This window comes from Anomaloglossus baeobatrachus, chromosome 5 (genome assembly GCF_048569485.1).
Source record: "Anomaloglossus baeobatrachus isolate aAnoBae1 chromosome 5, aAnoBae1.hap1, whole genome shotgun sequence".
Taxonomy (NCBI): Eukaryota; Metazoa; Chordata; class Amphibia; order Anura; family Aromobatidae; genus Anomaloglossus; species Anomaloglossus baeobatrachus.
This window is the reverse complement of record NC_134357.1, coordinates 26,150,110-26,222,198: the sequence shown is the minus strand read 5'-3', so window position 1 is coordinate 26,222,198 and position 72,089 is coordinate 26,150,110. Positions and strand designations below refer to the sequence as shown.

Sequence of the window (72,089 nt, the reverse complement as noted above, 5' to 3'; positions counted from 1 at the left end):
GTGGGCCTGGAAAGGACTGGTGGGACTTTTGCGCCATCATAAGCCACTAATCGGTGGCCTTAACTTCCCAACGGTTGGAATGCCAAGCATCTTCTAAATTCTTCGTCGTACTTCCACCACGCAGAACCCCAATGGGTTTTATAGGATTTGAAAATGGTATTGCAGTATTTTGCGAATTGGCGGTCATTGACTCTCTTTTCTTTGTTGACTGTGTTTTGGTCCATTGATATTAGGGATCAGATATCGACGTATTCGTTTGCCCGAATTTTTTATTTTTTTTTTTTTAACTGTATCTGGTGTTAGGTGAGTTCCCAGCTGTGATACACAGCAGTAGAACATGTCCCTGTGTAAGTCGGGCGCTGCTGCATTACATCCTGATGTTGTACAAACGCGGGGTTAACCCGAACTACTCCTGATGGTGTTAACAAGATCGCCCAATAAAAGTGGCGTACGTTTTGCGCCATTTTCCGAAACACGTAGCGTTCTCATTTTTGGGATCTATGGCGCAATGACTGCTTATTTTGCGTCTCGAGTTTACATTTTTCAATGGTAGCATTTTGCGCAGATGCTACTTTTGATCGCCTGTTATTGAATGTTACGCAAAACATGCGGTGACCAAAAGCATAATTTTGGGTGTTTGTGTTTTTTTTTTTTTTGTTTTTTTTTTGCTGCTACGAAATTTAACAATCAGATTAGGGACTCTAGATTGTGAGTTCCAATGGGGACAGCGCCGCCAATGCATACAAAGCGCCATGGACAGCGCTACCCAAGTGAATAAAATTATTAGCATTATTATTCTTAGATTAATTGATTTTATATTTTGGCGATACCAAATATGTGTATATATGTATACATATTTATTTATTTATTTATTTTTAAATTTTATTTATTTTATTATTTATTTATTTATTTATTTATTTTAAACTTGTCCCTTTAGGGGGCTGTATGGATCAACAATTCGATCGCTCTGCACTATCTGCAGATCTCAGCTACACAGCTGAGACCTGCAGATACACTGCTTTACTCTCAATGCCGGAAGTATGCCGGCACTGAGAGCAAGTGACTCAAGTTAGCTACAGGCGTCATCACATGACCCTGTGCTACCATGGCAACCACCGAAAGTCATGTGATCACGCACGTGACCTTCGGTGGGGGCGGTGGTAAGTGATAGTAATGCCCGCGCATATACATCTCGCTGCCAGACTTTGGCAGCGAGATGTAAGGGGTTACAAGTTGCAGGTGGAAGCGATTCCACCCGTAACTTGTAGTCACACATGTCAGCTGTTAAAAACAGCTGATATGTGCGCCGATCGCCGCATTCTCTTGCTTTTCCGGATCCTGACGTCATTTCCGGTCCAGGACCCGAAACCGGAAGTGACGAGTTGTCATGTGATCGCCGCATCACAGGAAGTGACGCGGCGAACATGGATAGCGGATGTGACGCGACCTCCGTATGCCACAGGGAGTCACACGGTGCCACGTCATCCCGGCGGGGGAGGTGCGCGAGGTGGCCATGGCGACCGGCGTGATGTAGGTGGGGGATCAGGGGCTAGGTCCGGGAGCAGGAGGTGAAAGCGGACCGGACCTTCTGGACCGGGCCGCCCTGTGCCTGGAATCTGTGGAGTGGCTTAGACGCTGCGGTGGACGGGAGGGTCCGGAAGACCCGCGCCCACCGCTGCTGGGAACCGGCAGGAGGGAGCCGGTGCCCACAAGGGAGGCAAGCCACTCGGCTCCCTCCCGTCCGCTCCTTTCTCTTACCGCTGCTTCCAGGGGGTCCATCGGCGATGCTCACCCTGAGGGCAGATTGTGGTAAGAGGAAGGAGGGACTCCGGAGGCTGCTTATATGCCCTGGAGGAGGTCCCAGCAGGGAAGGGGGGTCAGCGAGGGGCATTGCACAGTGGGGAGGAGGGAGAGGTGAGCATGGGGGACGTAGCGAGGGGCTCAGCAGTCAGGGGCAGCGGCATCGGCCGCAGTGCCCTGCAAAGTGCAGCTTCCCCATTGCTGATTGGTGCCAGCTTTAAAGGGAACCTGTCATCAGAAATTTTGCACTAAACCTAAAAGATTCCCCTTCTGCAGCTCATGGGCTGCATTCTAGCAAGGTTTGTGTTATTATTGTGCCCCCTTTTAGACCAAAATAAAATACTTGATAAAGTGGTGCCTCTTCCTATGCAAATCTTGTTAATCGTACACGGGGTCAGGCTGTTTTGCGTCTGTTATTCTGCCTCCTGCTGCTTTACGCCGTCCCCCATTGCTCAATTTCATACTTCAGGACACCGCCCAGTGCGCCCGAGGTCTCGCGCATGCGCCGTGCCACTCTCGCAGGACTGTGCACTGTGCACAGTGTGACCGCTGGTGACGTGTTGCACAGGCGTGAGATTATAGGCGGCGCTGTGATTTTCATCAGCAAGTACCTGCCCATAATCTCCTGCCCACGCTTTCCCCTCTGCCTCCACCGTTCTGCACAAGCGCTGGCCAGATGACCCCACGTCACCTCTTTCCCATCTTGGTGGTGACGTGGATTCATCCGGCCAGCACTTGTGCAGAACGGTGGAGGCAGAGGGGAAAGCGCGGGCACGAGATTATGGGCAGGTACTTGCAGATGAAAAATCACAGCGCCGCCCATAATCTCACGCCTGCGCAACACGTCACCAGCGGTCACACTGTGCACAGTGCAGTCCCGCTAGAGTGGCACGGCGCATGCGCGAGACCTCGGGACCACTGGGCGGCGTCCTCAGGTATGAAATTGAGCGATGGGGGACGGCGTAAAGCGACAGGAGGCAGGATAACGGACGCAAGACAGCCCGCCCCCGTGTACGATTAACAATATTTGCATAGGAAAAGGCACCACTTTATAAAGTATTTATTTTGGTCTAAAAGGGGGCACATAAACAACAGAAACCTTTGCTAGAATGCAGCCCAGGAGCTGCAGAGGGGGAATCTTTTAGGTTTAGTGCAAAATTTCTGCTGACAGGTTCCCTTTAACTATGCTACAAATTCTCGGCCACCATTTTAATCTATTTGGTTACATTAACATCATAACTTTCTACCATGGACTTGCAGCACTGACAAAATAAAATAAAATTAAAAAAAAAAAAAAAAAGCAGCATTTCTACACATTTTACTCTGAATTGCAAAATGTATATTTTATGGTGATATCAGCAGAATAAAGTGACACGCTGCAAAATTTAAAGCAGAATTGCCAGTCAAATCATGTTGTTGCTTTTTACCACAGTCCGACCATAAGATCTAGAGAAAGATATTAGTGTAATACACAGTGAATTTCACATCCACGATGTTTCGAATATCTGATGTGTACAGAGGCCGTGAGAATATACCAAGACTCTGTTCCCGTAGACTTTTAGCAGTGGAGATCCCACAACAGCATTTATATGGATTGCTTTGCAAGGATATAGGGCGACATTCATACCTACATCTATAGCATAAGCGGTCATGCTGCTTCTTACACTCACAGCTCTCGTCATTTTATACTGTGCACAATTTTCACAGGTTTTTTAAAATTGCGTCTGTGACGCCCTGGCCTATCAGCTCATCACAGGGTATTGCACAATCTGCCATCCCGTGCAATATCCACCTCCTCCTTGGTTACGGGTCTCTCACCTTTGGTGTTGCCAACATGAGCCAATCAAAATCCTAGGTACACTCTGCACCACACCCACCAGACACACCAGTGGACGGCCTGAGTGGAGTAGGGTCGCCCACTTGGGGGGTTGGAGAGAAGAGGTCAGGAGTGTAAGAAGAAGAGAAGAAGTAGTTTGGAAGTGAAGGAGAGAGGAGGTCACGAGCCGGGCTCCTTGGAAGTACTAGGCGGGAGACGGTGGTCTGGGCCTAGAGGAGCTGGACACCCGGTCGCAGGGAATCGTGACAAGTGGCACGGAACTGTCGAGGAGGACAGCCGGCAGCCTTGTACCATCACCGGGCTGGGACCAGGGCACGACGGGGTACGTGGACCCTAGGTCAGGGAGTAGCTTCAGGCAACCAGACAATTGACCCGATGAGAACGGAGCCTTCAAGATCCGCTCTCCACCCGCTCCAAAATCGGGGTACTAGCGCAACGAAGGGGATAGGACTTTCCGCTAAAACGGTCCAGAAAATCCCAAGCGTGAGACCTGAAAGCAAGCTCCCACACTTAGCCACAGTGGGGAGCCAGACCCAACTAGTTCTACACTACAAGGACCAACTAACAAGTGAACTTAGTGCCAAGAGGAAGGTCACAGATCATTAGGCAGCATCATTGGGGACAAGACCCAAACGTGCTCTCTTTAGCGGCAGCGGCATACAGAACTTTGGTTTATCCAGCTGTCGGTGTCAGCTTTATGGACTGTGTGAGTACGGAAGTGACCCTTTCACCCCCAACGGCAAGACCCAAACACCATCACCGAGTCCCGGGGCATTCCCCCTACCCGTGGAGGGGTTAAACACCTAGCTGCCCACTCCATCGCCCCCAGGTACTTCCATCTGCAGCGGTGGTACTCCACCTTACCACACACCATGGGTGGCGTCACGAACTCTAAATATAATATCCCCTGTAAATACTCCCTTCATTTGAATGGCCGCACGACCCCCGGGTCCGGACGCCCCTCGAGCCACCGCGGATCCGAGCAGCCCGGCTGCTGACACGGGAGCAGCACACGTATAATAAGCTGTAACTGTAAAGGGGGTGTTACACGCAGCGATATCGCTGGTGAAAGCACCCACCCCCATAGTTTGTGCGTCACGGGCAAATCGCTGCCTGTGGCGCACAATATCGTTAGGACCCGTCACACATACTTACCTGCCTAGCGTCGTCGCTGTTGCCGGCGAACCACCTCCTTTCTAAGGGGGCGGTTTGTGCAGCGTCACAGCGGCGTCACTAAGCGGCCGCCCAATAGAAGCGGAGGGGCGGAGATAAGCGGGGCGTAACATCCCGCCCATCTCCTTCCTTCCTCATTGCCGGCGGACGCAGGTAAGCTGCAGTTCGTTATTCCCGCGGTGTCACATATAGCGATGTGTGCTGCCTTGGGAACGACGAACCTGCGAGCTCAACAATCAACGATTTTTTTTAAAAGGAACGACGTGTCAACGATGGACGATAAGGTGAGTATTTTCCATCGTTAACGGTCGGTCCTTGCTGTCACACGCAACGACGGCGCTCCCCGAGATACCTTCCATGATTAATCTGTAAGTGACAGTTAAAAAACACACACACCCGAAAAAATAATTTATTAGAAATAAAAAACACTAACAAAGTCCCTCATCACCAATTTATTAACCCCGACAAAGCCCTCCATGTCCGGCGTAATCCACGGACCTCCAGCGTCGCATCCAGCTCTGCTGCATGCAGGTGACAGGAGCAGCAGAATACACCGCCGCTCCTGTCAGCTCCACGCAGCAACTGATGTGAGTAGCGCGATCAGCTGCTGTCAGTCAGGTAACTCGCGGCCACCGCTGGATCCAGTGACAGCGGGTAACCTCAGTGACAGCTCAGCTGATCGCGCTACTCACCTCAGTTGCTGTGTGGAGGTGACAGGAGCGGCGGTGTATTCTGCTGCTCCTGTCACCTGCATGCAGCAGAGCTGGAAGCGACGCTGGAGGTCCATGGATTACGCCGGACATGGAGTGCTTTGTCGGGGTTAATAAATTGGTGATGAGGGACTTTGTTAGTGTTTTTCATTTCTAATAAAATATTTTTTCGGGTGTGTGTGTGTTTTAACTGTCACTTACAGATTAATCATGAAAGGTATCTCGGGGAGACGCCTGACATGATTAATCTAGGACTTATTGGCAGCTATGGGCTGCCAATAACTCCTTATTACCCCGATTTGCCAACGCACCAGGGCAAATCGGGACGAGCCGGGTACAGCCCCAGAACTGTCGCATATAATGTATGCGGCAATTCTGGGCGGCTGCTGACTGATATTGTTAGGCTGGGGGGCTCCCCATAACGTGGAGCTCCCCATCCTGAGAATACCAGCCTTCAGCTGTATGGCTTTATCTGGCTGGTATTAAAATGGGGGGGGACCGCACGCCGTTTTTTTTAATTATTTCTTTATTTCTATACTCCATAGTGACACGCCCACCGGCTGCTGTGATTGGGTGCAGTGAGACACCTGTCACTCAGCGTGGGGGCGTGTCTCACTGCAACCAATCATAGGCGGCGGTGGGGGGAGAAAGCAGGGAATATGAGATTGTTTAATGAGCGGCCGGCTTTTTCAAATTAGAAAAAGCCGCCGGAGCAGTGTTAACGCCGTGCAGTGCTGGTGATCGGTGCGTATGAGAGCGGGGGGGACACTTCACTTCAGTCACTCGGGGGATTAGCGGTCACCGGTGAATCCTTCACAGGTGACCGCTAATCAGTACACGGCACACAGACAGAGCCGCGGCATGACAATGAAGTCGGGTGAATTTCACCCGAGTTCATTATCATCCCGCTACTCTGTCTTCCGACATGTAGTAACGACATTTTGCATCTCACACGGACAACACACACACATGTCAGTTATTTCACTCACGCACACACGGACATTCCACACGCACATACGGCTAGCATACGGGATACACACGCAGGCCACACATACCATAAAACGGACCTAAAAAACGGAAAACGGACCCGAAAAACGGCCCGTTTTACACGTGCGTGGTTTTCAAGGACGTGTGTTTTAGGCCTAAAATGGCAAAAACAACTGACATGCTGCTTCTTTGAACGCATGGTTTTTGCCACAAAATATGCAAATTAAACGCAGCGTTTAGAAACGCAAAGTGGGGTCGGAAAATCCACTTTTTCCATAGACTTTGCTGGAAAATCAAAACGCATGCCTTTTGGCATGAAAAAGGTGCTTCTCAAAACGGACCTAAAAAGCACCTAAAACGCAGGTAAAAACGCAAAATGGGTCCCTAACCTTACACCGTCAGCCCGCAGGGAAAGCCGCCAAATTCAACTCTGCAGTGTAGTTCCACGGTGATTAACCCTTACATCCACAGCTGTATACAGGAAGCTGTATACAGATCAGGGGGCTGTATACCGTTGGGGAGGAGGGGAGCTGTATACCGTTGGTGAGGAGGGGAGCTGTATACCGTTGGTGAGGAGGAGTGCTATATACCGTTGGGGAGGAGGAGCGCTATATACCCTTGGGGAGGAGGAGAGCTATATACCCTTGGGGAGGAGGAGCGCTATATACCCTTGGGGAGGAGGAGCGCTATATACCCTTGGGGAGGAGGAGCGCTATATACCCTTGGGGAGGAGGAGCGCTATATACCCTTGGGGAGGAGGAGCGCTATATACCCTTGGGGAGGAGGAGCGCTATATACCGTTGGGGAGGAGGAGCGCTATATAACCTTGGGGAGGAGGAGAGCTATATACCCTTGGGGAGGAGGAGCGCTATATACCCTTGGGGAGGCGGAGCGCTATATACCCTTGGGGAGGAGGAGAGCTATATACCCTTGGGGAGGAGGAGCGCTGTATACCCTTGGGGAGGAGGAGCGCTGTATACCCTTGGGGAGGAGGAGCGCTGTATACCCTTGGGGAGGAGGAGCGCTGTATACCCTTGGGGAGGAGGAGCGCTGTATACCCTTGGGGAGGAGGGGAGCTGTATACCCTTGGAGAGGAGGGGAGCTGTATACCCTTGGAGAGGAGGGGAGCTGTGTACCCTTGGGGAGGAGGGGAGCTGTATACCCTTGGGGAGGAGGGGAGCTGTATTCCCTTGGGGAGGAGGAGAGCTGTATACCCTTGGGGAGGAGGAGAGCTGTATACCCTTGGGGAGGAGGAGAGCTGTATACCCTTGAGGAGGAGGAGAGCTGTATACACTTGGGGAGGAGGAGAGCTGTATATGTGCCGCCCCCGTGCTAGCAGCCGACGCTGCTCGGGTCTGGATCCGCGGTGCGGCTCGAGCGGTTCTACCGGACCCGGGGGTCGCGCGGACACTCCAACTAAAAGGGGACGTATTTGTACGGGGATGGTAGTAAACTTTCTGTGACACCACCTACAGTGTGTGGTGAGATGTGGCACCACTGCTGCTGTTGTGAGACACCCGGGGCGATGGGATGGCAGCTTGTTGTTAATCCCTCCATGAGTAGGGATGGTTGCCCCGGGACCCGGTGACTTGGTGCAGGGGACGGTGATGGCAGGGACCGGTGCGCCTGGTCAGACCAGGGAGTCTCAGCTTACTCACTGTAGTGTTGTGGGCTTCCCGGTCTGGAACGTGGGAGTCCGCTCCCGGTAATACTGTTGGGAGCCGTGCCCGCTGACGCTGACCCATGAGATCTACAGGCTCTGAAGGATGCCTTATCCCTCTCTGTGGGTGGTTGTCTCTTTTTGGGACTTAGGTTATAATCCTGCCTTCAATCGGATGATAGCTAGGCCGTTGGTGCCGGTCCTGGCTTCACGGTCCGAGTACACCCTTTGTGCACGGTTTCCGGTCAGGTCTCCGGTGTCGGTACCGGTGGGCTCCAACCTTGCCCCGGTCCACCTCGGATCTGCCGAGCAGTCTTCCCGTCTCCTGCTAACAATGGGCCCACCGTCTCCCACCTAGCCCATGTGTCCGGGCTCCTACCCAGACACCTGTCAGTTCAGCTCCAGGCCTATAGCACCGGCCTAGACTCCACTCCACTCCAACTGACTCTGAACTTAAACTGACTCACTGTTTTTCCTTTCCTGGGCTCTCTAGACCCCTAGGTGGGCATTTTCCTTCCGTCTGGTCCCGCCCACTGGTGTGCCTGTCTTTCCCTGGGGGAGGTAACTAGGGTTTCTGGTTGGCTGTGTGTAACCTAGGTAAGGGAAGTGTGTTATGCGGAGGCCTATGTGTGACTACCTGACCTGTCAGGGCATCACATTCCCCCTTGGTTAAATACAGACCGTCCGCGAGCTGTCCGACCACCATTTATTAAACCGGAGCTGTAAAAAGAATAAGAACAGATTTACAATTATAATAACATATATACATCAAGGTAGTTTTTCTTCCCATACGGGAGGCACAAGCTTAAACGTTACGAACGGACCGGGCTACCTTCTGTTCGCCCCCGCCACCCAAACAAGCTGTTCCCTGGTGCCACCACTAAGACAGGTGACACCCCTTTACCCCAGTCCAGTAACGGGTCCGGGTAGCACCCACATGGGCCGTGTAATAAGTTCCTTACCCGGCAGTCCTTGCTACGAATCCCCACGGTCTGGAGGGTGGTCACCGGTTGCACTGGTGACGGGCCTCGGCTAACTCCACCACAGGCTCTTCCTCCAACCTGCCTCTCCGGAGACCGGGTCGGTGCTGTATGAAGGTGGACGGCAATTATTTACAAGACCCAATAGTTCTTGGGTTGGCCTGCCAGTTCATGGCCGTGGTCCACATTTAAAACGGGATAACTGTAAAACGATCCCAACAGGGACACATAACTAGGGTAGCCGGGAACCTGCTACCTACTCATCATTCTATAAGGCAATCAGGTGAAGTATTCGGGTAATTGGAATTCATTTTCACACACACTATTTACACAACGAGCAAACGCCACACACTAGATATCAGTTTCTCTGTATCTAAGTGGTGGCCGACCTAAGTTGGGGAGCGTGTGGACCTTCTTAGCCCCCTACTCTCACTTAGTACTGGCGGGATAGAGTGAGTTACGGGCTCTTCCTCTCTAAGGTCGGGTACAGCTGGTAAGGATCTACGGGGGCGTGATGTTGGTACAGGGTCATCTCTGGGTGTAGGTGTTAGTGTATTGCTGATAGGCCTCTCTGGCTCTGCATCTTCCACAGGTTGTGGGAACATTATAACGAGAACAATCACCGCTCCATTCTGCGTGGGCCAATCAGCTGGGAAATCACCCATAACGGTGTGGATCACCCCTTTCTTCTCCTCCACGCCCGGAGTGGGAGTGGGAACCCTCTCCACCGTCTTCAGGGGCTCCGGACATTTCTTCAGGTGGTCCCTGGAAACAGTGGCCGTAGTCTTCCCTTGATCTCAGCTGACAAGGTACGTCTTCTGATTTTCCCAGTCAGTGGGTTGGATCACATAAGGGGTCCTTTCCCACTGATCATCCAGCTTATGCAACCTGCGTTTCCTTTTTAGCACTACGTCTCCTGGTGCAAAGGGGGTAGCCTGGGCTCGCCGTTTGAAATGCCGCTCCTGACCCTCTTGGCTCTGGCGCAGATTTCTCTCCACATATTCCTGGATCTGTTGGTACTGCTTCTGGCGTTTAGTGTCCCAACTAGCGGTCGATGGAATGGTCTCGGGCACCTTGACATCCAATTCCAAATCCACCGGCAGCCTCCCGGGCCTCGCCCTCATCAGATATGCGGGTGTGAATTTAGTGGAACTACTAGGAATGTTGTTATACATGTCCACCAAGTCGGGTAATTTCTCAGGCCACAGGTTCGCTCTTCGAGAGGCAAAGTCTTGAGAAGGTTGAGGACCAGGTGGTTCATCTTTTCACACATCCCGTTAGTCTGGGCATGATAGGGCGTGGTCTGGATCTTTTCGTACCCGTACAAATTGCAGAACTCTTGGAAGATCTCTGCCTGGAAGGCAGGGCCTTGGTCTGTGAGCACCTTCTCCGGGTAACCATGCGGCTGGCAGAAGTATGCCTGGAAGGCCCTCGCTGCTGTCTGAGCTGTCAGATCCTTGACGGGTACCACCACCATAAATCTGGAGTAATGGTCTACAATGGTAAGGGCATACGTGTAACCGCTCCGGCTAGGCGTGAGCTTGACATGGTCCAGAGCCACCAGCTCCAGTGGCTGATGAGTGACAATTGGCTGTAACGGGGCCTTCTGACTGGTTCCATCTCTTCTTCTTAGTGCGCAGGGACCACAATCCCTGCACCACACTTCAATGGATTTTCTCATTCCACTCCAATAGAAGCGCTCTCTCAGCAGCATCTCCAGTTTCTTCCACCTGAAGTGTCCAGCCCCATCGTGATAAGCCTTCAAGACCATGAGCACATATGCTTGCGGCACTATGATCTGACAGACGTTCTCGTGCGTCTTTGGGTTGATCAGCCCTCTACACAGCTTGCTCTGCTGCACATACAAACGGTCTCTTTTTGTTTCCACAACCGCTGTGCTTCTGCGGGGGCAGTGGGCTCCATCCTGGAACCGGTTCGGGAGATTAGTGTCTTGACCAGCCGGACCGAGGGCTCCTGATCTTGGGCCTCTTGCCACCCATGGTGGGGTAGCGGTTTGAAAGTTGCTTACTGCTTACCACTGTAGGGTTTTGCATAATTTTCTCCCTCGGATTGATGAAATGGAGGCAGTTCGATTTCTTCCAGTTCATCCTCATCCAGCCCTCCATCGGGTAGGTGCGGCATCCGGGATAACGCATCTGCATTGGTGTTCTTGCGGCCGGCCCTGTACTTGATAGTGAAGTCATAGTTCGCCAGCCGAGCCACCCGGCGTTGTTCCATGGCCCCCAGCTTCGCTGTATCCAGGTGGGTCAAAGGGTTATTATCTGTATAAGCAGTGAATTTCGCAGATGCCAGGTAGTGCTTGAACCTCTCAGTTATCGCACAGACGAGTGCCAGGAATTCCAACTTGAAAGAGCTGTAGTTTTCGTGATTCCTCTCCGTTGGCCGGAGCTTTCTGCTGGCATAAGCAATCACCTTTTCCTGACCTTCTTGCATCTGGGACAGGACGGCACCTAAGCCCACATTGCTGGCATCTGTGTAGAGGATAAACGGGAGGCCATAGTCGGGGTAAGCTAGGATTTCCTCCCCAGTCAAAGCCGAGTTCAGCTGCTGAAAAGACTCTTCATGCTCCTCACTTCAGGTAAACGGGGGGCCAGGAGTCTTGCCATTCTTAGTTTGTCCCACCAGGAGGTCCTGCATGGGGGCTGCCATCTTGGTGTAAACTTTAATGAAGCGACGGTAGTAACCCACCAGGCCCAGGAACTGCCTCAATTCTTTAGTTGTGGTAGGCTTTGGCCACTTCTGGATGGCTGTAATTTTCTCTGGATCCAGGGCCACACCTTCAGCACTCATGTGGCGCCCTGGACTAGCAAGGTCGTCACAGATAACACACAAACACCCCCACCCCCATTAGACAGGGACACCAGCCAAACACAAAACCCTTGCTGCCTCCCTCCAGTGTCTGATGTCCACACCAGGTGGGGCGGAGCCAAGCGGTTGGCCCCGCCCACCGAGTAGTTCACAGGCCTGGAGGCGGGAAAAGTGACAGTTTAGTCCAGGAGGTGGAAGAGAGAGGAGTAAGCACTTGGGTGTCTGGGTTTGTGGCCCAGGCACTGACAGCAAGGTTGGCAGATGGTGGTGGCCTTTCTGCAGGAGTGGTGGAGCAACGTGGAACCGTAGGACCGGGGTCGGGCGACGGCCCGCCGGTACCGAACGGGGAGCGAAGTGAAGCCAGCACACTAAGGCAGGGCCATCGGACTCCGACCAGGCTTGGAGCCGCCGTCAATAGTCAAATCCGAATGTGACTGGAACCCCAGGGGTTTCATAACAGCAAAAGTCCCGATTGAAGGCAACCGCCCACACCGTGAGGGAATACAGCTACCGCCTAAGGCTAGAGACCCAAGGGCCAGCGCCTGCGGGCAAACGGGCTCCTCCGGTACCCAGGGCCAGATTAAGGTTGGTGGGGGCCCCTGGGCAGAAAAACTGGTGGGGGCCCCATGACGTTAACATTTTTAGCCATAACAGTAGAGCGCGAATTGTAGCATTTAGATATAAATCCAATGAACATGTATCTTATCCTGTTCTGCCACATTCAGATTTACAGTACTACAATACAGATACAGTCCAGGATAACTCACAGCAGTCACATATACACAGAAAGTAGAGTTACTCACATTTTTTTATTGATCCCAATGTTAAAACAGCCAAGGAATAGTAAAAATACAGAAAGGGAAAGTTCTCACTGGCAGCAATGGTTGCTAAAAATCACAATGTGCTCTCTATTGTATTGTCTCCGGAGTAGTACATAGCAGCTGATGTCTGTACACGGTATACCATACACAGTATCAGAGGTGGATCTAGGTTTTCCTGTCCATGGAGTAGGAGTTCAGTTTGGCGCCCCCTTCTATACACGGCTTATGCGGTTTGAGTAGTTGTCATGTGACTGCTCATACGCCATTTTCACACGTGCCGATGAGCTGCTCTTCCTAATTCTCTCAATGTTCAGTGAAATACTACAGCCCATAAAGAGAAGCAGGAAGAGAAGCTAATTGTGACTCAAAGTATTAAAATGACCTGCAAGTGGTCATGTGACCACTTCTGGAATTAGCAAGCAGAGCTGAATCCTTACATTGAATATATTACAGGTTGTTGGATTGGGCATGCTACGGGGCTTACTTTTATTATTAAAGGGGTTATCCAGGTCGACAAGGAAAATTTGTAGTTATCCTATATGACTGCAGACTTCTGAATTCTCACAGCTTGCGGACTGCACACTGTCATGATTTTCCCGTGCCATGAGCAAGTAGTCATGGGACTGCAAGTATGCGATTTGCTTACTTCCGGCCACATTCAAATTAGACATGTGCAGCCTCATTCAATAGTTACATGCCCTCAAGCTTTCACTGCTGGCATCGGAGAGTCCTGACAGTGTGCAGTGTGCACACTGAGGATTCAGAAGTCTGCAGTCACATAGAAACTTTCATCACAAACCTGGACAACCCCTCTTTAATGCTACTAACATAATGTAGTAACCCTTGCGGTCATGTAATTTTACAAATTATGGCTTGCTACATGTGTACAGGATCAGAATCAGTAAAATGTACATAAATACACTGTGTGCAGAATTATTAGGCAAATGAGTATTTTGATCACATGATACTTGTTATACATGTCGTCCTACTCCAAGCTGTATAGGCTGAGAGCCAACTACCAATTAAGTAAATCAGGTGATGGGCATCTCTGTAATGAGGAGGGGTGCGGTGTAATGACATCAACACCCTATATAAGGGGGGATTAATTATTAGGCAACTTCTTTTCCTTTGGCAAAATGGGTCAGAAGAGAGATGTGAAAAGTGAGGCTCTGAAAAGTCCATATTGTGAGCTGTCTTGCAGAGGGATGCAGCAGTCTTTAAATTGCCAAACCTTTGAAGCGTGATCACCGAAGAATCAAGCGTTTCATGGCAAATAGCCAACAGGGTCGCAAGAAGTGTGTTGGGCAAAAAAGGCGCAAAATAACTGCCCATGAATTGAGAAAAATCAAGCGTGAAGCTGCCAAGATGCCATTTGCCCCCAGTTTGGCCATATTTCAGAGCTGCAACGTTACTGGAGTGTCAAAAAGCACAAGGTGTGCCATACTCAGGGACAGGTCAAGGTAAGGAAGGCTGAAAACCACCACCTCTGACCAAGAAACATAAGATAAAACGTCACGACTGGGCCAAGAAATATCTTAAGACTGATTTTTCAAAGGTTTTATGGGCTGATGAAATGAGAGTGACTCTTGATGGGCCAGATGGATGGGCCAGAGGCTGGATCAGTAAAGGGCAGAGAGATCCACTCCAACTCAGACGCCAGCAAGGTGGAGGTGGGCACTGGTATGGGCTGGTATCATCAAAGATGAACTTGTGGGACCTTTTCGGGTTGAGGATGGAGTGAAGCTCAACTCCCAGACCTACTGCCAGTTTCTGGAAGACAACTTCTTCACGCAGTGGTACAGGGAGAAGTCGGTATTGTTCAACAAAAACATGATTTTCCTGCAGGACAATGCTCCATCACATGCATCCAACTACTCCACAGCGTGGCTGGCCAGTAAAGGTCTAAAAGATGAAAAAATAATGACATGGCCCCCTTGTTCACCTGATCTGAACCCCATAGAGAACCTGTGGTCCCTCATAAAATGTGAGCTCTACAGGGAGGGAAAACAGTCCACCTCCGTGAGCAGTGTAGGGGGCTGTGGTGGCTGCTGCACGCAATGTGGATCATAAACAGATCAAGCAATGACAGAATCTATGGATGGTCGGCTGCTGAGTGTCATCATAAAGAAAGGGGGCTATATTGGGCACTCATTTTTGGGGGTTTTGTTTTTGCATGTCAGAAATGTTTATTTCTAAATTTTGTGCAGTTAGGCTCTGTGCGCACTAGACCGTTTTACCCGCGGATTTACCTGCGGATTTGCCGCAGAAATTTCTTGAGAAATGTCTGCAATCTTTGTGCAGACATTTCCCTGCAAATTCTATGAGAAAAAAAAATAGCTGTGCGCACACTGCGGATTTTTCTCAAGAAATTTCCTTGAGAAGAATTTCTCGAGAAAATTTCTTGAGAAAATGAGCCTGTCCATTATTTCCGCAGGTACCCTGCGGATTTCGGCAGTACAGCCTGCAAAATCCGCAGGGAACCACCCGCGGGAAAATCGCGGCTAATCCGCGGCTAATCCGCATGCGGATTGATGCGGATTTTTTCCGGAGGTCCGGAAATCTTTCACTCCCAGAAGTTTCTCAAGAAATTTTCTTGAGAAACTTCACATTTCTAGTGTGCACATAGCCTTATATTGGTTTACCTGGTGACAATAAACAAGTGAGATGGGAATAGATTTGGTTTTTATTAAGTTGCCTAATAATTCTGCACAGTAATAGTTACCTGCACAAACATATATCCTCCTAAAATAGCCAAATCTAAAAAAAAAACCCCACTCCAACTTCCAAAAATATTAAGCTTTGATATTTATGAGTCTCTTGGGTTGATTGAGAACATAGCTGTTGATCAATAATAAAAAAAAATCCTCTAAAATACAACTTGCCTAATAATTCTGCACCCAGTGTACAGCACCAGAACCAAAAGCAATACCAAAATACATCACTAGCACCCAGTGGCGTAACTAGAGTTTGATGGGCCCCGGTGCAAAGTTCAGATCTGGGCCCCCCTCCACATACACCGACACTTGGGGTACAGGATAATGACACTGACACTTGGCTTTTACCCTTCGCACCCAGGTTTCCCATGATCTGAAATCCCTCTATCAGCACCCAGCTTTCCTATGTTCTGATATCCATCTTGTCCTCGGCACCCAGCTACCCCATGCTCTGCTATACATCTTTCCCTCAGCACCCAGCTTTCCTATATCAGAGCATGGTAAAGCTGGGTGCTGAGAGAAGATGTATCGCAAAGCATGGGAAAGCGGGGTGCTAAGTGAAAGAGCCTTTTTCCCCTCAGCACAAAATGTTCCCATCCCCTGATTGTATCTTTGTCCCCCCTCGTATATAGTTCTCCAAACACAATAATGGCCCCCACATAGCCTTCCATATAGTGTAAAGGGCCCCACATAACCCTTCATATATTAGAATGCAGTTCCATAGTCTTCCATGTATTATAATGCATTTCCCATAGTTCTCCATGTATTATAATTCACCACATAGTACATAATATATAATACTGCACCACATAGTCCTCCATATATTATACTGCACCCCCATAATCCTCCATGTATAAAGTAGCCCTTCAATTATTATAATTAATTTCTTATAGTTCTCCATATATTTGTTAGGGCCAGGTGGACGGGCAGACCCAGGAGGTGGATCCACTGGGCTGAACACCTCACCGAGGGCAAGGTGCCCGGTAGCCGGAGCACTACGGGTAGTAGGACAGTCCGTTCAGAGGAGTGGAGAAGTCCCTGGGACCACGGAGTCACTGAAGGTAGTCCGGGTGACGGAGCTCAGGTTCGGAGGCCGAGATGACGTCAGGCAGAGTCCGGAACCGACGGAGCGAGAAGACGGGTCACCACAGGGATCGGAGATGGTATGAACTGACGGGATGGCAGACCGTCACCGTTAGGGGTTCGGGTATCGTCAGGATCGGCTGGCAAGGCAGGAGCGGCTCTAGGAGAGAGATAGGTAAGTATACCACAAGACACAAGGAGACCTGACTCCTAGCTTAGCAAAACACGAAGAACAGGCCCCGCCCACTTGGAAAGGATCTCCCTATATACCCTGTACCTGATTCTTCAATATCCTGTTGGAGGACACTGGCCCTTTAAGAGAGGGTCAATGACCGCGCGCGCGCCCTAATGCGCATGCGCGAGGCCCGGGTGCCAGAAGCCAGAGCAGGGAGCGGTGAACAGGAGGCAGGAGAGCCGGGCTGGAGCAGAGTTGCCGACGGGCGCCGGGAGTGGGGACCGGGCTGCCTGGGGACCGCAGGTGATGGGGCATGGAGGCCGTGGAGTGGGGGACGCCTGGCAGAGGAGCCGGGGAGCGAGGCAGGAGAGCCGGGGAGCGTGGCAGGGGAGCCGGGGAGCGTGGCAGGGGAGCCGGGGAGCGTGGCAGGGGAGCGTGGCAGGGGAGCCGGGGAGCGTGACAGGGGAGCCGGGGAGCGTGACAATATTATACTACACCACATAGTCCTCCATATATAATATGCACCCAGCCCTCCATGTATAATAATGCAGCCAGCCTCTCCATGCCTCTATGTATAATAATGCAGCCTCTACAGGCCTCCATGTATAATAATGCAGCCTCTCCAGGCCTCCATGTATAATAATGCAGCCTCTCCAAGCCTCCATGTATAATAATGCAGCCTCTCCAGGCTTCCATGTATAATAATGCAGCCTCTCCAGGCCTCCATGTATAATAATGCAGCCTCTCCAGGCCTCCATGTATAATAATGCAGTCTCTCCAGGCCTCCATGTATAATAATGCAGCCTCTCCAGGCCTCCATGTATAATAATGCAGCCTCTCCAGGCCTCCATGTATAATAATGCAGCCTCTCCAGGCCTCCATGTATAATAATGCAGCCTCCAAAGGCCTCCATGTATAATAATGCAGCCTCCCAAGGCCTCCATGTATAATAATGTAGACCTCCCAAGGCCTCAATGACGACCGCTGCAACCACGGTAGTTACGCCCCTGCTAGCACCCTCATCAGTAAACGACTATATCACCAGAACCACCAATACATGACTACAGTACAAAATTTACTACAACAATATATTGTAATGTCACATCCCCATATACATTTGTATCATATGAATTAACAACTCCCAGTATGTCCTTAACAATTGTAAGAAAATGCTGGGAGTTATCAGTATTTATCAGACTTTGGACCATACAGGAACCACAGTCCTGATGAGAAGCATTGAGTATCACACACATACAGTCACATCCAGGTACCTTGTAAGTGACATCTCTGATCGGAGTCATCTTATTCTTTCTTCTTCATCTTGTCCAGACGTCATGATGACTTTTCACTTCCACAGCTCCTCTCTGCAGACTTCCCGGGTCTTCCGCAGCACATCTCGACATTATGCCCTTAAAAATGAATAGCAGAATGATTATAATGCTCCTAAATATAAATATATGACCTACGCTGTGCGCCTGAATAAATAATTGCCCCTCACTGTGCTCCCTGCATAAAAAAATGACCCACACAATGTCATTCTTATGGTACATGGCCTCTTCTTTCAGTTCTGGGCCCCCTCGTCACACCGTCCTGTACAATGTGTACCCACTATACTTCCAAATGTCTATACTGTGCCCCCTCCTCACACTCCCCCCTCCTGAGCTGTGCCCTCACAATGTCCCCCATGCTATCCCCTCTCTATACTCCCCTCACCCTCAGTACCAAAACACTATACCGCACCTCAGTCTCACATCCCCCCTCCTCAGCATACTGTGCCCTCACACTGGCCACCATGCTGCCCCTTCTCTATACTGCTTATGTTCCCCACTACCCAGTCTCTATTCTATGCCCCTCACACTTTTCTCCACCAATACTCTCCACTTACAATTTTCTCCCACCATACTGCTGCCTCACTTTTTAATGGTGCCCCCCTGATTACTGTGCAGGGGCAAATATGCCGCATATTCTCCAAAGGTACGCTCCTGTACAGTGTACAGGAGAATACATGACTGGTACACAATATACTGTGATACAGACACCAGATGTTATACAATATACACATTATTATATACCATCTGATGTGTGTACACAGTATATCACACTACTCTGTACTCTGGATGTGGTATACCATGTACACAGTATATCACACTGCTCTGTACACTGGATGTGGTATATAATGTACACAGTATATCACACTGCTCTGTACACTGGATGTGGTATACCATGTACACAGTATATGTGGGGCCCCGAGGTGCGGTGTCGGTGCAGCTGTGCATTACCTTCAGGGACTCCACGCGGCTGGATCCTGTCACCGGTAGGAAATCCTCTATTTTGATTGTCGTGACGCCACCCTCAGAATTGCGGTCAATGGGGACCGCCACTGCAGATTAAGGGATGCCTGGGGCTGATGGTGGGTGCAGCCAGTTGTAATAGCCTCCTGAGAGTGAGGCAAGCCCCAGGGCCCTGTGTAAGTGTATGGAACCACAAGGCGCAGAATAACTCAACACAAGCAGAATGTCTTTCAGGGGTTTTACTCACTGATGATGGCAGGGTGAGTAACCCGGGCGTAGCTGGGATGAACCAGGCTGGAACCAGGCGTCCTTCAGGCTGACTTATGAGGGTGGCTACTGACTCGCCTTCCTTAGCCCTTCTGTTGTTTGTGGTAACCCCGACTTGCAGTCCCTATGGGGGTCACCCAGGGAAGTTGCTGCTCCCCTCGTTTCGGCCCGTTTGCTTGTAGCCTGGACCAGGTCACTCCGGCTGCTTGCCTCCTGTGAACTATGGGCCCTCACTTTGCTACGTGGCTGCGGACTCTGTGGTGTTGTCTTGGGGGTTTGAAGTACCCCCTCAAGCAGGTTTGGCAGAAGAAAGCTGGATCTATCTCTGCACTGGGACCTGTTACCCCTTCGGGCCTGGTACCTCCCTGGCAGTCTCCTTACTTTCCACTCCGTTGCTCTCTCTTTAGCTGTGGGTGGATTTCGGGCAGCACTACTAGGTGACCGTTCTCCCCCGTCAGTAGTCACTGCGCGTACGTTGTCAGAATTGTGTAGAGCTACAGGGTCTGCTTCTGCTCTCCCTGAACTTCACCACTCAACTGCCTGGCTCACTGTTCCCTCCTCTCCTGTTCTTGCCTACGTCACCTAGCAACCAGGCTCTCTACCACACCCCTTGAGTGGAGATGGAGGCCTCGCCCCCTCCTGGGATCCCCAGGGGTCCTCCCAAAGGTACATGTGTGAGACCTGATCACTATGCGCCTGTGTAGTCACACCTCGGTCAGCCTTCTGGATTACCTGTTTTGTACTGTCCCCAGCATGGGTGCAGTACTCAGTGGTGCCTGACCAGGTCAGGGGCGCCACATATATCACACTACTCTGTACAATGGATGTGATATACCATGTACACAGTATATCACACTACTCTGTACACTGGATGTGGTATATAATGTACACAGTATATCACACTGCTCTGTACACTGGATGTGGTATACCATGTACACAGATATACAATGTACTGATCACACCTGGACCTACAGGACAGGATGTAACATATTCTATATGTAATATGGGCCATATAGTGTAATGTGTGCTGCAGGCTCAGATGTGATCAGTGCAGGATCTGTGTAGTGATGTCTGTGCTGGAGATCAGTGTGAGTTATTGCAGGGGAGGGATGAGGCTGATGACCCGGCACTGACAGCCCGACCTGATCTGCAGCAGTTCACACTCCTGCAATAACTCACACTGATCCCGAGCAGAGCTGCCGCTGACACTATGGAATCCCGTCCTGCTCCCTCCTCACTGCAGCCTCCTGCCCGGCCGGCACCATGATTAATGACCTCATACTTACCGGGATCCACTGAGACCTCCGGTCCTCCCACAAGCTCCTCTACGGCAGGAAGAAACAGCAGCGCGGTGACATCATCCTGGCAGACGCAGCCCACACAGCGTGCAATGGGCGTGTCTGCAGTACAGTGATGGCCGGGATTGAAATACCTTAAAGGTACAGTGCGGTCTTGAACCACTGCGGCATTAATAAAATGGCGGACACACAGATGGTGGTGGGGGTCCCCTCAGAGGCTCTTGTGGTGGGGGCCCCTGGGCTGAAGCCCCGCCTGCCCCGCCTATAATCCGGCCCTGCCGGTACCTATACACCGGGGAGCGGACTACCGTTGGGAATCAATAGTAGTCAGAAGGAGAACATCAAGGTGCAGGGAAAGACAGCCGCCATCACCTGTCCGGGGAGAGATACTGCAGCCGGCTGCGGGACCCGTCCATTCAGCCGTTTGGTTTACCGAGGACTTTGTACCTTTCTTGCTGAGTGAGTACACCCGTGCCATCCGGCACCGTGCCGCGCTGTCCCTGCAACCCTGCACCTCACCAACCCTGCCTCCCCGTCACATCACCGGGCCCCAGGACCACCGACCCCTACCCACGGAGGGGGAAAACAACATCCCAGCTGCTCCCTACCATCGCTCCCGGGATCCCCGTCACCAGCAGCGGTGGTGCCCATCTTCACCACGACCCGTGGGTGGCGTCACGGACTAAATCCCCCAAACCAACCACCCCTTTCACTCACGGGCGAGGAGCGCCGTTCGAGCCACCGAGCAGCCGCAGCAGCGCTGGACCCGAGCTTTAGCGAGTGCGCAGCAGCGACGGCGTCCTCCCCGCCCGCGACACTCACCACGTGCCCGAGATACTGCACCTTAGCCCTCAGCAGATGGCATTTAGAGGGCTACAGCTTCATCCCATATTTGGAGAGGGCTTCAAACACCTTGGCAAGGTGTTCCAGATGTGCCTCGTACATCTGAGAATAAACAATGACGTCATCCAAATATAACAGGACTGTCCCACACAGCATTCCATTGGCCTCTGGAAGGTTCCTGGCGCATTACCCAAAAGGCATGCTGTTGAACTCGCAGAGACCCATCGGGGTAGCGAAGGCAGTTTTCTCCTGGTCTTCTGCGACAGACACCTGCCAGCAGCCACTAGTAAGGTCAAGAGTGGAGAAGTAGTTTGCTATTCTCAATGCAGCTAACGATTCTTCGATTCGGGGCAGCGGGTACGCATCCTTGTGGGTTATCTGATTAATCTTCCGGTAATCCACACACATCCTCATGGTGCCGTCTTTCTTCTTTACCAGGACCAACGGAGCTGCCGAGGGACTGCAACTATCACGGATGACCCCTGCCTCTTTCATGCTCCTCAACATATCTTTGGCGCACTGGTAATGTGCAGGTGGAATCGGCCTGTATCTCTCCTTGATGGGTGGATGTGTACCGGTGGGGATGTGGTGTTGGACTCCCTTGATCCTCCCGAAATCTAACGGGTGTTTGCTGAATACCTGCTCATACTCTCGCACTACCCTGTACACCCCTCCCTTGTGGTGTGGAGTCAGTGCCTCTGACTGCTGTGGTGAACTGTCACTGTTTGACTGGGATGCAGTGATGGTGGAGGCTGCTGCTTGGATGGCATCAATGTCTACTGTGAATGGTTTAGCAATGGTGTCGTAACAGGGTAGCCTAACCTCTTCCTCTCCGCAATTCATCACTCTCACGGGCACTCTCCCTTTCTTGACATCAATCACCCCTCTGGCTGCCATTACTGTGGGCCAGTGCTCTGAAGGCAGAGGTTCCACGACTGCCGGGTAATCCTGTCCTCTGGGACCTACTGCTGCCCTGCACCAAATCATCATTTCACTCTGCGGAGGCACCACTAGAGGCGCTACATCAATCACCCGCACGCTACCAATCTCTCCACCTGACATGTTCACCTGTTGCCGCTGCAGGAGAGCCCGGATTTCACGTTGCAGAGCCCTCTGCCGGACTGCTCCTGCCATGGCAGATAGTTGTAATAAATGCAGCACTTCGCCCATACAGTTCTCAATTACATTTGTCCCTAAGACCATTTTTGGGTTATGGTCACTAGGGTCATTCTGTACCACAATGAGTCCTTGATGCTTCAGCTCCACTCGCCCCACCTTTAAGGTTACCTCCTTAAACCTCATTGGGTCATCGGGAGTCCGTTAGCTGCAATGATGGTCAGACTGGCATCAGGTGGGGTGAGTTCACTATCAGACCAATAACACTTGTACAGTACATAAGGTATAGTCGTTACCTGCGAGCCGGTGTCCAGAAGGGCGAAGGTCGGGATACCGTCCACGGCAAGAGAGATGATGGGGCGACCTCCAACGTATCGATCACACCAATTAGCTGGGCCTTGAGGATCTTTTCCTGAGGATTGGCCCTTGGCCTCAGGGGTTGCTCGTTTAAAGGACACTGGCGGGAATAGTGACCAGTCTTGTTGCACTTGTAGCAGACGGGCTGTCCATACCGGTTGTTATTGTTGTTCCTTCTCCTTTGCATCCAGGGGACGTCTTCCGAGCTGTCGGCGAGCTGGATCTTCTCGGCCGGATGGGCCTTCGGTGGAAGCTATAAGGCGGTGAGGATCCTTACGACGTCGTCACTCAAACGCTGGACTTGCGATGATAAGTCTTCAGGAGTCCCGGGTGCTGCTGCGGGTGCCAGCAGGGCTAACAAACGGGCCGCTACTGAGACATGAGCGGTGTGAGCCGGCCAAGATGGCGGGTCGGGGGCACCGGCTTCAGAGATTTGAAGCGCTTTAATAGTGTAATACTATTGTATGTTTTGAGGATTTCGATAGCGTTAGGGCAATGACAGCCAGAGACGAGTTTGTGGTACAAGATGTTTATGAAATGTAACCACGGTAGATACACAACGGAAATACACAGTATAACAAACACATGAAAATACCTTTCCGAAACAGAGCGAAGGGGATTCCCGGGGCCACGCACCGGACTCCCCCAGGGAGACCACCAGAGCGAACCCCTATACAGGGACTGTCCGGCAATCAACCCCGGAAGGCCTAAATGCGCCGCAGCCGGGACACAAGGGGCAAGCGGTAAAGTCCAGAAGTGTCCGTACGGGATGAAAGTCCAGAATGGTTATGAACCGGAAGAAACCGGGCAGACGTGCTGACCAAAGACGGCAGACGGAGTCCAGGCACAGTTTGAAGAAACCGGGTGTGGTCCAGAGTCGGTCGGTAGATTTTCAGGAGGATCCAAAGGTAATCAAGTAGCAGCAGCAGTAAAGCAGGAGCACACAGCAAGCAGTATACTCAGGCACTGGACTAGGCTTAGAGGTGGCCTTTTAAGCAGCTGGACAGGAAGTAGGGCGACAGAACATTAAACTCCATGTTAACTGAGGGCAAGCTCTTTCAAAAGAGAACTGGAAAACCCGGAAACCTGACAAATAGCTCGCTCTTTCAGGACTGCAAAGTTCAAGTCTGGGTGTTCTAGGGACCACAGCCGTAGCTGCTTACGGTCTTCAGCGGACCCCAGCCCCTGCAGGAACTGCTCAACCAGCATTTAATTGCTCTCTATCTCTTTGATAGAGTCCCTCTGTTTATATGTACGTAGGGTGGTCTGCAGCCTCAAGGCATAATCTCGAATGCAGTCCTGAGGACGCTGTTGTCAGCTTTAAAAATGCATTCGCAATTCCGCTTTGGTGCGGGTTTCAAAAGCGACCTGTAGTTTATCAAAAATGGCGGTTACCGAGGCCCGGTCGGCATCGACCCAAGTCTCTGCCTCTTGTTCCACGGCACCGGTCAACTGCTCAAGCACCACCGATGCACGCTGCTTGCTGGTCATGGCGTACATATCAAGGACGGTACATATTTTCTTTTTGAATATCTGCAGGGCATCGGGCTTTCCGTCATACTGAGGTAACCAGGCAGCGCCGGGCACATAGGGTAAGATAATCGGCATTACTTGGGTGATCGCTGGGGCCGCTGCTCCCACCGCTCCTGCGCTTGGAGCGGGAGCCACCACGTCTCCGTCATTTGCCGCGTTCGCGGGCACCGCCAGCATTGGGTGAGGACATCTTCCCGCTTCTCCTCCTTGGTCTTTTGCGAGCACTCTCTTCGCTCCGCTTTCTAGTTTCATTTTAGGCCTCATGGTCCTCCTTCCGGCCGTGTTTCCAAGGGGCGGGTCTTCGGCTTTGCACCCTTTCTCGGGGAAGAAGACGCTGGGTTGTCCTTTTTCATGCCTAAAAATGGCGGCTAAAATGGCGGTTTTCCAAAATTTTGCAGCGGAGCACCGCTGACAGTCCAAAACAAGGCGCATTTTCACCAGGTAAGTATCCTGTTCGTGACTCCAGAAATCGAGGTGTACCGCCCCCGTGCCAGCAGCCGGCGCTGCTCGGGTCCGGATCCGCGGTGTGGCTCGAGGGGTTCTTCTGGACTCGGGGGTCGCGCGGACACTCCGACTAAAAGGGGACGTATTTGTATGGGAATGGTAGTAAACTGTCTGTGACGCCACCCACGGTGTGTGGTGAGATGTGGCACCATCGCTGCTGTTGTAGGACACCCGGGGCAATGGGATGGCAGCTTGTTGTTAACTCCTCCGTGGGTAGGGATGGTTGCCCCGGGACTCGGTGACTTGGTGCAGGGGACGGTGATGGCAGGGACCGGTGCGCCTGGTCAGACCAGGGAGTCTCAGCTTACTCACAATTAAAGAAGTCAGACAAGTCCAATGGTTAACCAAGGTGATGGTGGCCGGCCGCCGCGGCCGGATGTATTCTGGTCCCCCATGGTGGTCCGTATCTCTTCCCTCTGCACTGTTTTGTAGTGTTGTGGACTTCCCGGTCTGGTGTGAAAGTCTCCTTAGGGATCATTTTAAATGCTTAGGAAGCCTTTGCAGGTGTTTGGGGTTCATTTTTCTAATTTTTTTTAAATACAGTGGAACCTTGGTTTACGAGAACAATCCATTCTGGGAGTGTGCTTGTAAACCAAGTTACTCGTCTAGCAAAGCAAAATTTCCCATAGGAAACAATAGAAGCTGAGACAATTCGTTCCACAACTTGTTCATCCTGGTCCCCTATTGTGTCATTCCACACGCACAAACACACACAAGCACGCACGCAAACACACATATTATGCTCATCTTACCTTCTGTTCCATCAGTGGCCTCCCAGTTCTTGTAGTTCGCCGATACAGGATTTGTATCAAGTAAGCATCGCGACAATGGAGGAACTTCCGCTGCCAGCTCGCTGTCTATGAGACACCCCCCACATGATTAACCTGTAAGTGAAAGTAAACACATACATCCAAAAAATCCTTTATTTGGAATAAAAGACAAAAACACACTCTTTCACCACTTTATTAATCCCCAAATACCCCTCCAGGTCCGGCGTAATCCTCACGCGGTCCCATGACGCTTTCAGCTCTGCTACACAAAGCTGACAGGAGCGGTCATAAAACACTGCCACTCACTGTGAGCTCCACGCAGCAACTGAAGTGAATCGCGCTGTCAGCAGGGACATCACTCAGGTAGTGCTGGTGTGTACGGTGATGATGGGGGCGGTAGTGCTGGTGTGTACGGTGATGATGGGGGCGGTAGTGCTGGTGTGTGCGGTGATGATGGGGGGCGGTAGTGCCGGGGTGTGTGCGGGGATAATGGAGGCGGTAGTGCCGGTGTGTGTGGTGATGATGGGGGCGGTAGTGCCGGGGTGTGTGATGATGATGGGGGCTGTAGTTCCGGTGTGTGCGGTGATGATGGGGGCTGTAGTGCGGTAGTGCTGGGGTGTGTGCGGTGATGATGGGGGCTGTAGTGCCTGTGTGTGCGGTGATGATAGGGGCTCGCTCTCTCTCGGCTAAAGAAAACCAACGCAACGTGTTATTTCTCAGGAATCTGTTGCCTTTATTATCACACTATTTACAACGCATCCGTCACATGCATCACACAACGCACTGTGACGGATGCCAAACGACGCAAGTGTGAAAGTAGCCTTAAGCAAGCACGCTCCAGCTGGCAAACAACATGCTTGTCCCGAGCACTTAAGCGCCCATGAAAAAGCGGTACTGTGAAAGCCACCTTAGAGGGCTTTCACACTAGCGCTTTTTCATGAGCGCCGCACTTCTCCACTCGGAGCGCTCCCGCACTATGCAGTGCTGGTAAAAATGCCCGCTTTTCATGGCGGCAATTTAAAATCTTTAACTGGGTTCTATTTTCCAGCCAAAGTGCAGCTTTTAGCGATGGAAAGAGCGCTCATGTTAAATTAGACTAAGGCCTCTTTCACATCAGCACTTCTGAGAGCGCTAATTTCTGCGATTCTGCAAGCGGCGATTAGCGCTCGCAAAAGCGCTTGGTGAATGGGCTTTTTTTAAAATATTGCTTCCTATGGCCTTTTAAGCCCTAGCACTTAAAAATCTTGACACTATTTTCCACTGCAAAGTGCTGGAAAAAAGTCCATGTTCTTCAAGCTCACCGGCGCTTTTTTGAACACTTTTTTTACAAGCGCTTTGCTAGGTGCAACATGGGCACTTTTCATAGCGCTTTTCCAGACATGGGCTACAAGTGTCGCATTTTCAGTGTTATGCCACTCATGAACAAACAACACCACAAGCCCCTCATGTATGTAGCCACACCACGTATGCAACCCCCCCATGCATGCTACCTCCTCCCCAACGGTATAGAGCTCTCCTCCCCAACAGTATACAGCTCTCTTCCTCCCCAATGGTATACAGCTCTCCTCCTCCCCAACGGTATACAGCTCTCCTCCTCCCCAACAGTATACAGTTCTCCTCCTCCCCAAGGGTATAGAGCTCTCCTCCTCTCCAACGGTATACAGCTCTCCTCCTCTCCAAGGGTATAGAGCTCTCCTCCTCCCCAACGGTATACAGCTCTCCTCCTCCCCAACAGTATATAGTTCTCCTCCTCCCCAAGGGTATAGAGCTCTCCTCCTCCCCAATTGTATAGAGCTTTCCTCCTGCCCAAGGGTATAGAGCTTTCCTCCTCCCCAAAGGTATAGAGCTCTCCTCCTCCCCAAGGGTATAGAGCTCTCCTCCTCCCCAAGGGTATAGAGCTCTCCTCCTCCCCAAGGGTATAGAGCTCTCTTCCTCCCCAAGGGTATAGAGCTCTCCTCCTCCCCAAGGGTATAGAGCTCTCCTCCTCCCTAACGGTATACAGCCCACCGATCTGTATACAGCTTGCTGTATACAGCTGTGGGTGTAAGGGTTAATCACCGTGGAACTACACTGCAGAGTTGAATTTGGCGGCTTTCCCGGCGGGCGGGCAGTGTAAGGGTTAATCCCTGTGGCACGCTGGCAGTGTAAGGGTTAATCTCTGTGACACTCCACGGGTGCGCGAAGCTCGGGAAAGTGGTCAGGAGCAGGCGAGCGGATCAACAAGAGAGGAGCGGCGCATACGTAGTAAGTGATGAGAATTCTGGCCTGTCGATCATTTAGCCGCTAGTCCCCAGAAGTGGTCCATCCATGGTTTAGTTATAGAGACATATACAGTATCAGACACCTTCATTACTATCCCAGTAAGTGTAAAGAGAAAAATACATAAGTATATAGTGTGTGTGTGTATATATATATATATATATATATATATATATATATATATATATATATATATATATATATATTATACTTAGTTTTTTATTATTATTATTATTATTATTATTTTATTTAAAAAAGAAACGCTCCCCGACTCTAGCCCTTGTTCACCAATTTATTAAAAATTAAAATAGTAAGAAGCTATTAAGATCCAACATAGTCCACTGAATCCAAAGTAGTCCAGAAAAGCGAACCTGAAAGACATAAAAAGAAGGAATTAAAGAGATGAAGCAAAAACAGAAAATCCTGATTTATTTTTTTTTTTAGACTTTATTGCAAACTTACCAGGCTAAAATCCAAATAGCAAAAGGTTTCTAAGGCAAAAATACAGAGCCCCAAGGGGTAAAACAGATGATCATAGATATAATTTAAACAGCTGCGCGTTTCAGACTGAAAAGTAGTTGTCAAAGCTTAGATTGTTTGTTTCCCAGAGGTCCTTTATGTGATGTCGATCATTGGAGACAGGTGAGTATGGGGTCCCACTGTCGTAATTTCCAGCTATTCTCTGATATCTTCCATTATCTCTGTCTCCTGATGTATATTAATCATGGGATCTCCATGAGGACACGGTCAAAAAATTACAAGAATTTGTGCAAATCATTTATCAAAATATTTACAAATACAATTTCACAAATTTTCATAATATGTCCAAAGATATCAGATAGAAAAAAGTATCCCATTACAAACAACCCTTAATATACAACAGATGCTGAAAAATAAGGAACTAAGCTATAAACATAAAAAATGAAAAAATTCCCCAATGAATTAGAAGCCAGTTTCATGAAACAATAGCACAAGGAGTTATGAACAATTCAAAAATAGGTAATGTGTAAAGAGTCAAGAAAAGTAACCTCCGTGACTGTATCATATTATTCATTATAAATACATATGCATGTAAATTATTGATGAAAAATGTAGATAAATCTGTCCTGTGAATAGAAAAAATACATTTGAGAAATATTCCTTTAGAAAAATTGTAGAATGTAGCATACAGAGAGACAGAACATTTACTACATTTTATTTGAATTCTAGCCTAGTAAGTTTGCAATAAAGCCTAAAAATGTTTAAACCAATCAGAATGAGCCCCCATATAGCCCCTGTATACAGCAGGGACCCCATATAGCCTCCTATAAAGGATAAGCCCCAATATACAGCAGGGTTTTCTATATAAAGAATGAGCCCCCATATAGCCCCTGTATACAGCAGAAGCCCCATATAGCCTCCTATATAGGATGAGTCCCCAATATACAGCAGGAGCCCCCATATAGCCTCCTATATATAGGATGAGCCCCCAATATACAGCAAGAGTCCCCTTAAGCCCCCTATATACAGAATGAGCCCTCATATAGCCTTCTGTATACAGCAGGAACCCCATACAGCCTCCTATATATAGGATGAGCCCCCAATATGCAGCAGGATCCCCGATATAGCCTTCTGTATACAACAGGAACCTTATATAGCCTCCTATATATAGGATGAGCCCCCAATATACAGCAGGAGCCCCCATATAGCCTCCTATATACAGAATAAACCCCCATATAGCCTTCTGTATGAGGACGTCATCATGCCGGTGACGGGAGCTCACCTGGAGCTGCACTGCTGTTCAGTATTGCTAGCAGCGTAGTTCCAGTAAAGCTCCCTGCCCAATGTGCGCTGGGGAATGGGAGGGTGGTGAGTTTGTGCTGGCACACAAAACATTATAACGAGGGCAATCTGGCCATGGACCACTGTGGAGCATCGGCCACCAGGTATCTCAGATTGGTCTCATTATAATCCGCGTATGATGACAATGCACACATTTATTTTTAACTAACGTTTATATTGTTTGTCAGGGAACAAAAGATACTTGACAGGTAGTTGAGCCCTCTGGCATAGCAAATAAAAAAATATTTCTTTCAAGCCGTTTGATGGCTGAAGGCTCCCGACATCCTGAGGTAACATCTGAAAGAGAGTGGATTAGGACCTTCATCTCCATCATCCTCAACACGCAGCAGGGATCCTGGTGTAGTTATGTAGTTTCACATAGGCCTAATTTTGAACACTGTAATTTAGTTCCATTATTTGGTGGACACCCATCAGTACCCTCCATTTACCACGCACACGTCACTGATGTGACAGAGAAATATGGCGCACAACGCGACATACAACACAATGGGTACACCGGGGACCCTTTAACAACTTTGGGCCATAGCGTTAGTAAGAGGGAACATGGACACCTTCTCTACTTACCTGCAACTGTACTCTGCACACGTAGCCACCTGTCACCGAGCAGGAACCTGAAGCCCTGAGTGACCCTACAATAGTCCTGGTTAGCAAGTGGACAGGTAAGGGACGTTATACCCACTGCTGCACTAAAACAACACACAAGGGAAAGAAAGACAGACAGGAGGAAACACACCAACAGACTGCTGCAGTCACCACCAAGACTGCATCTGTCGCGGGCGGAGGGGGCGCGCTCGCCACGCTCGGGACCGGGGCTTCTGCTGCTGCTGCTCGGTGGCTCGAGCGGTGGACCGGACCCGGGGACTCGAGCAGCGCTCCTCACCCGTGAGTGAAAAGGGATGGTTTGGTTGGGGAGATTGTTCGTGACGCCACCCATGGGACGTGGTGATGATGGCACCACCGCTGCTGGTGACGGGGATCCCGGGAGAGATGGTAGGGAGCAGCTAGGATGTTGTCCCCTCCGTGGGTAGGGGGTTGGTGATCCCGGGGCCCGGTGGTGTAACGGGGAGGCCGGATGGCTGGGGTGCAGGGACTGCGCGGCGTGGTGCCGGACGGCACTGGTGTACTCACTCAGACAATCACTGACCGTGTTTACTGCTCTCACTTTCACCTCCAAGACTCAACTCCCACTTTTCCCGCCTCCAGGCCTGTGAACTCCTTGGTGGGTGGGGACAACCGCCTGGCTCCGCCCCACCTGGTGTGGACATCAGGCCCTGGAGGGAGGCAACAAGGGTTTTTGTCTGACTGTTGTAACTGCCTAGGGTGGGGGTGTGTATGTTGGTATGTATGTGACTACCTGGCTAGTCCAGGGTTTCACACATCCACCACAGCAAATTGCAGAGAGGGCTCCTCCAGCTCCTTCCACCTCCAGGCCAAGCATCCAATTGATAGTGACTAACCCAGCATCCTCTACTCTACTGGGAGCAGAGGGTATATATAAGGACTGGGTGTGGTCCGAACCAGAAACAACTGGGATGGTAATGAGAATGCTTGCTGGCAAGGAATACTGACTTTAATACTTCTCCTCCCCAAAGGAAAGGAAACAACATCTAACTACAGGGGTTAGCATAGTAATGGCTTTCTAGCCATGAATCTGTCACAAGTCTCCAATGCACAGAGACAGCCGTGACAGCACAAGTCATTATAGTACAAGATGCCATGACTGTTGGCCAGGTTGAAGCTCCTCCAATTGACGGTCAAACGTCTGAAAGCTCATGCGGCAGTATGTGTCAAACTTATCTGCATGGCAGCGTAAATCCACAATTAGCCGCAGGAGGAGGCTTTTTGTGGTGCATTGTCTGATGAGAGGGTTGATCCATAGTTAGCACCGCCTACGAGGATCCACGATCCCTGTATACCTTGCACCAAAATTTATGGACAACACCCAGTGGAACAGAACTTGCTCAGTGTAAAATTTATAGAAATTTCCAGAAAAATTGGCACAAGGATAATAATAATGTAGGGGGTAAACCAATCGATTTGCTCACAAAGTGGGACCTTGTGGAGTTGTAAGGGCCCAGGGACAAATGTTCTATATGTCACAGTTGCTGTTCTGGCATGAGGGTGCAGGGGCCGTGTTCCCTGGGTGGTCTACAAGGCCCTGATGTTCCCTGCTATCCACCCCCACACAGTGTCCACAGCCAACGGACAGTCCACAGACACTTTCTCGGAGATAACAGTTGCTTTGATACAGCAAGAACAAAGAAAATCAACACGGAATATATGTTTCACAGTCTCTCGTGGGTAGGCCACGGCAAATACAGCTTGGAGTTGAATGCTGAAGTGCAATTAGGGTTCTGGAGCTTTAAGAGCACGATTTGTTTCAGATTTAATACTGGTATGCCTTTAGAAGCAGGTTCAGAGTCTCTTGGAGCTTAGAAGGTAGATATAATAAGATTGTACAGACCTGGAGTCCTGGGGTTATCACTAATATTGCAGTGGGGGTGGGAGACCCTCAAACTTCCCCAATCTGCATGCAGTAGGGTCTGGTATATACACAGTATGCCCTACTGTCTGAAGAGATGTATATCTGGCCAGTGAGGATTCAGGATAGGAAGCCTTCAGCATATTGGCTGTAAAAATCAGGAAATGATGAAATTCTAGGCCTCGGGCCTAGGAGGAGTCTTGTGGTGAAGAGACTCTCCACATAATGTCTTCCCTCAGAGGAGACTCAGCCAGAACCAGCTCATTCCAGTTCTTTCCAGACAGAGGCTGGAGAATAGCTCCACCTATTGAGCCATGTGACCAAGAACGGGCCAATAGGATAACAGCCAATGAACACTTCAGATTCTTACAGTTTTCACCAGTAGATGGGGCTAGAACACAACAAATGAAAAATGCTTTACTTATAACATATAACATGGTATTACATATAAGTGAATGTACTTAAAGAAACAGACACAATCTGGACCGGGCCACTACATAGTGTTTTTATGGGGTTAGAAAAAAAACAGTCCTGTAAGCTTAGCATATTTGAGGGAAAACACAGCCGAGCTATCACATGGCATACGGATGACGGATGACATGCAAATAGAAAATTTGTTATACTGTATAAAGTATTTTTCTTCTGCCTAATTTCTATTTTTCTGTTCTTAGAATATAGAATTGGAATCACAAAACACTTGTGTGAACAGAGCCTTAAAGCGGTTGTCCAGGCCCATATTAAATCAAGGTGGGGTCCAATACCTGGCACCATCATTAACCCCTTCACGACCGCGGGCAGTAAAATTACGTCCTATTTTAACGTGACTTAACGACCAGGGACGTAATTTTACTGCCTAAACTTCATTTGATTGCCGTGGCCATAGCAACGGCTTTCAAATGATGTCCCCTGCTGTTTCTTACAGCAGGGGACCTTTGCTTGACCCCAGGGGGGGCGGCATCGCCACCCCCTATCGACGATCGATGTGATTGGCTGTTCAAATCTGAACCGCCAACCACATCGATCGCACTAATTTCGGCAAAAATAATGCCCGAATTAGTGCGATCCTGTGAGATCCAGCTATGAGATGCCGCAGCTGCTGCAGCATATCATAGGTGGACCTCAAACATGCCGCCCCCAGCCCCTGCAGCACTGATTGGAGCGATCGTGCTATGACGCGCAATCGCTCCAATCCGTGTGCAGTGGGGCGGTCTGATCTGCCGGTGGCCGCCCTCCCCAGGCCTGTGCTGGCCTGCGAGCCCTCCCCCAACATGGCTGCAGCGTGCAGTGGCTGGTACTTGTAGTACCACGCCACCGCTGCTGCCGCCGCCGTCGCTGAGGTCACGCTGCTGCTGCTGCACGTGAGTACTGTGCTCACTTTGCAGCCGTGCGCGCTCCCGTGGTGCCCCTGCGCGCTCCCGTGGTGCCCCTGCGCGCTGCCGTGATAGCCCCTGCCGTGCCCCCCCCGCGATCTGCTCCCCCCAACCCCCCCGACATCCCGATCTGCTCCCCCCGCGATCTGACTGCCTCCCCCATTATCTCTATTCTGCTTCTGCAGCTCCCTCTCCGGTCTCCCCCTCTGCTCTCCCCCCTCCCCCTCTGCTCTCCCCCCCCCCTCTGCTCTCAACCCCCCCTCTGCTCTCACCCCCCCCTCTCCCCTCACCCCCCCCTCTCCCCCTCTGCTCTCCCCCGACGTCCTCTTGCCTGTCTTCACCGGCCTGATCACATCTGCGTCCATCGCTGGGTCCTTCCTGGGCATTCTGCTGATCTGCCTGCTGCTCCTGTAAAGCTGTCCATCTCTCTGCCATCTGTTCCTCTGCAGCTCTTCTGGTCAGTGATCCTCCTGCTAGTCCTCTGGGTACTGTGAGTATAACTTTTTTTTTTTTTTTCCGTATCCCCTGTCCATTTTTACACCTCATCCGTCCCGCCAAGCGCTGATCAGGGATGCAGATAACGGATCGGCATCCCTGCTCAATTTTTGGCGTGACTTTTTATTTCCGTATCCCCGACGCTTTTTGTATCGCATCCGTCCGTGCGTCCCGCCAAGCGCTGATCAGGGATGCAGATAACGGATCGGCATCCGTGGTCAGTTTTTGGCGTGACTTTTTTCCGTATTCACGACGCTTTTTGTATCACATCCGTCTGTGCGTCCCGCCGAGCGCTGATCAGGGATGCACATAACGGATTGGCATCCCTGCTCAATTTTTGGCGTGACTTTTTTCCGTATTTGCGACGCTTTTTGTATCGCATCCGTCCGTGCGTCCCGCCGAGCACTGATCAGGGATGCAGATAACTGATCTGCATCCGTGGTCAGTTTTTGGCGTGACTTTTTTCCGTATTCACGACGCTTTTTGTTTCGCATCCGTCCGTGCGTCCCGCCAAGCGCTGATCAGGGATGCAGATAACGGATCGGCATCCGTGGTCAGTTTTTGGCGTGACTTTTTTCCGTATTCACGACGCTTTTTGTATCACATCCGTCTGTGCGTCCCGCCGAGCGCTGATTAGGGATGCAGATAACGGATCGGCATCCCTGCTCAATTTTTGGCGTGACTTTTTTCCGTATTTGCGACGCTTTTTGTATCGCATCCGTCCGTGCATCCCGCCAAGCGCTGATCAGGGATGCACATAACGTATCTGCATCCATGGTCAATTTTTGGCGTGACTCTTTTTTTTTATGTATCCCCAACGCTTTTTTTTATCGCATCCGACCGTGCGTCCTGCAGCGGCCGATCAGTGCACTGCGTCTGTGCGTTTGAAAATTCAAATGGCGTTCGTTCTCTTCTGAGCCCCGCCATGCGCTCAAACAATTACTTTCCACCACATGTGAGGTATCTGCGTACTCAGGAGAAATTGCACAATACGTTTTATGGTGCATTTTTTCCTGATAACCTTGTGAAAAAAAAAGCTACCTAGTTGAAGCAACCGTTTTGTGGTAAAAAAAAAAATTTTTCTTTTCACGGCTCAACGCTATAAACTTCTGTGAAGCCCCCAGGTGTTCAAAGTGCTCACTAAACATCTAGAAAAATTATTTGAGGGCTCTAGTTTCCAAAATGGTGTCACTTGTGGGGGATCTCCACTGTTTAGGCACCATAGGGGGTCTCCAAACGTGACATGGCGTCCGCTAATGATTCCAACCAATTTTGCTGTCAAATGGCGCTCCTTCTCTTCTGAACCCCGCCATGCGCCCAAACAATTACTTTCCACCACATGTGAGGTATCTGCGTACTCAGGAGAAAATGCACAATACATTTTATGGTGCATTTTTTCCTGATAGCCTTGTGAAAAAAAAGCTACCTAGTTGAAGCAACCATTTTGTGGTAAAAAAAATGTTTTTTCTTTTCACGGCTCAACGCTATAAACTTCTGTGAAGCCCCCAGGTGTTCAAAGTGCTCACCAAACATCTAGAAAAAATATTTGAGGGCTCTAGTTTCCAAAATGGTGTCACTTGTGGGGGAGCTCCACTGTTTAGGTACCATAGGGGGTCTCCAAACGTGACATGGCGTCCGCTAATGATTCCAACCAATTTTGCTGTCAAATGGCGCTCCTTCTCTTCTGAGCCCCGCCATGCGCCCAAACAATTACTTTCCACCACATGTGAGGTATCTGCGTACTCAGGAGAAAATGCACAATACATTTTATGGTGCATTTTTTCCTGATAGCCTTGTGAAAAAAAAGCTACCTAGTTGAAGCAACCATTTTGTGGTAAAAAAAATTTTTTTTCTTTTCACGGCTCAACGCTATAAACTTCTGTGAAGTCCCCAGGTGTTCAAAGTGCTCACCAAACATCTAGAACAATTATTTGAGGGCTCTAGTTTCCAAAATGGGGTCACTTGTAGGGGAGCTCCATTGTTTAGGCACCTCAGGGGGTCTTCAAACCCGACATGGCGTCCGCTAACAGGTGCAGCTAATTTTGCACTCAAAAATTCAAATGGCGCTCCTTGCCTTCCGAGCACTGCTGTGTGTCCAAACATTTGATTTCCACCACATATGAGGTATCTGCGTACTCAGGAGAAAATGCACAATACATTTTATGGTGCATTTTTTCCTGTTACCCTTGTGAAAAAAAAAGCTACCTAGTTGAAGCAACCGTTTTGTGGTAAAAAAAATGTTTTTTCTTTTCACGGCTCAACGCTATAAACTTCTGTGAAGCCCCCAGGGGTTCAAAGTGCTCACCAAACATCTAGAAAAATTATTTGAGGGCTCTAGTTTCCAAAATGGGGTCACTTGTGGGGGAGCTCTATTGTTTAGGCACCTCAGGGGGTCTTCAAACCCGACATGGCGTCCGCTAATGAGTTCAGCTAATTTTGCGTTCAAAAATTCAAATGGCGCTCCTTCCCTTCCGAGCTCTGCCGTGCGCCCAAACAATTGATTTTTACCACATATGGGGTATCAGCGTACTCAGGAGAACATGCACAATAAATTGTATTGTGTACTTTCTCTTTTCTCCCTTGTAAAAATGAAAATTTTATGGCTAAAGTAACATTTTTGTGTTAAAAAGTAAAATTTTCATTTTTTCCTTCCACATTGCTTTGGTTCCTGTGAAGCACCTAAAGGGTTAATAAACTTCTTGGATGTGGTTTTGAGCAGTGTGAGGGGTGTAGTTTTTAGAATGGGGTCACTTTTGGGTATTTTCTGTCACCTAGGCCTCTCAAAGTCACCTCAAATGTGATGTGGTCCCTAAAAAAAATTATTTTGTAAATTTTGTTGGAAAAATGAGAATTTGCTGATGACCTTTGACCCCTTCTAACTTCCTAACGGAAAAAAAATTTGTTTCGAAAATTGCGCTGATGTAAAGTAGACAAGTGGGAAATGTTATTTAGTAACTATTTTGTGTGACATATCTCTCAGATTTATGGGCATAAATTTTCAAAGTTTGAAAATTGCGAAATTTTCAAAATTTTCGCCAAATTTCCTAAATTTTCACAAATAAACGCAAAAAATATCGGCCTAAATGTACCACTGACATGAAGTACAATATGTCACGAAAAAACAATCTCAGAATCGCCAGGATCCGTTGAAGCGTTCCAGAGTTATAACCTGTCAAAGTGACACTGGTCAGAATTGCAAAAAATGGCCCGGTCATTAGGGTGTTTTAGTGGCCGGGGGTGAATGGGTTAAATCAGCTGTAATAGGCTCTGATGATGGCCGGATACACTGAACTAAGCTGCTAAATAATAGAATAAGAGCTCATGTGCGTCAGCCACAGTGTGCAGAGCTGCGCCATTCCAGATATGTAACACCTGATCAGTTGGGGGGGGGTCGGTGTCGGGCCCCGACCTACAAATAAGTTATCAATACTATACGTCTGCATGACCCTTTAAAATAAACGATAAGTAGAAAATCCGTCTCCAGCTTTAAAGCAACAGCTGATTACTTCTTTGTCCTACAGGAGGTGAGGGACATCATTTACATTTTTTTCACAGTTTTTCTATAAAAACATGGCAGATGATGATGTATTCTGTACAGTTATAAATTATGCATGTACATTTCAGTTTCCATATTGTGTCCACAATTCAATGTGATACAACTATTTTTGAGGTAAGGAGTTGTAGATGTAAATTGCTCCTGTAAATATTGCTGGTATCAGAGAGCGTCACTGAGCGCAGAGACAGTCACTGAGCGCAGAGACAGTCACTGAGCGCAGAGACCGTCACTGAGCGTGTGAAGCCCCTCCAGTGTTGTGTCGGTGCATTACCTTCAGGGACTCCACGCAGCTGGATCTTTGTCACAGGTAGGAAACCTTCTTCTAGGATTGTCGTGACGCCACTCTCAGAATTGCGGTCAGTGGGGACCGCCACTGCAGGTTAAGGGATGCCTGGGGCTGATGGTGGGTGCAGTCAGTTGTAATAGCCTCCTGGGATGAACCAGGCTGGAACCAGGTATCCTTCAGGCTGACTGATGAGGGTGGCTACCGACTCGCCTTCCTTAGCCCTTCTGTGGTTTGTGGTAACCCCGACTTTTAGTCCCTATGGGGGTCACCCAGGGAAGTAGCTGCTCCCCTCGTTTGTTTGCCGTTTGCTTGTCGCCTGGACCAGATCACTCCAGCTGCTTGCCTCCTGTGAACTATGGGCCCTAACTGTGGCTACGTGGCTGCGGCTTTTGTGGTGTTGTGGCGTGGGCTTTAAGGGCCCCACACCGGCAGGTTTAGCAAGGAAAGGTGGATCTATCCCCGCACCGGGATCTGCCGCCCGTTTGGGCCTGGTACTCCCTGACAGTCTCCTTACTTTCCACTACACTGCTCTCTCTCCAGCTGTGTGTGGTGTTCGGGCAGCACTACCAGGTGACCGTTCTCCCCCGTCGGTAGTCACTGCGCGGACGCTGTTAGACTGCAACAGCTCCAGGGTCTGCTTCTGCTCTTCCTGGACTGCTGCACTAAACTGGCTCACTCGTGGGACCTGCACTGCTGCTCCTGTCTGAGCTCCACTTCCATGCTCTGCTTCAGACTGTTCTTCTCCTCCTCCTCTTTTCCCTTTGTGCCTGCCTACGTCACCTAGCAACCAGGCTCTCTACCACACCCCTTGAGTGGAGATGGAGGCTTCGCCCCCTCCACTCCTCAAGTGGAGATGAAGGCTTTGCCCCCTCCTGGGATCCCCAGGGGTCCTCTCAAAGGTACATGTGTGAGACCTGATCACTATGCGCCTGTGTAGTCACACCTCGGTCAGCCTTCTGGATTACCTGTATTGTACTGTCCCCAGCATGGGTGCAGTACTCAGTGGTGCCTGACCAGGTCAGGGGCGCCACATTCCCCCTTAGTTATCACCAGCACGTCCTCGGGCTGCAAGACAACATTTTAAAATGCATAAAACATTAAAACATGGTAAAACTTTTAAAACCACCAGGTACCATACATCACCACCCTCCACCCACAAGTCCGTTAACCCACCCTAAACCCTCTCACGTTGGCCGCGCCTTCAGCCACTTCTGGCAGGATGTAGAGGCGGCTTTCATGGTCTAGTGGTCTTCAGGGCATACCTGGCCTGGTGGAGCCGCGCCTTCAGCCTCTTCTGGCAGGATGTAGAGGCGGCCTCCACAGTTGGTGCTGACCAGGTACCCTCTTTGTGGTGGAGAGCCAGGCCCCATAAACAGGCATGCTCCCTGGTTGCAGGCGAGCCAAGGCCCCATAAACGGACGTGCTCCCTGGTTGCAGGTGAGCCAAGCCCCTAAACAGGCTGGCTCTGGTGGTGATACCTCTGGGGTAACTATTTACACTGCGAGAGTTTGTGGCTATAGCCAGTTCATAGCCTTAAGGTTCATGGGTTTCTCACATTAGTTCATGTGGGCGCATTTCTTAAACATTAACGTTGCAAAACTTTTCAAAACTTGTCAAACTGGTAACTTCTGTACTTCTTTCTTTACTTTACATAGATTCCTCCTGACCAGTGCTTGGGCCTGTAGGGCTGCGGCACCTGTTGTTTTCTTCATTTCTCTCATCATCGGAGGTAGTCTCATCAGTGGGTCCTTTATCTTTCCTTTCTTCTTCTGTATCTGTTTCTTTTTCTGTATCTGTTTCTTTTTCTGTTGAGACAGCAGGTTCACTATAGGGATTTCTGGGACATGGTGTAACATCCAATGCATACCATCCTCTTTCTCCTTGGTGCATGGTGAATTCCACTGTATCTCCCATCCGTAGGTTCCTTCCTGGATGTCCTCTGGGCAAATGGGCTCTAACGTCTCTTCTATTAACAAAGATGCCTTCCTTCATACCAGGAGCTACTATGGAGCCATATCCTGATTTCAAGCTGAAGTCTTCTACTACACCACGACAAAGTGGACCTCTAACCTGGGATTTGGCCCTTCTCAGGAACCGTTTCTCTTCCAAGTCTCTGGCCATGACTTCGTCTTTCTGCTCTGGAGACTGCGGTGCAGGGGAAAACCTTGTTCTGCTACGGCGCCGTGTCCTACGGGCTGGATTCTGCTGGGTTGCGGCTTCACTGTTTGCAGGCTCCCAGGTGAGGTTTCTGGACAAATCTTCCTCTTCATCCCAGCGGGAGTATGGCAACATCTCTGGCTCTGGGCATGGATCCACTGCTGATGGCTCCGGGGTCAGCTCCTCAGCTTCCTGGCCTCCTCTCCCCCTTAGTTCTTCGGAGCACTCCTGTTGTGGCAGCGCCGGGGATGGGTGGTCATCAGCAGGCCCGGGCGGGGGACTCTTTGGCGTGGTTGCTGCAGAAGTCGCCTTGGGGGTGTGCGGAGGGAGCAGATACCGATCCACCATCTCCTGTGGGAACTGGGCCTCTAGGTCAGCCTTCAGCTTCCAGTATGCGGGGTCCTCTCCTATCAGGGACTTCCTAGCAGGGACTTCCTTAGACTGGGGAGCGGTGTCTGCTCTGGCCTTGCAGGCCGGGGTAAACAGTGGTACAGTCTTGTCTTGGCGGGCCGCGCCTGACATGGCGGCGGCCTGGTCTTGGCGGGCCGCGCCCTGCATGGCGGCGGCCTGGATCAGCGTCGCTGTCGCAATGGAATCTGTGCAGGCTGGGCTGGGCGTCGCTGCAACGATCTGGGCTTGGCGGGCCGCACCTGACGTGGCTGCGGCCTGGTTCAGCACCTCCCTTGCGGCGCGGACGAGCGTCGCTGCTGCGGTGGGGTCTTGGCGGGCCGGGCCTAGCAGGGCGGCGGCCTGGGTCAGCGTCACACCCGCGGCGTGGATGAGGGTCGCGGTGGCAGCCGGATCTTTGCGGGCCGGGCAGGGCATCGCTGCGGCGGCCTGGGGTTGGCGGGCCGCACCTGGCGTGGTTGCGGCCTGGTTCAGCGTCGCCGCGCCGGGCGCCTCTTCAGGGACCGCGGGCGTGGCAGCAGGGGTCGGGGCACTCGCGCTGGCAAGGGCAACACTGGACTCACCCATCGGTGGCACCATCGGGGTCTGAGTCGTCGTCGCCCGGTCTGGCACTCGTCGTGCGGTTCCCCTCTCATAGGCCTGAACCGCTGCAGCCATCTCCAGAAGCTCCGTGCGTTCTTCTCTGATCTGCTCTACGACCCGGGTCTCCAGTCGGTCGCAGAACTGGGCAAGCTCCCGATACCACCAGGCAGCGGAGCCTGGTTCTGGGTTTCTGCGTTCAGACGCCATTTCCTCTGCGCCTTCTTCTGCACGATTTCCCAGCAGTGGACTCGTCGCTGCCTCCAGTAGCAGGCTCTTCAGTTTCTGCTCTGCCTCTTCCAGCAGCAGGCTTCTGGCTCCCTTTCTGTCCCGACGTCTCTGAACGCCTCCGCTCTCTTCACTTGCGAGGTCAGGACTCTGCAGGGGATCTCTGGGTAGCCACACCTCTTCGTGGGCGGTAACTTCTCCCAGCGCGGGCTGCTGTTGTTTTTCAGCGCGCTTTTCATGGTGGCAATATGGCGGCGCTTCCAATTTTCCAAGCGGACCGCCCAGGCACATGGTCACCTGTCTGAACAGGTCTAGTCCTTATCCTGTTCGTGACGCCAGATGTGAAGCCCCTCCAGTGTTGTGTCGGTGCATTACCTTCAGGGACTCCACGCAGCTGGATCTTTGTCACAGGTAGGAAACCTTCTTCTAGGATTGTCGTGACGCCACTCTCAGAATTGCGGTCAGTGGGGACCGCCACTGCAGGTTAAGGGATGCCTGGGGCTGATGGTGGGTGCAGTCAGTTGTAATAGCCTCCTGAGAGTGAGGCAAGCCCCAGGGCCCTGTGTAGGTGTGTAGAACCACAAGGCGCAGAATAACTCCACACAAGCAGAATGTCTTTCAGGGGTTTTACTCACTGTTGATGGCAGGGTGAGTAACCCGGGCGTAGCTGGGATGAACCAGGCTGGAACCAGGTATCCTTCAGGCTGACTGATGAGGGTGGCTACCGACTCGCCTTCCTTAGCCCTTCTGTGGTTTGTGGTAACCCCGACTTTTAGTCCCTATGGGGGTCACCCAGGGAAGTAGCTGCTCCCCTCGTTTGTTTGCCGTTTGCTTGTCGCCTGGACCAGATCACTCCAGCTGCTTGCCTCCTGTGAACTATGGGCCCTAACTGTGGCTACGTGGCTGCGGCTTTTGTGGTGTTGTGGCGTGGGCTTTAAGGGCCCCACACCGGCAGGTTTAGCAAGGAAAGGTGGATCTATCCCCGCACCGGGATCTGCCGCCCGTTTGGGCCTGGTACTCCCTGACAGTCTCCTTACTTTCCACTACACTGCTCTCTCTCCAGCTGTGTGTGGTGTTCGGGCAGCACTACCAGGTGACCGTTCTCCCCCGTCGGTAGTCACTGCGCGGACGCTGTTAGACTGCAACAGCTCCAGGGTCTGCTTCTGCTCTTCCTGGACTGCTGCACTAAACTGGCTCACTCGTGGGACCTGCACTGCTGCTCCTGTCTGAGCTCCACTTCCATGCTCTGCTTCAGACTGTTCTTCTCCTCCTCCTCTTTTCCCTTTGTGCCTGCCTACGTCACCTAGCAACCAGGCTCTCTACCACACCCCTTGAGTGGAGATGGAGGCTTCGCCCCCTCCACTCCTCAAGTGGAGGTGAAGGCTTTGCCCCCTCCTGGGATCCCCAGGGGTCCTCTCAAAGGTACATGTGTGAGACCTGATCACTATGCGCCTGTGTAGTCACACCTCGGTCAGCCTTCTGGATTACCTGTATTGTACTGTCCCCAGCATGGGTGCAGTACTCAGTGGTGCCTGACCAGGTCAGGGGCGCCACAAGCGCAGAGACCGTCACTGAGCACAGAGACCGTAACTGAGCGTTCGCTCTGTAGTCCTTGTGTCCGGTTTATTACAGATCCAGTATTTGTCTGAGTAACACGATGCGCTGGAGACGTGTCCGCTGTTCAGAAACACACACTTCGATACCCCATGAATGTGGAACCTGCAGGAACAAAGCGAATGAGGAATGAAAATTTTGTTCTACAAAGGAACTAGACATGAGTGACAGTGAATAATATTTATTCTGTCGTCCCTTAAAATTCTAATTCAGCAACCTGGACATTTATATCGGTCACTTAGCCTATAGAAAAATATTAACAGTCATAGATAGTAGTTTAGTATGTACATGCAGAAAATGTAACTTTTAATTCAAATGAGGGCACTTTGGTGCACCCTTAGGCGGGCTTTGCACGCTGCGACATCGGTAACAATGTGTTACCGATGCTGCAGCGATAGTCCCGCCCCCGTCGCACGTGCAATATCTAGTGAAAGCTGCCGTAGCGATTATTATCGCTACGGCAGTTTCACACACACATACCTGCCGTGCGACGTCCCTCTGGCCGGCGACCCGCCTCCTTCCTAAGGGGGCGGGTCGTGCGGCGTCACAGCGACGTCACACGGCAGGCGGCCAATTGAAGTGGAGGGGCGGAGATGAGCGGGACGTAAACATCCCACCCACCTCCATCCTTCTCATTGCAGCCGGCGGCAGGTAAGGTGAAGTTCCTCGCTCCTGCGGCTTCACACACAGCGATGTGTGCTGCCGCAGGAGCGAGGAACAACATCGCACCTGTCGCTGCACCGGCATTATGGAAATGTCGGAGGCTGCAGCGATGATACGATAACGACGCTTTTGCGCTCGTTCATCGTATCATCTAGGATTTACACACTACGACATCGCAAGTGACGCCGGATGTGCGTCACTTTCGATTTGACCCCACCGACATCGCACCTGCGATGTCGTAGTGTGCAAAGCCGCCCTTAGTGTGGCCCAATGCTCGGTGCACCCTTAGTGTGGCCAAATGGCTTGGTGCACCCTTAGGGGTACTTTGCACGTTGCGACATCGCTACGAAATATCGTCGGGGTCACGGTTATTGTGACGCACATCCGGCGCCGGTAGCGACATCGCAATGTGTAAATCCTAGGAGCAATGATGAACGAGCGTGAAACAGTCAAAAATCGCTGATCTGTGTCACGTCGTTCATTTCCATAATGTCGTTACTGCTGCAGGTACGAAATTGTTTGTTGCTCCAGCGGCGTCACACATCGCTGTGTGTTAAGCCGCTGGAACGACAAACATCTCCTTACCTGCGTCCCAACGACAATGCGGAAGGAAGAAGTTGGGCGGGATATTACGTCCTGCTCATCTCCGCCCCTCCGCTTCTATTGGATGGCCGCTTAGTGACGTCGCGGTGACACCAAACGCACCTCCCCCTTGAAGGAGGGATTGTTCGGCGGTCACCGCGATGTCGCCGACCAGGTATGTGTGTGTGACGCTGCCGTAGCGATAATGTTCGCTACGGCAGCAATCACAAGATATCGCATGTGCAACGAGGGCAGGTGCTATCGCGCTGGACATCGCTAGCCGATGCTAGCGATGTCGCAACGTGCAAAGTACCCCTTAGTGTGGCCAAATGGTTCGGTTCACCCATAGTGTGGCCAAATGGCTCGGTTCACCCTTAGTGTGGCCAAATGGCTCGGAGCACCATCACATCCTCCAATTTGCATATCTAGCACTGTCCTTGAGCCTGAGTGGCAGAGCTAGCTTAGACTGGAGGAGCCCGGCGGCGCACTCACAGTGTCAGTGCAGGTGCAAACTCGGTGTAGATGTAAGCATGGTCTGATATCTGGCCAGTAAGCACGAGGCTTCACACAGGAGCCGGAGATCAGAGTCTGCCCACAGCAACACTTAGGGGTACCACGTTGCGACATCGCTAGCATCGGCTAGCGATGTCCAGCGCGATAGCACCCACCCCCGCCGCACATGCGATATCTTGTGATTGCTGCCGTAGCGAACATTGCTACGGCAGCATCACACGCACATACCTGGTCGGCGACGTCGCGGTGACCGCCGAACAATCCCTCCTTCAAGGGGGAGGTGCGTTCGGCGTCACCGCGACGTCACCGCAACGTCACTAAGCGGCCGTCCAATAGAAGCGGAGGGGCGGAGATGAGCGGGACGTAACATCCCGCCCAACTTCTTCCTTCCGCATTGCCGTCGGGACGCAGGTAAGGAGATGTTTGACGTTCCAGCGGCTTCACACACAGCGATGTGTGACGCCGCTGGAGCAACAAACAACATCTTACCTGCAGCAGGAGCGACATTATGAAAATGAATGACGTGACACAGATCAGAGATTTTTGACTGTTTCACGCTCGTTCATCATCGCTCCTAGGATTTACACATTGAGATGTCGCTACCGGCTCCGGATGTGCGTCACAACAACCGTGACCCCGACAATATTTCGGTAGCGATGTCGCAACGTGCAAAGTACCCCTTAGTGTTCCCCCCTACCCTAACACTACTGACGTGTTATTCGCCGCTGGGCTCCTCCAGTATCAGTGCACACACACAGGAACAGGTATTTGACTTTAGGCAAACGCTCACTTTCAACCAAACTCAGAGCCAAGCTAAACATACAAACCAGAGGTTCACCAAGACATTTAGCCACACCAAGGGTGCACAAAAGCGCCCTTACTTGCATATGGATTAAAAGTGAAATTTCCTCCATCTACACCACTAAAATGTATTTTACTGGTGTGATTTTTATAGGGGCGAAACCGAATTTGCATCTTGGGATGACAGTCTCTTGAAGATCCAAGAGGCAAACACAGGATTAAGATTGTTGAACACAATTTATCAGATGGGGTCATCCGCTGTCATGTCATGACAACCTATCAAAACCCAGTGATCACGTCATGGGGCCACCGATGGAACTGGGAAATGGCACACTCCCCGCTAGCATGCATTAAATCCCACTGTGGCAATGGGTTTTAACCAGTTAACAGCCACGTATAGATCTCCGATCCACCCGCGCCTGTTAGAGGCACATGACGGTTGATCAGATCACCCAACGTGTCAGGATTCAGGAAAGGTGCGGGCTCAGCGTGTGAGTCCGCATCAAAGGGAGTGACGCTACTTATGACATTCTGGTACGTCATAGGTCGTGAAGGGGTTAAATTGGGACATTCCAATGACAGCTTCCCTTTAAATGGAACCTGTGATAAACCAATGCAGCCTGCCGAATTCTACGACATAACAACTGTATTCAGGGTGTTTGGAGATCTTTATCAGAACTATGGATTATTATAAAGCTATAGTAGGTATAATAGAACTGTCAGAGCAGCTTTAGAATAACAAACAAATGGCAATAACACGCCCACTCCAGGGCCTTAGGGTACTTGGAACCGGGCCGGACTAGTCCGGGGATGTCAGCGGTGGCGGGGTCCGACTCCATGACCCCGGCGGTGTCATTAAATAATTGAAGGGAATGATGATGGTGATGATGGGAGTTGTTTTTGCTATTAATTAAAGTTCGTGATGCCACCTATGGTTTTGTGGCTAAGGGGCTGCAGCTGCTGCACGGGACCTCTGGGGCAGCTGAGGTGTTTCTGCTCCCCACAGGTGGATCGGATAACCCCAGAGCAACTGTTAGGAGAGTCTGTGGAAGGCACCGGGTGGACTACAGTGGCAAGAGCGGGATAGATGGGAGTTGTAGTTCTGCTGGTGGTTTCCTTCAGGGTTGACAGGACACAGAAAGAAGCAGACGACACAAGGGGTTGCGGCTCAAGATGTCTTTACTCATTGGTTGTTCTTTGTACCCACGGGGTGCCGGTCTCCACCAAGACGATTCCGAACTCTTCGGATCCCAGTGCCGGGCTCTTCCTCCATGCACCTGTTTGTAATTGGTGGATCCCCGTGGCCTGAAGCGTTTTGGGGTCCCCTCCTGGTCTCAGAGTCCTGGCCCGTATGGCAGGCAGCTTGAACCTCTCAATGGGTTGGACCTCTGTCCCAATTCCCGGGTTCCCTCTTTGCTGCTGTGCCCCGGACACTAAAGTTGGTGAGGAACCCTGATGATTCCCTCACCTGGCAGATTTAACAGGTGAGCCTAAAGAGTCTTCCTGTACTAGGTCTCTGCACCCCGTCTGTGCTCGGTCCCGTGAGTACTGACACCGTACTCTCCCCGGTGACTGTACTCCTTTTGTCCCACCGAAGTCACTAGGTGAGCTGCTCTCTCCACCGAAGTCCCCCAACTGACTGACTTTTCAAACTCTCCCTAATGGTTCTTTGGACTCCTCATACTTCCCAGTGACTCCTCCTCCCTGACCCTGAGTCCTGGACTCAATGGGTCGGGAGTCCATAAGTGCAGTGGCATCCATAGATACAACCGCTGTGGCAACCTTCTTTGTGACCCGACCCTGGTCCCAGTCCCCATTGGGGGAGGGAAGTCTACAGAGTGTAGTTTATGGTGTGGTGTAGATCCGGCACTGATCACCCAGGAATCCGGGATGAGCACAACACCTAAAATCAGGTGCTGAAGCCTCAAGCGAGCCACAACAAGATATTGTGATGATTATTACATTGCGCTGCAGGCTGTTAGACACAGCTGCTCTGACATGTGATTATGTTGTGCATACACAGATTATGAAGCTTCTGTCCGGGGGGGAAATCAGATGTTACTGTTATTGTCGGCTGTGTCTGTTTGTTGCCTGCACTGTCTGTGCATGGATAAAGTCACAGAGTGGAATCTCAACTTAGGCCGGTGTCACACTTGTGAGTGACTTGGGCGAGGATCTAGTCACATCACCCGGCATGGCCGTGCACTCTCCGGACTAGGGCGCGCAGCTACATGTATTTCTATGCAGCTGAGACGCTCCTGTCTGGAAAGCGACAGGCCGTGTTAGGTGATGCGAGTCAAGTGTGACACCGGCCTTACAGAGTTCCTTTCTGTTCACATAAGTTGGACCCCCTCCAGTATGATGTCCATATGTACTAACGGCTTGTCCCATGAAAGATGGGCAGTGAACCCCATAGGGGTGAATAGGCCCCATGACGATCGGGAGGGTTCAGGGTAGGAAAGGGTTAAGGTATATGGCTAGAAGGTTGTATATGGGGCTTTTGGATTGGTGGGAGAGATAGCAAAGGGGATTGGGGGATAGACTGGAAGGGGTGGGGTGTTGCAGGGGGTATAAAGGGGGATGTGCATAGGTCACTGCCTCTTTGTCCTACAATCAATGTGTCCCACCTGTGCTGCTGCCTCGCTGACCTGCAAGATGGCGGCCCTGGCTGCACTGCTGGTGGGGCCTCTGAAGTCAGCGAAGTGGACACGCTGCAGGAGCAGCTGGCGGCGGTCTGGGGGCTGGAGCGGTTAGGCCTGCTGCTTCTGCTCCCAGGCCGGCACTGCGCGCTCGGCGGGCGCGACCACCGGAGCGCTACTCCCCTGGCGGGGGGAGGAGGAAGAGATCTGGGAGCCCCCCCCTCGGGGACCCTCCGGGGCAGCGGAGCTCTCCTCACCTGTCTGGAGAGTCACCAGCCGCCGGGAGGAATCCTCGCCGGAGATCCCGTAGGCCGGAAGTGGGCGGAGCTTCGGCAAGGCCTACTTCCGGTTTGCGGCCTGCACGGCCCCGGAACGGAGCGACGGCAGCCCCCAGTGAGGAGTTGGCTGGGGGTGGTGCCCAGCGTTGTGGAGGGGGAGCGGAGAGCTCCTGCAGGCGGCAGGGCAGCGATCGGTGCGTGCGGGGCGGCGCGGATCAGAGCGGCAGCCGGAGAGGACCGGGAGCAGGGCCCTGCAGTTCACAGGGCCGGACGCTCCGGTCAGTAATAACGGTCCCCCCCAGCAAGGATCAGGCTGGGGGGAGTTCCCTGCGTACGTCGGAGCGGCACGGCCTCCCTGCAGTCGGCAGGGAGGGAGACCCATACAGATGCCTGAAGGGGGGATGGCGCAGCAGGCAGGAGTGGAGGCAGAAAAGAAGAACGGCGGCAGGATGCCGCGTAGCAAAAAGACAGAGGCCCAGCGGGAGACGCCCGGAGGAGCAGGGTGAGGTGACCGTGGGGGTTGACGGCCGCTGGAGGCAGGCTGTCCCCTCGCTGGTCCCCCCTGAGGAATTCAGCAGCGTCTCTGAAGCCGGCGAGGAAGAAGGATTGGAGGAGGCGGCTGAACGGATGGAGTGGCAGCAGGACGTTCGTGTTACGGCTGCTCTGTTCAGAGGCAGCTCGGTAAGAGGACGACCACTATTGTTTAATGTTGTGGGTAGCGGGGATGGGGGTTCCTCTGCGGGGGGTAGCATGCTGGGGGCGGTCAGTCAGTCGGTGTTACCCGGGGCGGAATTTTTGGGCTTAGCTGTTGGGGGGTATTGCAGGGGTGTTGGCGGAACGGTGAGGTCAGAGTGGGCCTGGGTCTGACGGGGGGCTTCGGCTGGCGGTTGTTGCGGGTCAGGCGGACGGCGTGGCGGCTGAGCCGGTGGTTAGCAAGGACATGGAAAAGACAAACGGAAAGAAGGACGAGGTTGCGCGTTTGGGCGATAGGGCACGGAGTGCAGTATCAGGATACGTGGGCGTTGAAAGTCCGTTGGGGGTACATTTAAAAAAAAAAAAAAAAGGAGGTAAGGGAGAAGATACGAAGAGGGGAGTATGTGAAAAAATTTTTCCCTGCTCCCCTTGGAAAAGTTTAACGTGGACGAAGGAAGCGAGTGACTCCAAGAAGGAAAAGGAGGAGGAGGAGAAAAGGAAGTATAGGTTGCTCACTTTTACTAACTGGCTACAGTACTTTGTGGCCCTAGCCGGGGTGATTGGGGAAAAGGAGCCGGAGCGTCCCCCCCCCTCCCCCCTTTTCCGGTTACATGGACTCGATCGGCGAGGCTAACTGAGGGTATGGGGGTTTAGGCTGGCTGTGATATGATGCGCAGTTCCGGCAGCGGAAGGCTCTGCGGCCTGGCATCCGGTGGGACCACAAAGATATTTCTTTGTGGATGCGGTTAATGACGGCCTCGGCCCAGCCCTTTCGAGGGGGTGCCGGGAGCCCGGGGGCGAGCGGCGAGTCCCCGGCTGGTCAGAAAAAGGGCCAGGCTGGCAATTTAATGAGGGGCAAGTGAGTTTGGGGGCGTCGTGTCGGTTACAATACGAGTGTTCCGGTTGTGGAGGCTCCCGCTCTTTGGCGTGGTGTTTCGACCAAGGTTAAGGAGAGTTGGGGGGAGGGGTCTGGAAAGGGAGGCCGCCAGTGAGGGTAGAGGAGATGCACCCCTATTTAAATAGATAACCGTATGTTCGGGCGGTGGAGCTGTTGGCGACAGGTTTTAGGGAGGGTTTCCGGATTCCGTTTGAATCCGAGGCGCCGGTGTTTCGGTAATTTGAGGTCCGCTGAAAAACATTTGGAGGTGGTAGGGGGAAAAGCTGCAGAAGGGGGTGGAGTTGTGGATGATGGCGGGCCTGTTCAAGGACCCGCCATTCTACAGCTTGAGGATTTCGCCACTTGGGGTGGTGCCCAGGAAGGAGCCGAACACCTTTTGGCTCATTCATCATTATCCTATCCGGCAGACTTGTCAGTGACCGATGGGTTTTTTCACCTGAGTTGTCTGTGGTCTGCATGTCTCATTTGACACGGCATGGGAGTCACTGCGGGAAGCCCGGCAGGGGGGGCCCTGATGGCCGAGGCGGAGGTGGAAGCAATTTTGGTTAATTCCGGCATCCGGAGAATTTTCAGCTTTCAGGGTGCATGTGGGATGGTGAATATTATGTGGATCGGTGCCTGCCCACGGGGTTGTTCCAGTTCATGTGTTTATTTTGCAGCGTTTAGTTCTTTTGTGGAAGTGGTATTCAGGGAAGTGGCAGTAGTCCATGCGGTGATTCACTATTGGGTTGATTTCTTTACGTTGGCCCGGTGGGCTCCTTAGTTTGTTCCTTTGTTGATATTTACGTTACAGGGGTTAGCAGGAAGCCTAGGTATTCCGTTTGCAAAGAAAAAGCGGAAGGGCCAGGGACGGCTCAAGGTTTTTCGGGCAACGGAATTGATACGGTGGCTATGCCGAACGCCGATTGCCGGTGGGGCAAGCTGCGTGATTTGAAGGCGTCAGTGCAGTTTTGTCTTAGGCTGGGAAGGTGCGGTTGCGACATTTGCAGTCAGTGCGTAATAAATTGAATTTTGCTTGTCGCATTATGCCGATGGGGCAAATAGTTAATAGGCGATTGGCAGGCGCAGCTACAAGGGTGACAGCTTCGGATCATTTTGTCAGAGTGACGAAGGGATGAAAGGAGATCTGCTGGTGTGGGATGCATTTCTGGAACAATACAATGGAAAGATGTTATGGCTGGCCGATGGCATTGTCAAATAAACAGCTGGAATTCTTTACGGACGCGGGGGGGCCTCGGGTTTGGGGCAATTTTTCAAACACATTGGTGCGTTGAAAATGGCCACGGCTTTGAGTGAAAAAAGGGGCTTGTAAAGAATCTTGCGCTGCTGGGATTGTTTCCCATCTTAGTGGCTTTAGAGTGGCGGCCCGAATTTGGAGGCAAGAAGCTTGGCATGGATGGTGATAACATGGCGGTGGTGCATTCTAGCAATTCACTGTCGGCTAAATCACCTCCAGTAGTGGGGTATTTGAGGCAGCTATTGTTGCGTTGCTTGGCGCTCAACATTGGGGTGGTGGCGCGGTATGTGCCGGGGTTCAAAATGAGGTGGGTGATGCGCTATCTCGATTGCAGTAGCACAGGTTCCGGTGACTGTGACGGGAGCAGACGAGGATGGAGTGCTATGCCCGTAATGGCTGTGGGACCTGGTGTCGGTGTAGCATTTGAGGGACTTAGGAGATCGGTGTCCGAGGCTACTGGTTGCCGGTATCAGTCGGTGTGGCAGAAATGGGTAGAGTTGGTGCAGGCGGATTGGATGGAGCCTGGTTACACGGGAGGAACGTTGGGGGTTTTGTCGTTGATTAATGGGGATTTTTCTGCAGGTCGGTCTGTTCGGTCATAGGTTTCAAGTTGGAGGCGTGGGCTTTCTTGTTTGAAATGCAAGGGGTCGGGACGCGACAAAGGTTTTTTCTGGAACGGCAGGCGATGAAGGGGTGTTCGAAAGGGGGCGCGGTCGCGGGTCACAAGGCGGCCTATAGCGTTCCCATTGTTGGGTCGTGTGGTGGGGTGTTTGTGGGGATATATGCTCGTTTCCTTATGAATGAGCCTTGTTCACGGTGGCCTTCGTATTGGCATTCTTTGGGCCTTTCGCATCGGAGAATTGGTTAGCCCGGCTGGGCAAGCAGGAGGCGGACTGTTGGTGGAGGGTGTGATGCTTGGGATGGATAGAGCGGAATGCTGGCTACGGTTTTCAATGACAGATCAAGTGGGCTGGGGATGCCTGGTGGTGTTGTTTGAATTTCCAGGGCACTAGCTACGCCCGGTGGTACAAGTGAAGGAGTTTTGGAAGGTGGGGTGGTTACCCTGTTGTTTTCCTTAGGCATGGGGATGGATCCGCTTTATAGTGATTCCAGTTTATCGCAGTGCTGAAGACGGCTTTAGTACGGGTGTGGGAGGAGACAAGGGATTGAGGGTCCCACTCCTTCCGGATTGGGGCAGCGACTGAAGCCGTTAGGTGAGGTCGGAGTGAAGAATGGTTTCGGCAGATTGGGAGATGGTGGGAAGCTTTGCGGGCGGATGGTCGCCGGGACGGTCGGCAGCTCGGAGTGGCGCTGACGGAAGCCCGTCTGAAATGGCTCGGAAATTGGTCATGACCTGGGGGAGAGTTCGCCTTGAGGTGGTGTTTTTAGCTGTATTGATCGGGAACTGGATGCGTTAATTCAGCATGTGGGAGGGAATGACCTTGGAGTGAGGGTGGCGACAGAGTTGAAGAGGGATACCAGGTTTGACTTGTTGCATTTGTGGAAGGCGTTCTCTGGTATTTTGATTGTAGGGTCCGGTATCATAGCCGGAAGCAGTGGCGTTTCGCGAGGTCGGTGGATCATATTAACAGGGCCCGGGTACAAAATTGAACCGGGCATTGGCAGGGTCGGAGCGCGAAATGGACGATTGGTGGTCCGACAGGGAGAGCTGGAGGAGTCCACCGAGCATTATTTGAGGCGAGATGGGGTTCATCTCACGGGCATAGGTTTGGATTTGTGGATGTTGGTTTTGAAGGATGGCTTAAAGCAAACAATGGGGGTGTGGCGGGCCCGGGCCAAGTAAGGTGTCACTTGGCCGGTCTGTGGCGGGGTGATAGGTCCGTTCAGAGAGGTTGGAAGTACCGACAGTCGGTTTGTTGGTATGAAGCCACTCAGGGGGAGTGGCTTCGGTTTGGATGGGAACTTGTGGGCGGAGGTCCTGCAGGTTCTGGGGAGGGGTAATTAACGATGGAACGTTATTACCCCACACCTCGGGTCGGTTGGTCACGGCCGAGGTGGTCCTCTGGGCCGGTTGGAGGTTACGGCCGGGGGATAGGAATGATGGTTTGGCCTCTCGGACGGATCTATCAGGTGTGTTTTGTGGAGAATAAGTATATATGTACAGGTTATGTGTTATCAATGGGTGGCATGTGGAGCCACGAGTTTGGGTACATATATACTGTTAAATAAAGCTGTGGCCATTCGTGCAATAAAGTCGTAGTCTGTGTCATTATTTTAGGTACAGTTGGTAAGGGAAGTTTTACATTGGAGACCCGACTATCCCTATAGATACGTCAAGATGGGCAGTGAACCCCATAGGGGTGAATAGGCCCCATGACGATCGGGAGGGTTCAGGGTAGGAAAGGGTTAAGGTATATGGCTAGAAGGTTGTATATGGGGCTTTTGGATTGGTGGGAGAGATAGCAAAGGGGATTGGGGGATAGACTGGAAGGGGTGGGGTGTTGCAGGGGGTATAAAGGGGGATGTGCATAGGTCACTGCCTCTTTGTCCTACAATCAATGTGTCCCACCCGCCCGCCCTGCAATAATATAAAAAATAAAAAAAAAACAAAAAACAAAACCCTAAGTTATACGGGGGTGGAAGTATCATGAAAGAAAAAAAAAAAATAAATAAATAAATAAAAAAAAAAATAAAAAAAAAAATAAAGAGTTTTGTTTTTGTCACAGCGGGGTGATAGGTCCGTTCAGAGAGGTTGGAAGTACCGACAGTCGGTTTGTTGGTATGAAGCCACTCAGGGGGAGTGGCTTCGGTTTGGATGGGAACTTGTGGGCGGAGGTCCTGCAGGTTCTGGGGAGGGGTAATTAACGATGGAACGTTATTACCCCACACCTCGGGTCGGTTGGTCACGGCCGAGGTGGTCCTCTGGGCCGGTTGGAGGTTACGGCCGGGGGATAGGAATGATGGTTTGGCCTCTCGGACGGATCTATCAGGTGTGTTTTGTGGAGAATAAGTATATATGTACAGGTTATGTGTTATTAATGGGTGGCATGTGGAGCCACGAGTTTGGGTACATATATACTGTTAAATAAAGCTGTGGCCATTCGTGCAATAAAGTCGTAGTCTGTGTCATTATTTTAGGTACAGTTGGTAAGGGAAGTTTTACATTGGAGACCCGACTATCCCTATAGATACGTCATGACTGCAGATCAGTGTACAACACTCCGGGAGTTTATTCATATCTCTTTCACACTTGTGTAACTTACATATTTGTACATAAAGATCCGTTCGTCCACACCCACGGTCGTCCTTCTTGTTCTCTCGACAGACCAATCCAATGATCAGAAGAACCTTTGAATCTCACTAGAAAATTCTGCAAAATGAAGCAAAACAATCGCGTTAGGTCTCCAGTATAACAAAGACTCCGCGAACATCTCCTCCATCTTCACCCAAAGTTATAATTTAGCTTCTTAAATTAATATTCCAATTTAGAGGCCACCAGGGATCTTCATATAGTTAGGTCCAGAAATACGTGGACAGTGACCGAATCTTCGTGATTTCAGCTCTGCAGGCCATTATGATTGATATAACATGAAACAACTGAGATGCAATTGAACTGCAGACTTAAAGGGCGCTTTACACGCTACAATAAATCTTACAATGTGTCGGCGGGGTCACATCGTAAGTGACGCACATCCGGCATCGTAAGTATGATTGTAGCGTGTAAAACCTCCATGCAATTGCGATTGAACGAAAATCCGTTCATCGCATGCATGTCGTTCATTCCTCATAAATTGAACGTGCGGTTGTGCAATGTTCCCGAGGCAGCACACATCGCAGTGTGTGACACCCCGGGAACATTGAATGACAGCTTACCTCCGTCCGCGGCTCCCGCCGACAATGCGGAAGGAAGGAGGTGGGTGGGATGTTTACGTCCCGCTCATCTCCGCCACCCGCTTCTATTGGCAGGCTGCTGCGTGACGCTGAACGTCCCTCCCACTCCAGGAAGTGGACGTTCGCCACCCACATCGAGGTCGTATGGACGGGTAAGTACGTGTGACGGGGGTTAATCGTTTGTGCGGCACATTCAACAAATTCAACGTGTTGCACATACGATGGGGGCGGTTACGATCGCATACGATATGGTATGCAGAATCGTAACATGTAAAGCAGGCTTAAGGGTACTTTACACGCTGCGATATCAGTACCGATATTGCTAGCGAGTGTACCCACCCCCGTCGGTTGTGCGACACGGGCAAATCGTTGTCTGTGGCGCACAACATCGCTAACACCCATCACACGGACTTACCTGCCCTGCGACGTCGCTGTGGCCGGCGATCCGCCTCCTTTCTAAGGGGGCAGTTTGTGCGGCGTCACAGCGACATCACACGGCAGCCGTCCAATAGCAGAGGAGGGCCGGAGATGAGCGGCCGGAACATCCCGCCCACCTCCTTCCTTCCGCATTGCTGGTGGACGCAGGTAAGGAGATGTTCGTTGCTCCTGCGGTGTCACACATAGCGATGTGTGATGCCGCAGGAACGAGCAACAACATCGCTACTTACCAGACAATGATTTTTGGTAAATGAATGACCTCTCATATACCAACGATTTTTGTCTCTTTTGCGATTGTTTAAGGTCGCACCTGCCTGTCACACGCTGCGATGTCGCTAACGACGCCGGATGTGCGTCACAAACACCGTGACCCCGATGATATATCGTTAGCGATGTCGCAGAGTGTAAATGGCCGTTTATAGGTTTAACTCTTTAGTGATGGAGCCAATTTTGACCATCCTGACCAGGCCAAATTTTGGAAATCTGAGCAATGTCACTTTAAGTGATAATAAATACAAAGGGCCACTATATTAAACATATCACTTCCAAAATATACAAATCATCCAAAAAAATTAAATGAATAAAATTTAATTGAACAAATAAATGTTATTAGTTAACATTTTTTTCCAATAAAATACAAGGAGACACTGAGAATAAATTGGACAACTCTGGACTATAACACCAAAATAAACATTGGTCAAAATAAAGCCAAATTTCACAAGGTACTTGCTATGTTCCTCCACTAGATGGTAGCAGTATATAGGTATGCCTATAAATAGTAAAAAACTGTAGTGCAAAATAATTTGATCCACAAGCATACAACACAATTAGTGTTCAAATAAATACACAGTTATATAATGTAAGAAAAAAATGACTAACAACATGGAAGTACATAAGATATTTCACAAATTATACAAAATCCAAGTGGAACCCACAAACAAAAGAGATATATCAACCCCAGTGGGATAAATAGCTCAGGCAGCCAGGACCAAACCCCGACGTGCGTTTCACTATATCTTCTTCCAGCTTTAGCCTCAAATTCTTTACTTTTGGAAGCAATAACACAAAAAAGTGAATCCTACAGTTTGTTACCCACTTTTTTCTGAGTGCAGCAATACCTTGCATGTAGTAAAAAAAAATTCTGTTTGGACAAACGGCCAGGATCAGATTGTAAAAAGTAACATTTGGTATTTGGAATGTACGTTTCGCTGGAATAGATTGCAGACACCGTTTCGCATTTACAGAACCCGAGGTACCAAAATAGCAGAAACCCCCCACAAGTAAACCTATTTTGGAAACTAGACCCATCAAGGAATTCATCTAGGGGGGTGTTGCGCACGTTCAACCCATAGATGCTAAACAGAACTTTATAAAATTTAGTTGTGTAGACAATTTTTTTTTCCCACTAAAATATTGTTAAGAATATTTTTTATTTATATAGCGCCAAACACATCCCGCAGCACTTTACAATTTAGAGGGGTCATATACAGACAATACTGTTTTAGCCCCATATTTGAAATTTTCCCAATGGATAATAGGAGAAAATGGACCTCATAATTTAATACTCAATTTCTCTTGAATCCGTTGATACCCCAGATGTGGTCAAAAACTACTGTTTGGGCGCACGGCAGTTCTCAGAAAGGAAAGAGCAATATTTGATTTTTGGAGCTTAAAATTAGGCTGGAATAGATTGCAGATTCCATGTCGCATTGGCAAAACCCCTGACATGCAACAACAGTAGAAGCCCCCAAACAAGTGACCCCCATTTTGGAAACTAGACCATTCAAGGAATTCATCTAAAGGTGTACCGAGAATGTTTAACCTACAGATGTTTCACTAAACTTTATAACATTTAGATATAAAAGCAAAAAATTTAATTTAATAGCATAAAATTAATAATTTACACAAGGGGTATAAGAGAAGATGGACATAACAATGTGTTATGAAGTTTATACCCAATCTGGTACTACCGCTTATGTGGTTGGACACTACTGTTTGAGCACACGGTGGGGATCAGATGGCAAGGAGCATAACTTAGTTTTTAGAATGCAGATTTCGTTTCAATAGATTGTGGCCTCCATTAGCCGAGTCCTTGAGGTACCAGATCAGAAGAAACCCACAAGTGACCCCATAGTGGAAGCATCACTGCGTAAGGAATTCATCTAGGGGTGTAGTGAGTATTTTGAATCTACAGGTGCCTCACAGAATTACATAACATTGGAATGGGGAAATAAAACATTTTAGTGTAAAAAAAATAGATTTTTTTTTATTAGCTGCAAATCTGTAAGTTACACAAGGAATAAAAGGTAAAACTGGACCCTACAATTTATTGCGCGATCTTTTCCCAACATGGTGATGCCCAACATGTTGTCAGAAACTACTGTTTGGCCATACAGCAGTGCAGAGCAGGTAGAAGTGCTATTCGGCTTTTAGGGCACAGATTTTGCTGGAATAGTTTTTTTTTTTAATTTTTAGTGTGGGAAAAGGCGGGTAATTCAAATTATTTTTGTTTATATTTTTAAAAACTTTTATTTTTTACTCCCCTTAGGTGACTTGAACCTGCAATCATCTTATATCTTGTACTATGTAATGCAATTCCTCAGTGTTGCTGTGTATAGAGAAAATCACAGTCTCCTCGGAAGCCCAGCATATGACTGGCCTTCACAGGAGTATCAAGATGGCAGTAATCGGGACATTCAGCAGGTAATGTATAGCCATCAAGCAATCACAGTGCCTGGAGTGATGGGAGCCAGTGCGCACTGGTACTAATTTAATTTAAATGCTGCTGTCAGAGATTGATATCAGCAGCTAAATGGTTAACAGCAGCCATTGAAGCCCTTCTCTGGTCACTACTGTAAAGGCCCGGTCACAAGCAGCGACATCGCTAGCGAGTGTACCCGCCCCTATCATTTGTGCGTTACGGGTAAATCGCTGCTCATGGCGCGCAATATCGTTTGGAGCCGTCACACTACTTACCTGCCTAGCGACGTTGCTGTGGCCTTTCTAAGGGAGCGGTTCGTGCGGCGTCACAGCGACATCACTAAGCGGCTGCCCAATAGAAGAGGAGGGGCGGAGATGAGCGGCCGTAACATCGCGCCCACCTCCTTTCCTCCTCATTGCTGGCGGCCACAGGTAAGCTGTAGTTCGCCGTTCCCGCGGTGTCATACGTAGCGATGTGTGCTGCCTAGGGAACGACGAACAACCTGCGACCTCAACAATCAACGATTTTTTTTAAAATGAACGACATGTCAATGATGGATGATTTGGTGAGTATTTTCCATCATTAACGGTCGCTCCTTGGTGTCACACGCAACGACGTCACAAACAATGCCGAAAGTGCGCCCCGGCGATATATCGTTAGATACGTCATTGCATGTGATGGGGCCTTTAGACTCAGACACTGCCTATATAATATAGCCAGCATCAGCCGTGTGTGACTAGCACTCATCATCTGAGCCCCCTCCACACTTGTGATCCCAATGGGAACCTACAATTCCATTTATTTGTGCAAGTCCAAAAACAATATATCCATAGTTCCCGTCTGTCCAGGTTTCTGCTTCATAAAACTTATCATCTTAGGTTTGACTTGTGTCCTTAATAAAAATCGAGCTGAGGATCACTTATAATACTCCAAACCCACAACCACTACCACAAGACCCCCAAACCCCCTTATATGATACAGCTTTTGTAGGCAGTTGGCTCAATGAGTATGACTTGGGGTAAAAGGAACCTTCGCTGTTAAAAGTTGTGGCCATCCGTCAACATTGAAAGCTCTTTTGGCTCATGGAGACAAAACCCACCAACAAAAGAAGCAAAATGTGGAAAATCTCCCATTCGTGCGCTCACCAGCTCCTCCATGGAATCTATAAGGGCGAGAGACGCGTTCCTGGAGGCGCAGAAATCCTGACCCGTCTGCCATTCACTAATATTAGAGGAGAAATAGTAACACTTTCTTCTTGACCAGATCCAGTCGTCCTCACAGGGGTCGGAGGAATAATTTACTGACATTATATTTTTATTCTTTCCTGAGAAGACAAAAAGACATAAGGCCTAACATTACAGAAGCAGAGAAACACCGAGGATTTTCCAATAATGACCAAGAAGTTTGACAATTTTTATAACTATTTCTTTTATACCATTATATGAATTGATATATTATTTATATGGAGAACGGTAACGTGCAGCTATTTTTGCAGATCTAGCTTTGTTATTTAAATGGAATGTATAATTCAATTTTTATTTATTTTTTATATATCATTTTATATCAAAAGTAGTGATGGTCGGACCCGGACTACAAAAGTCCGGATCCATGCAGTTCCAAAGGTGCCCGAGTGCCAGACCCAGGCCAGTTATTCCAGGTGTTGATCCGGATCTGGCTTTCGGAGGAATTAAAAAAAATAAATTGAAAATAAGAATGAAGCGAGCGCTTCATATTTACCGAGGCTCCATCGTGGCTGTAACTGCTCCAGCAGCAGCCCATTCACTTCCTGGGCCGCTCATTATTGCTCATCCATATGCACTGCTGTCCCCGCCCACTGGCCGTCCTGGCGTCTGTGATTGGTTGCAGTCAGACACGCCCCCACCCTGTGTGACTGCGTCTAACTGTAACCAATCATAGGCGCTGTCTGCGTGTCAGTATGGTGGTATAAAAAGAAATAAATAAAATATTTGGAGTAGGGTCCCCCCATATTCTGATACCCAGCACTGATTAAACATACTACTGCATGCTGGCTACAGGCTGCTCATTTTGGCTGCATATCAAAATAAGAGTAACTGCATGTGCCTTTTTAAAAAAATATACAGTATATTTAAATAAATAATTTTAAAAAACAGCATGCAGTCCCCCCAATTTTGATACCCAGTCACGATAAAAAATGACAGCTGGGGCTGGAATTCTCAGACTGAGGAGACCCATGCTTATTAGGCCGCCTCCCAGCCTAAAAGTAGCAGCACAGAATTGTCACATCCATTAGATGCGATAGTCCCGGAACTTTACACGGCTTTTCCTGATTGCCCTGGTGCGGTGGCAATCTGGGTACTATAAAAGGGGTTAATAACAACCCACAGCTACCACTAAAGCCGGAGTTACACGCAGCGACGTATCTAACGATATATCGCCGGGGTCACGGATCCCGTGACGAACATCCAGCATCGTTAGCGACATCGCTGCTTGTGACAGCAAGGAATGACTGTTAACGATGGAAAATACACACCAAATCGTCCATCGTTGACACGTCGCTCCTTTATAAAAAATCGTTGATTGTGGAGGACGCAGGTTGTTCATCGTTCTCGAGGCAGCACACATCGCTACGTGTGACACCCCGGGAACGATAAAAAACAGCTTAACTGCGGCCGCCGACAATGCAGAAGGAAGGAGGTGGGCGGGATGTTACGTCCCGCTAATCTCCGCCCCTCCAATTCTATTGGGCGGCTGCTTAGTGACGCCGCTGGTCGCTGTGACGCCACACGAACCGCCCCAGCGGCGGTCACAACAGCGACGTCGCTAGGCAGGTAAGTCCCGTCGCTAGGCAGGTAAGGCTCCTAACGATTTTGTGCGCCACGGGCAGCGATTTGCCCGTGACACACAAACGAAGGGGGCGGGTGCTTTCACGTGTAACACCCCCTTAAGTCCTAGAATAGTAATGGCAGGCATCTATGAAACCCCTTGATTACTAATCTGGAAGTGAAAGTAAATAAACACAAACACAGAAAAATTCCTTTATTTGAAATAAAATACAATTTATTAATCCCCAAACACCCCTGCAGGTCCGACGTAATCCACACAAGGTCCCACAATGATTCCAGTTCTGCTACATATCTGAAGTCACACCATGTGATCATAGTACATGACCGAGCGCTGTGAGGTTCATGCAGAGAATGAAAGAGCCACATGATCAGCAGTGAAATCACGCAGGTTATTTGCGGTCACAGCGGGAGGTTCCTACGGTCCTCCACCTTTCATCGCAGGTAATTTGACCTCAGGTGACGCCATCTCAATGCAGTTTTCTGCCAGAAAGTGCAAATTTGGTGCTGAAATGTCTGCCCCAGATTTCAGCACCAAATTTGTACCTCCAGGCAGACAATAGTTTTCTTGGAGATTTTTGGGCCAAGAGATGCAAATTTAGTGTTGAAATTTTTACACCATATTATGCACCCAATCTACATCTCCTGGCAAAAAGACATATCAAATCTGCAGAGGTATGATACGGTAGTGATTCGATTTTTTTTTTTTTTTGCCAGGAGGTGTAGAATGGATGCAGGAATATAGTGTAAAAATTTCAGCACCAAATCTGCATCTCTTGGCAAAAAAACGTGGTTTTCTGCCAGGAGATGCAGGTGAGTTCACTGAGTTTAAAAAGGTCACCTGAGGTCCTCTGCGGTTAGGTTACCTGCGGTCACAGGTGATGGACCGTGGTAACCTCAAGCTGCAACCGCAACTAATCTGAGTGACGTCACCGCTGATCGCGCGCCTCATTCATTCTCTGACTGAATTTACATCATGTTCTATGATTGCGCGTTGTCAGTTAAGATGTAGAAAAGCTGGAATCGTCATGGGACCCAGTGTGGATTATGTTAGACCTGCAGGGGTGTTTTGGGGGTTAATAAAGTGGTGAAAGGGTGTTTTTTGTATTTTATTCCAAATAAAGATTTTTTTCGGTGTTTGTGCTTCTTTTCACTTACCGATGAGTAATGGAGAGGTCTCAGACACTCCCCATTACTAATCTAGGCTTTAGTGGCAGCTGTGGGCTCCCATTAACCTTTTACACTACCCTGATTGCCACCGCACCATGGCAATCGGGAAGAGTCGGGTAAAGCGTCGGGCTTGTTGCATCTAATGAATGCGACAATCTCGGGAGGATACAGGCTGCTATTTTTAGGCTAGGGTGCTCCCAATATCCATGGGTTCCCCAGCTGTCGGGCTTTATCTTGACTGGGTATCAAAATTGAGTAGGACCACATGCCATTTTATTTTTAAATTATTTAAATACTTTTTTTAAAAAAAAGCTGTAAGTGGTTCCCCCTATTTTCATACACATCCAAAATAAGCACACGGCTGGGGGCTGCAGCCTGTAGCCATATGCTTTTTCTGTGCTGGGTACCATAATATGGTTGGACCCTATGACAAATGCTTTATTTATTTATGTTTAAACCACGATAGATACACGTAGCGTCTGTGATTGGAAGCGGCAGACACGCTGTCACTCAGGGTGGGGGCACGTCTGACTGCAACCAATCCCTATGGGCAGGTAAAGCAGTGCATTTGGATTAATGCGCAGCACCGGAAGTGAAAGGGCGGCCTGGAAGCTGTGTACAGCTGTGACTGAGCCTCGGTAAGTATGAACCGCTTGCTCCCAACCCCCCTAGCCCTTCTACCAACATTTTTAGTCGACGGATTTTGGTCCTCATAGACTTATATGAAGACCAGAATCCGGCCCGGAACTGGAATTTAAAAATCGGAACTGCGAGTCCGCTCATCGCTAATCATTATCTATTTGGAAAAGAAAAATTACAATTGCACATTGCCCTTTAAGTGCGTTAGACTCACAGTTTCTGTTCCATATAGATAACTTTTCAGCACTCTTTGTATAATCACAATAGACGTCATAAGATCCACCATGCACAACAGGTGATATCACAGCTCACCTCCTCCCCCTCCTGTGTAATGAATGATAGCACCTCTATATATAGTAGATAAAATAGGATACAGCATTAAAAATAGATGATGTCACAGCTCACCTCCTCTTCCTGTACAATGACTGATAACACCTCATATATACAGTAGATATCACAAATTGTGAATGTTGGATCTTGTGTTATCTACTGTGTATAGCTGTGTACATAGTGGTGTTATCAGTCATTGTTCAGGAGGAGGAGGTGAGCTGGGACATCACCAATTGTGAATGGTGGATCCTGTGTTATTTCCTGTATACAGAGGTGTTATCAGTCATTGTAAAGGAGGAGGTGAGCTGTGATATCACCTATTATTAATGGTATAGCCTGTGTTATCTACTGTATATAGAAGTATTATGAGTTATTGTAAAGGAGGGGGTGAGCTGTGACATCGGACTATTGTGAGTGGTGGATCTTGTGTTATCATTCATCGTACAGGAGGAGGAGGTGAGATGTGATATCTATTGTGAATGCTGGAGCCTGTGTTATCTACTGTATATAGAAGTGTTATCAGTCATTGTACAGGAGGAGGAGGTGAGTTGTGACATCACCTATTGTGAGTAGTGGATCTTGTGTTATCATTCATTGCACAGGAGGAGGTGAACTGTGATAATAGCTATTATGAATGGTTGCATCCTGTTTTATCACAGCTCACCCCCTCCTGAACAATTACCGATATCCCTCTATATACAGCAGATCACACAAGATCCACCATTCACAATAGGTGAGTTATCTTTTACCATTTTCCAACTGTTGCAACTTTGCTATTACTTATGTGATAACTTTATCTATGTTGTTAATCTCTCTTGTTATTACATAGGAAACTTTTTTTCCCTCATCTGTTTTTTTCATTTATTGCTCTCTGTCTCCATCTAGTGGACTTTTTTGTATTTTATTGTGATGCCATAATTATTTTATATGTATTTCTGTGAAAAGGCATGCATATATTATATAGAGTCATTACACACAGAGGAATCTATTCCTATATATTATATAGAGTCATTACACACAGAGGGATCTATTCCTATATATTATGTAGAGTGATTACACACAGAGGGCTCTATTCCTATATATTATATAGAGTCATTAAACACAGAGGAATCTATTCCTATATATTATATAGAGTCATTACACACAGAGGGATCTATTCCTATATATTATATAGAGTCATTACACACAGAGGGATCTATTCCTATATATTATGTAGAGTGATTACACACAGAGGGATCTATTCCTATATATTATATAGAGTCATTACACACAGAGGAATCTATTCCTATATATTATATAGAGTCATTACACACAGAGGGATCTATTCCTATCTATTATGTAGAGTGATTACACACAGAGGGATCTATTCCTATATATTACATAGAGTCACTACACACAGAGGGATGTATTCCTATATATTATATAGAGTCATTACACACAGAGGGATCTATTCCTATATATTATGTAGCGTGATTACACACAGAGGGATCTATTCCTATATATTATATAGAGTCATTACACACAGAGGGATCTATTCCTATATATTACATAGAGTCACTACACACAGAGGGATATATTCCTATATATTATATAGAGTCATTACACACACAGGGATCTATTCCTATCTATTAGAGTCATTACACACAGAGGGATCTATTCCTATACATTATATAGAGTCACGACACACAGAGGAATCTATTCCTATATATTATATAGATTATACACATTACACATTATTATTATGATTATATACATTACACAGAGAGGGATCTATTCCTATATATTATATAGAGTCATTACACACAGAGGGATGTATTCCTATATATTATATAGAGTCATTACACACAGAGGGATCTATTCCTATATATTATATAGAGTCATTACACACAGAGGGATCTATTCCTATATATTATATAGAGTCACTACACACAGAGGGATCTATTCCTATATATTATATAGAGTCACTACACACAGAAGGATCTATTCCTATATATTATATAGAGTCACTACACACAGAAGGATCTATCCCTATACTATATAGAGTCACTACACACAGAGGGATCTATTCCTATATATTGTATAGAGTCATTACACACAGTAATATATATGAATAGATCCCGCTGTGTGTAATGACTCTATAAAATATATATGTTTCCCTTTTTGTATTGAATTACAGAAGTAAATTAATTTTTTTATGATATTCCAATTTATTGAGATGCACTTGTATTTATTCGGACTAAGCTAAATTTAGCTATTTATTGGTTTACATTTATTATTTAGGTCCAAGGTCTAAATCTGCAATAAGTAAAGGCAGATGGGGGGCTGGCGTGGAGGTGAGTGTTCGGTGGTGAGTGAAGTTATATACTGTATAGTTGTGTATATAGCGGATGGTGATCTGTCTTTCTCAGCACTCGCTGCGTGCCCATTTCTCGCTCAGCACCATCAGATCACACCCATCACTCATTTTTCCTGCATGACTATCCATATAATACCCCCGGTCCTCCCCAGCTTCCACATCATTGATGTCTGTAGGAATTAATAGAACATATGGACCGGGTTCATCTTGGTAAAATTGAAAAGAATGTTTTCCCATAAATCATATGTGTACATGACATTATCGCTATACATTGTCGATATTCTCACCTTTCACTGCATGAGTCGACCACAAAGTACAAAATATAGTCGCTAAAAATAAGAAGATCATAACAACGATGATCTGTAACAGTCCGGTTTGGTTTAGACCTACAGAAAAACAATGAAATGTATAAATTAAACACAATAACTGTGCTGCAAATAACGTACAAAGATCATAGTCGCCAGACTGCTGAGTCCTAAACCGCAACAATCTCCCATGTCCGGATAAAACACAGATAGCGTAACACAACTGAGCTTCAATAGAGAGATATCAAAATATATAGTGTTTCCATCCATATAGCTATAGGCATAGAAGTGGTGTCTAGGTATAGTAAAGTAGCCATGCGCTACGCAATGAAACCACCTATAGCGCCACCTGGTGGAAAACAACAGAGTTAGCATTTTTATCTCGAAAACGGAACGAGATAGAGAAAAAAAGTGAATTACAAAGTTTTGGGCATCATCAATTCAATACGAATCCACACCTTGCATACAGAAATGCTATGATTAGAACGTGTAAAACTCACAAGGCTGCGGAGTGAAGCGATACCTCATGGAGACCTTCCTACAAGTCATTGGGTATGGTGGTTGTGTGGAGTGGCCTCCGCTCACCTGACCTGACCCCATTGGACTTCTTTCTGTGAGGTCACATCAAACAACAGGTGTATGCGACCCCTCCACCAACATTGCAGGACCTACGACGACGTATCACAGATGCTTGTGCAAACGTGTCACCTAACATATTGCACGACGTGCAGCAAGATACAGTATGCTGTGCAGAGTCCAGATGTGCATTGCAGCTGACGGGGGCCACTTTGAGCATCAAAGTTAAATGAGCGCCATATGCGTGACCAGCATTCAATGTTTTGGGGGGGTCATGGGTTTCATATCATAGCATTTCTGTATGCAAGGTGTCGATTCGTATTGAATTGATGATGCCCTACAATTTTTTACTTTTTTTCTCTATCTTGTTCCGTTTTCGAGATAAAAATGCTAATTCCGTTGTTTTCCACCAGGTGGCACTATAGGTGGTTCCATGACGTAGCGCATGGCTACTTTACTATGCCTAGACACCACTTCTATTCCTATAGCTGCTGCCGTTCTCAAGTTAATGGCGGTGGACAGAACATGGGTGGACACACTGTATACAAAAACTCTCATCATTTATTGGATGCGTTTGGGTCATAGCTTGGGATAACGGGTGATCAAGGCACAAACAGTTAACTGGGAAAATGTTTGAACGAGGCGTAATGCCGGGCCAGACTCCCGCAGCAAGTCAGCCTTCATTCAACCAACACTATTTCACAATACTGACCACCACGAAGGAGCGAAGTCGCTACACTGTTCTCCGACCCCCACCCATGAAAAACAGGGTGTCATGATCTAGGTTTGGCTCGGTTGCCGCTGAGCCGCAGCATGTATTCCCTCGGGGTCACAGGTCATGGGAGGTGCTTGTTTCATTCTGTCTCATTCCGGAGGTTGAGCCACCATATCTTGGTGTTGCTGACTCCGGAACGGCGCCAGTAATATTTCCTGCTTCTGTAGTGTGTGCGTGACTGGCTCTAGTGAGTGAGTGATCCCTGAACTGCCTGTAGCGCCCCTGAGCCACTCAGCACACTACGAGGTACTGCATCCTCACCAGGAAGCAGGGCCTACCCCCAAGGACCTGGAACACCAGTGCCAGTAACACCAAGACACACCAAAATCCCAGTTCCCACTCCACACCAGGGGGCACTGGCTAGTTAGACACAAGGGCATGGCCACCTAGAGGGTGGAGCCAGACCAGAGGGAACTAGACAGCCTGGTGGGAGGGGACAGCAGACAGACAGTAGTAGAGAGTGAAAGGTGCCTGAGATCTGGGTCGTGTAGACGGTGGCCCGGGTGCACAGGAGAGTGGTCGCCAGGGCGGGTACACCCGAGTACCGCTGGGACCCGAGCACCGACAGGGCACAGGGCCCTAGGTGAGGCAACAGTTTCATACGTTCTGGCAAATATTTGCACAGTGAGGGAACCTTCACGGACCTCACTGACCCACAGATCCGGGGCACCAGCAGTAAAGCAAGGATCAAGGACCCGGGATACAGACCGGCCCTACAGGGTCCACACTGCCCGCCATACGGACAAGGAGGCTGCTACACAACAGGGATAGTCAGGCCCCAAACCGCTTCAAGCTATGGGGACACAAACACACTGAGGGTGCCGGGGACAGAGCAATCGAGTAACCAAGCTGGCACTGGCTATCAGGGACTGGAACTGGTCGTCCGAGGGTGAAGAGTGAGTAGAGATTGTTAACTTCAACCATGGTGTGGACTCCCTTTATTAACGGCGAAAGTCTCCATTACACAAATTCCCTGGCTCAGCCCTACCTGCGGAGGGCCTACCATCACCACCAGCCCTAGGGGTAACCTACTCAGCAGCCGTGGTTCCACCATATTAACCGCAACCCGCAGGTGGCGTCACACTAATGACTTTAATTTCCCCAGTAAATACTCCCCATTAAAAAGCATCCAGGGCACAGGACCGGGCAACGGCCACCAAAGTGACATTCCCCAGTAGCAAACCACTCGGGACCAAGTACCCCATTCCCTAGGCGACAGAGATGATGTCATCGAGTATTCAAAAACCTATGAGGAACACCTGAAACATCTGGCTGAGGTATTTGAAGCATTGTCCAAATATGGAATGAAGCTGAATACCATCAAAATGCCATTTGCTGAAACCAAAGGTCCAGTATCTCGGGCATGTGGTCAGTACAGTGGGAGTGGCACCAGATCCAGAAAAGATCACTCATCAAGAACTGGTCCAGACCAACCACCGTCAAAGAGGTACGTCAGTTTCTAGACCTGGTGGGATACTACAGGGGATTCATAAAGGGCTATACGAAGATGGCAGCACCTTTGCACGAGCTCCTGGTAGGTCAGGTAAAGAAGGGCAAGACTTCTGATCCTCCATTTGAATGGGGTGAAGGCAGGGCCGTATTTGCCACTAGGCACCCGTGGTCCCGTGCCTGGGGTGGCACGTTGCGGGGGGGCGGCACTTTCTGGCAGCAAAAAACAAAATAAATATATATATTTTTTTTTTTTTTTTACATCCCAGCCCCCTGCCCCTCCCTCCGTTACACAGTTGGGGGGGTTGAGAGGGAGGAGAGGCGCACTTCTGTCTATTTAAATACACGGCGGGCGCCAGGCATAGTGAGCTGATTGACCCCGGAAGTTCCAGTGCCTGCACATCCGGGGTCAGAGGCGCGTGGGCGCGCCAATCAGCTCACTGCCCCGTGCTGCAGCGTCCAATGCTGCAGACGACACGCCGCGGAGGAGGACGCGACTGAAGCTGGAGCCAGCCAGAAGAGGATAATCACAAGAGCAGTGCAGCGAGCACCGGAGAAGGTATGCGCTAAAGCAGAGCCTAGAATGTATGGGCACCTTACAGGTTAGTTGGTGATCGTTGCAATGCCTCTTTTTGTCCACTATAATCATGCAAGGGGAGGCTGGGGGAGAGAGGGGGAGGCTGGAAAAAGAGAGAGGCTTGGGGAGGCTGGGAAGAGAGAGAGGCTGAGGCTGGTGGGAGGATGGGAAGAGATAGAGGCTGAGGCTGGGGGGAGGCTGGGAAAAGAGAGGCTGAGGCTGGGGGGAGGCTGAGGCTGGGAAGAGAGAGAGGCTGGGGGGAGAGAGAGGCTGAGGCTGGTTGGAGAGTGAGGCTGGGGGGAGAGAGAGGTGGAGGATGGGGGGGAGAGATGGGGAGGCTGGGGGGAGAGAGAGGGGGAGGCTGGAGGGAGAGAGAGCCTGAGGCTGGGGAGAGAGAGGCTGGGGGGAGGGGGAGGCTGGGGGAGAGAGAGGCTGAGGCTGGGGGGGAGAGAGAGGCTGGGGGAAGGGGGAGGCTGGGGGGGAGAGGGGGAGGCTGGGGGGAGAGAGAGGCTGAGGCTGGGGGGAGGCTGGGAGGAGAGAGAGGCTGAGGCTGGTGGGAGGCAGAGGCTGATAGTGGGGGGAAGCAGAGGCTGATACTGGGGGGAGGCAGAGGCTGATACTGGGGGGAGGCAGAGGCTGATACTGGGGGGAGGCTGGAGGGAGGCAGAGGCTGAGACTGGGGGAGGCTGGAGGGAGGCAGAAGCTGAGACTGGGGGGAGGCTGGAGGGAGGCAGAGGCTGAGACTGGGGGGAGGCTGGAGGGAGGCTGAGACTGGGGGGAGGCTGGAGGGAGGCTGAGGCTGAGACTGGGGGGAGGCTGGAGGGAGGCAGAGGCTGAGACTGGGGGGAGGCTGGAGGGAGGCTGAGACTGGGGGGAGGCTGGAGGGAGGCTGAGGCTGAGACTGGGGGGAGGCTGGAGGGAGTCTGAGACTGGGGGGAGGCTGAGACTGAGACTGGGGGGAGGCTGGGGCTGAGACTGGGGGAGGCTGGAGGGAGGCTGAGACTGGAGGAGGCTGGAGGGAGGCTGAGGCTGAAACTGGGGGAGGCTGTGCTGAGACTGGGGGGAGGCTGAGACTGGGGGGAGGCTGGAGGGAGGCTGAGGCAGAGACTGGGGTAGGCTGAGGCTGGGGGGAGGCTGAGACTGGGGGAGAGAGGCTGATGCTGAGGGAAGATAGAGGCTGATGCTTGGGGATGCTGAGGGAAGATAGAGGCTGATGCTGAGGGAAGATAGAGGCAGATGCTGAGGGAAGATAGAGGCTGATGCTGTGGGAGAGAGGGGCTTATGCTAGAGACAGAGGACAAGGGTTGAGGGATAGTGCAATGACAAAATCGATTGGGTGGGGGGGAGTGTAAGGACTCGGAATAAGGGGGGCAGTATTGGGAGCTCATTATGGAGAAGGGGCAGCATGTGTGGGCTCAGTATGGAGTGAAGCAATATAGGGGAGTCAATATCAAGAGTGGAGTAGTGTGTGTGTAGGGGGGGTGTCTCAGCATAAACATTAGTGTGGTGGTCTTAGCATGAGTGGGGCAACATGGAGGTGTCATTATGGAAAAGAGTAAGGCAGCATTAGGAGCTCATGGAGAGGGGCAGCATGCATGGGACATTGTGAGTAGGGGGCAGCATGCATGGGACATTGTGAGGAGGGGGAAGCATGCATGGGACACTGTGAGGAGGGGGCAGCATGCATGGGACATTGTGAGGAGGGAGCAGCATGCATGGGACATTGTAAGGAGGGGGCAGCATGCATGGGACACTGTGAGGAGGGGGCAGCATGCATGGGACACTATGAGAAGGTGGCAGCATGCATGGGACATTGTGAGGAGGGGGCAGCATGCATGGGACATTATGAGGATGGGGCAGCATGCATGGGACATTGTGAGGAGGAGACAGCATGCATGGGACATTGTGAGGAGGGGGCAGCATGCATGGGACATTGTGAGGAGGGGGCAGCATGCATGGGACATTGTGAGGAGGGGGCAGCATGCATGGGACACTGTGAGGAGGGGGAAGCATGCATGGGACACTGTGAGGAGGGGGCAGCATGCATGGGACACTGTGAGGAGGGGGCAGCATGCATGGGACACTGTAAGGACGGGGCAGCATGCATGGGACACTGTGAGGATGGGGCAGCATGCATGGGACACTGTGAGGAGGGGGCAGCATGCATGGGACATTGTGAGGAGGGGGCAGCATGCATGGGACATTGTGAGGAGGGGGCAGCATGCATGGGACACTGTGAGGAGGGGGCAGCATGCATGGGACATTGTGAGGAGGGGGCAGCATGTATGGGACACTGTGAGGAGGGGGCAGCATGCATGGGACACTGTGAGGAGGGGGCAGCATGCATGGGACACTGTGAGGACGGGGCAGCATGCATGGGACACTGTGAGGAGGGGCCAGCGTGCATGGGACACTGTGAGGAGGGGGCAGTATGCATGGGACATTGTGAGCAGGGGGCAGCATGCATGGGACACTGTGAGGAGGGGGCAGCATGCATGGGACATTGTGAGGAGGAGACAGCATGCATGGGATATTGTGAGGAGGGGGCAGCATTCATGGGACATTGTGAGGAGGGGGCAGCATGCATGGGACATTGTGAGGAGGGGGCAGCATGCATGGGACATTGTGAGGAGGGGGCAGAATGCATGGGACATTGTGAGGAGGGGGCAGAATGCATGGGACATTGTGAGGAGGGGGCAGCATGCATGGAACATTGTGAGGAGGGGGCAGCATGCATGGGACATTGTGAGGAGGGGGCAGCATGCATGGGA

General features: G+C 50.2%; 1 protein-coding gene across 1 annotated transcript; it reads right to left on the bottom strand.

Annotated features, from left to right (window-relative positions):
* Positions 1-42,978: 42,978 nt before the first annotated feature.
* Positions 42,979-68,346, bottom strand: LOC142312587 (C-type lectin domain family 2 member D-like). The gene is made up of 5 exons (XM_075351576.1): positions 68,325-68,346; positions 65,924-66,022; positions 59,465-59,643; positions 54,553-54,659; positions 42,979-43,129 (listed from the first exon to the last, which is right to left on the bottom strand). Exons 1-5 carry the CDS (start codon positions 68,344-68,346, stop codon positions 42,979-42,981), a joined length of 558 nt encoding a protein of 185 aa, XP_075207691.1.
* Positions 68,347-72,089: the final 3,743 nt, after the last annotated feature.

Excerpts from the sequence above, each read along its gene's own strand:
- LOC142312587 (XM_075351576.1), bottom strand. The coding sequence starts at position 68,346 with ATGGTGGAACCACGGCTGCTGA. Across the intron at positions 66,023-68,324 it reads GGTGGAACCACGGCTGCTGA|GTCTAAACCAAACCGGACTG; the intron begins GTAGGTTACCCC and ends GTTTTTCTGTAG. Across the intron at positions 43,130-54,552 it reads GGATCTTTATGTACAAATAT|GTTCCACATTCATGGGGTAT; the intron begins GTAAGTTACACA and ends TTGTTCCTGCAG.